This window comes from Tauraco erythrolophus, unplaced genomic scaffold, assembly GCF_009769465.1.
Source record: "Tauraco erythrolophus isolate bTauEry1 unplaced genomic scaffold, bTauEry1.pri scaffold_60_arrow_ctg1, whole genome shotgun sequence".
NCBI lineage: Eukaryota > Metazoa > Chordata > Aves > Musophagiformes > Musophagidae > Tauraco > Tauraco erythrolophus.
Window position 1 is genome coordinate 288,889 of NW_028238628.1, and position 59,241 is coordinate 348,129.

Genomic DNA, 59,241 nt, shown 5'->3' on the forward strand with positions numbered 1-59,241 from the left:
ATAAATAATTTTTTAAAAATTAGCCTCTATTTTAGAGCATTTAGAAATAAAGAAATAAAATGCCATTTAGGGATGGGGAAAACAAAGCCTCATCCAAACAGCAAAGGGCTATAAAGCACCTGAGCGTCCCGGGCTCCTCTTCCTCTTCTTCTCCCCGGGAATATGAAGGCAAAGATGATGAGAAGCGCTAATTACCCTCGGCAGATACCACTTTGTTGACACCAGCCGGACCAAATGGCCCCTTTTCCTTTTGTCAGTGCTTCAGGCGACCTCCTGTTCTAACTTGGAGTTGAACTTGGACTTCCGACCAGACAGGGGCCCTAAATCGAGGCCGATATTTTATTTGTCTGTCTCCGGATCGCTGAGTCAAGAAACACCGATTGCGCCGGGGCTACGGGGGGAAATAATGACAATAATTAACGGTGGGGAATTGCCGAGAGTGGGGACATTCCTCAGTGGCTGGGAAAAAAAAAAAAAAAAGCACAACAAAACCAACACACACTGAAAAAAAAATAGAAAAACCCACCCTTATTTGCCTCGAAATGTGATGTCGGGATTTTGGGACCCCCCTCACAAGCTGTCACGTCCCCGGCGGTATCACCCCTGGGGTGGTGGGTGACATGAGTGGGACCAAGAGGTATTTAGCCCTTTCCTCTTCTCCCTCCCAACTTTAGCACGTTTTTGGGTGGTGTTTTTTTTTTTTTTTTTTAGGAAAAAAAGGATAAAAGCCACGAGGTTGGAGCCAGAGAGATTTGGCTTCGCAAATCCACCTCTGACCCTGCCTTGGGGCGAGGGGGAGGGATTTTTTTACCTATACATTTATTTTTTTACCTATATATTCCCTCCCCACCACCTTTTTTTAGATAGAAGTCAAAGCAAAACACACAAAGAAGATCCTCAAGATTTAGGAACATGGTTCTTTAAGCTGAGGGGGTGCTAGGGGGGTGCTGGGGGCAAACTGGGCTGGCAGCACCTTACAGACAGCAGCTAAAAAAGCCAAGAAAAAGGCTGGAGAAAAAAAAAAAAAAAAGAAGAAGAAGAAAAAAGCCTCAGGGTGGATTCACTCCAAACAGGTTGCAGGAATCTGACAGGTTAGGAAGGAGAAAAGCCGGATCGTCTCGGGTCAGGCTCAATTCCCCGTCTGACACCACCCGAGACGGTTTGATCCAGGCTGGGGAGGGGCGGGGAGGTAGCGAGGGGAGGGGGGGGAGTAACCTGATATCGTGTTTCCGTCCTCGATGCATCTTTTCCCTCTCTCTCTAAAAGCATCTAAATTAAAGATTAGGTGGGGCTTTATTATTTTATTTTACTTATTTTATTTTACTTATTTTATCTTATTTATTTTTATTATCATGTTCTAATTTTATTTTTTAATTCCCTATATAAACATCTCCAATGCAAGAAGGGAGGATGATGAAGAACCACTGATAATCCCAACGACTGGGACAAACATAAATCTGATGCAAACTCCCCCCCTTTTTTTTTTTTTTATCTCTTTTTTGGATGCTTTTTGATCCCCTTTTTGTGTGCAATGCAGAGAAGACTGTATTTAATCTTCTTTTCTTGCTCTATTCCTGGTATTGCTTTTGCAAGAGCACTGCGAAAGTTTGGCCACAGCCTCCAACCTCCCCAGTTGGATTAATTCAAGCAATGAGTTGAACCAGGAATGGTTGGATTTATTTTTCTCTCGGAAAAAAAAAAAATAAAATAGCATGCAAAGTTTGAGAAAAAGAAATCGGCTTTGGCTTTTATTTATCCAAAGCACATTTGCAACGAAGCCTGGGAAAGCTTTCCTTGGATTCCTCGGCAAGAAAATGAGATTTAGTGGAATATTTTCTTCACTAAATTGGGACTCCAGTGGGAAAATCGACTGTTTATGTCAGATTTTCTCATAGCACGGGCTTTAATTTCCCTGAGGCCTCAAAAGAGAAATTTCTCCTCCTTTATTTCCCCCACGACACCCCCCCTCAAAAAAAAAAAAAAAAAAAAAAAGCTGGAAAAGCCATTTTTCTCTCCAAATCTGGGAAGGGGATTTTCTGTGTATCACGGTTTCGAGGCACTGACAGCGGCTGGAGCCGATTTTCCTTCAATAAGATTCCTACCTTGGCCGTTTCTCTTTGTACGTGGGATGTCTGGAGGTAGGAAGAACCATAAATACAGGTTTTTCCTCCAGAAAATGGTGTATAGAGGGGGGATTTCGAAATCTTTCAGACAATAATGGGGAGAAAAGTGGGGAAAAAAAGGGGAGGGAAATTAAAATTTAAAAAAAATAAAAAGAAAATGCCCATTTGCGGTGAAATATTTTCATCTATCCCCGAACTGAAATAAAGGATCTGCCTTTTTTTATTATTATTTATTTATTCTCACCCAGTTCATTTTATTTTTTTTTTCCTCCAGCATATGTGGCTGCTACAAAGGGATTTTATGGTAAAATTCCTCAGCTGATGAATTTTATATTGGGTGAGATTTCCCCGGCCTGGAGGAGCAGCGCTCGACTTCGAGCCACGTTGGATGGGCACCAATGTGCTTTTTCGAGGTGTTCGGCCCCAGTAAAATCAGTATTTTTGGGGCAACAAGTCACCTTCACACGTTTGGGGCAGAAATCCCTCTTTTTAAGAGTTTACCTTGAATATCTAGAAGCCAAATTAGCTTTTTAACAAACTCGATAGATGGGAAACCTCAATAGCTCCGGCTGCGAACTGTTCACCTGCAAAACTGTGTTCATCCCTAAATTCCCGGGGGTTATTTTTTAAAGGGGGGGGAGCGACGATAAAGAAAAATGGCTAATTTAGAGGAGAAAGGGTAGAAAAGTAACTTAGAAAACAACAATTCGAACTTTGGAGATAAGATAACGAGAAAGGCAAAGCAGAACAGATGAATATTTATTTAATTTATTCATTCCCCCCCTCCCCGGACTCTGAGATGAATCTGCTTCTCTCTTCCTTTGCAGCAGGAATAAAAGTAAAGAAATAAATACATCTAATTTCTCGCAGAGTCTGTTTTTAAGGCGGTAGAGAAGGGGAAAGGGAACCAGGCAAACCCGTACTTGTCTTCGGAAAAAGAAAATTCCGCTTCTTTTTTCTCGGAGCCCTTTGGTAGACGGAGAAGGAACCGCTCCCTGCAAAAATATCCATATAAAACCTTTTTCCGGAGCAATTTTCAAAGCCTACAGCGGGTATGAGGATGAGAAAGAGGCATTTATAAATCAAGATTATTTAATATTGCTTTATTTTCCCCTCTTCTTTAAAAAATAATCCTGCAAACGTGGTGCTGAGGGGATGGTGTGTGAGGGATGGAGACTTTTCCAGTCTTTTTATTTAAACGCACAAGAGGAGGAATATTATACTTTAAAAAGGGCTTAGGAAAAAAAAAATTATTAAAAAAAGCCCCAAACCTAAGGAACGGGTCTCACATCTGCTCTTATTTCTAACAGCTCCTTTCCCTCTTCCTTTTTTTTTTTTTTTTTTTTTTATTTTATTTTATTTATGGGTACCACTCTCTTAAGCGGTTCCACATTTTGGTAAGTGTAAACACCCCTGAGCGGGTGGGGGGTTCATTAACCCACCCGCCGCTGCGGGCTGAGCCGCCCTCAAAAGGTGGGAAATGGGAAGAAATGGTCAAAAAAAAAAGCAGCATTTTTTAAAACTGAAATCCTGCATTTCGGAGCTGAGGGTTGTTTCGCACGTGGACCCTCCTCTTCCTTTCCCAACCACGGACCCTTCCCCAGGAAACCGTCGGATTAAATGTCATTTTTCTCCTGTTACCTCTAGGAAAATACCTTTTTATCTGTTTTTTCTTTTTTTTTTTCTCTTGTTTTCTTCTCTTTTTCTCTTGTTTTTTCCCCTTTTTCTCTTTTTTTTTTTTTCTTTTTCTCTTGTTTTCCTCTCTTCTTTCTTGTTTTCTTATTTCTTTTTTTCTATTTTTATCTTGTTTTCTTCTTTTTCTCTTGTTTCCTTCCCTTTTCCTCTTGTTTTTTTTTTTTTTTAATCTTTTTCTCTTTTTTTAATCTCCTTTTCTCTTGTTTTCACCCCCTCCCTCAATTTTCTGCCTGCAACTCGCGCTAAACTCCCCCCTCAATTACTAAATTCCACCTTTCATTAAACCCCCATTTCCCCGGGATACCTTCCCCAAACCTGCCAGCGCTATTTCCTCTTATTTTATTATTATTTTTTAAATTTCTCGTGGTGTTTGCCTTTTTCAGGGCTCCTACCTCCAGTCCCCAGCGCCTCCGCACCGATCCCTGCCTGCTGCGCGCTCCGCTCCGCGCATCCCCCGTTCCGCCTCTATTCCCCTTACCATAAATCTTTACATTTTTAACATTTAATCCCCTTCCCGCGCCGCGCGGATGGGACATATGCTACCAAATGTTAACTACTTCATAAAAATTAAGGCGCAAAAAAAAAAATAAGAGGGTTGTTGGGGGAGGAAAAGGGGGGGATTTATTCGGTTTTCCCCCCGTCCCTTCCCCCCGACGTGGCGGACACGCGGCTTTAATTTACATATCATTTCTCTGTCAGCTTCTTCCATCGGAGCCATGTGGCTCCTGGGATGGGGAGGAATGATTCTCCTGGGTGATTTCTGGGTGGACTCACAGCTTTTTGTGGAATTCAAAGGATGCGGGCATGGCTTTTATTAATTTTACACGTTTCTCTTATTTTATTTTATTTTATTTTATTTTATTTTATTTTATTTTATTTTATTTTATTTTATTTTATTTTATTTTATTTTATTTTATTTTATTTTATTTTATTTTATTTTATTTATTTTATTTTATTTTATTTTATTTTATTTTATTTTATTTTATTTTATTTTATTTTATTTTATTTTATTTTATTTTTTATTTCATTTTGTATTTTATTTCATTTTATATTTTATTTCATTTTATATTTTATTTTTTTATTCCATCCCATCCCATTCTATTCCATCCCATTCCATCTCATTCCATTTTTTTTCACTATTTCATTTCATTTTCATCACTTTTACTTTCCCCCACCCCTACCCATCGCAGCCTTTTTTTAACTTCTTTTGAAACCCGGCCCGAAGCCTTTGGCCGGTTGCCCCGAGGCCGCAGCCCCGCAAAACCCGTCCCCGCGGCTCCGGGGGACCCGCTCGGGCTCCTTCTCCTTGAACTTGGACTTCGACGGCTGCTTCAGAGGCCGAAAATCCCCCTCGACAGCTCGGAGCGGGGCCGCTCCGACGAGAACTCGAGACCCTTCGGGGAGGTTCTCCCCTCCCCCAGGATTTTTGGGGGAGTTCTGAATTTTTTGCCTTTTTTTTTTTCCTTTTTTTTTTTCATTATTCCAGCTTTTTTTTCAATTTTTCCAGCTTTTTTTTCCCTCAAGTCTTTTTTTTTTTTTCTCCAGCTTTTTTCCCTTTTTCCAGCTTTTTCCAGCTTTTCCATCTATATATTTTTTTCTTTTTTTCCCAGATTTTTTTTATTATTTCTTTTTCCATCCTTTTTTTTTTTTTTTTTTGCTATTGGGAAAAATTGACAGCGAAGCGACCCAGGAAGGGGTATCACCCCCAAATCCAGCAGCATCGGGGGGGGGGTGTTAGGATACCGTCTGAAGGTCTCCTCGGAGGACTCCATTCCCCTCAGCAACCTCCGCCCAGGAATATTTTGCGGGGGGGGGAATGCAGCGCAGACGAAGCTTCACCTCCCTCCTCATAGACTGAATTCCTAAAAATACATTTTTTTTTTCCACTTTTTCCTCTATTTCTATATTTTGAAGGTCTCTAAGCTTCTCCCTCCCTTAATATCTCCTTCTCTGGGGGTTCCTCGAGGTCTGTGAGCCCCTCCTCCCCCAGTACCCCCCATCCCATCCCTCCCAGTCAGCAACCTGCCATTTTCCTCTTTCTTCTCCCAATTCCGTGGCAGCCTCGCCCCGTTTATGAACTAATTCACGTTTTACAAACCCTCACAAATAAGCCTGGGCCGCCAGGCCCCACCCGTGGCCCCCCCCACTTTATCCCTACCCCACATCACCGCTGAAATATTTATCACCAAACTATCGAACATCAATAACAATCCCACCCTCAAAAAAAAAAAAAAAAAGCGGGAAAATCAAATTATTCCGGAGTTTGGTAGGAAAATTGGGGGGGGAGGGGAGCGCTTAGGCAGAGTTTTTGCTTTTTATTAATTTTTTTCGAGGGGGGGGAGGAAGCACCTTGCAAAGGGAAAAATAGTCAACAGGTTCCACTCGGAGAAAAAAAAGGGGAGGGAGGATGATTGGGGGAGAGGGGATGATTTTTGGGGGGGGATGCTTTTTGGCCGCCCCCTCGCAGCCTCGTGGGGTGGTTGTCCGTCGTTTCCCCGCGAAATATCGCGGGTGGAGGGTTTTCCTGTGCCCCCCCCCCACGATATATGGCTTAGAGCGTCCTTCCCCCACGTCGAAAAACGGGGAGGGGGGGGAATATCCTTCAAGGGACACAATCTGTGTCCCGTATCCCCCCCCGCGGTGTGCGTGGGGATATGGGGGGGACACACGCGTGGGCAGGGAGTCGCCCCCCCCGCACGCGCAGCCACGCGCGGCTCTTTGTGCCCGCCGCCACCCCCCCACCCCCCCACCCCGTCGGGGCTGCTGGGGGGACGGGGGGGGCGCCGCCGTCTTTAATGGGGAGCGGAGGGGGGGGGGGAGCGGGTTGGGGTGGGGGGGTGAGGTAGACAACCAATGAGCGTGGCGGCGGGGTCACGTGGGCGGGGACACGTCGGGGCGCGGGGGGGGGGGGTGGCGGGGGGGCGTGGCCGCGGCGGATTTCTTAATGGAGCGGCGGCGGCGGGGCGGCGGCGCATGCGCGCGCGGCGCCGATATGTTGGGGGGGTCGCGGGGCGGCGGGGCGCGGCGCGGAGCTTCCCCCGACGGCGGCAGCGGCCGAGGAGGAGGAGGAGGAGGAGGCGGTGGTGGTGGCGGAGGAGGAGGCGGCGGGAGCAGCGCGGCATGACATGACGGCGCCTCTCGGCCTCCCCCCGCGCTGGCCCGACGGCCTCGCCTGCCGCTGCGAGGACCCCCCCCGGGAGAAGAACCGCATGGAGGGGCTGGGGCATTGCCGGGAGATGATGCCCCACGCGGGACTCGCCGTGCCCACCGCCCCGCCGCCGCCACCACCGCCGCCGCAGGGAACCGCGTACGCCGAGCTGGCGGCTGCCGAACCCCCACGCCAGTGCCCGTCGGGGGCGGCTTCCAGCGCGGCGTTGGGCTACGGTTACCCCTTCGGTGGGGGGTACTACGGCTGCAGGTTGTCCCACTCCCACGGAGTCAACTTGCAGCAGAAACCCTGCGCGTACCACCCCGGGGAGAAGTACCCCGAGGCCGGCGGGCCCCTGCCCGGCGAGGAGCTGCCGTCGAGGGCCAAAGAATTCGCCTTTTATCCCGGTTTTCCCAGCTCCTACCAGGCGGTTCCTGGCTATTTGGACGTGTCGGTGGTACCGGGGCTCGGTGGTCACCCGGAACCGAGACACGACGCTTTGCTTCCCATGGAAGGTTACCAACACTGGGCTCTGTCTAATGGCTGGGATGGGCAAGTGTACTGCTCCAAAGAGCAATCCCAATCCGCACACCTCTGGAAATCACCTTTCCCAGGTAGGATCCTCCGGGAACCGGCGTTCTCGCCTGCTCCCCACCCGCCAGCTCCCACCGGAGGTGTGGATGTGCGTGTGTGCGGATGAGTGTGCATATATATATATATATATATATATATACACATTCACAGGTACGTGTATGCCTGTGTATGTAATTAAAGGGAAAGAAATGGCTCTGGAATGCCTCCTGTGCAGGGCAATGTGTATGAACATGTAGGGGAAAGAAGGTGAAGCAATCATTTCTGAATCAAAATACACGCCGTGAGCTTGCTTGGAAAGTAACTTTGCCGTTTAATTCTCCCCTTTCTCCCCTCCTCCCTCTTGTTGCCTCACCTAACGAGCGTCTCTCGGTGCCTTTCTCTTCGTTTCCCCCTCCGCCTGCCGCTTCTCTGAGTGCAAAAAAGCTTAAAAGGGAAAAAAAATAATAATTAAAAAAAAAAAAATCTCTAATGGTTCAGTGGAATGAGAAGTGTCGGGGGCTGGGGCAGTAAATCATATCACAATTACCCACAATTATAGGAGTAGGTGTCAAGTGACAAATGAATCTGTTCGGAGGGGAAGAAGGGAGGCAGAGGGGGTGTGAGGGGGGGGGGACCGGTGGGGCTTCTCTGTCAGGTCAGGCGGGCATCCTGCCCCACTGACAGCCCACGGGCAGCCGGGCAGGCGAAACCCCTCCTTGGAGCATCTTTTAGCCCAGCAAATCCCTCGCCCCCTTCCCCTCCTGCTCCCCCCCCCGGGGCCCGGCGGGCTCGGTGCCCCGATGGCAGCGGGGGGAGGAAGGTGATGGTGGGTGCTGCCTCCCGGTACCTCTCCCCAGCCTCCTTCCAGCTCCTGTTGGGTGGGGAAGGACGCAGGGAAAAAGCCTCAGTAAATGGGGCGGGGGGGGAACCCCACAGCATCTCGGATGGAGAGAAGGGACGGGTCGCGTTAGTCCTTTTGCGGGGGGAGGAATTGGAGGGGGGCATATCGGTTTATTTATTTTCCTTCTTCGGGACAAAAAGGGATGGAGAAATGGACATTCTCGGGGTTTTTTTTGAGAGGGGGTGGAATTTGGCGGTGCGTTGTTGGCTGCATGATGGATGTGGGGGTGCTTTTTTTGGGGGGGGGGTCCTTCCATTCAAGCGGTATTTGGGGGAGCTGCCGCCCTCACTGCTTTCTCTCCTCATCGCCTGCGGCTTTATAGTGAACCCCCCGCGAAGGACATTCCTCTCCCCCCCCCCGACCTTTGCGGCACCCCCCGCACCCCCGATTTCCTCCCCTCCTCAAAGATCCGATCACCCCCAAAGCTTCTCCCAGGGGTTCCCCAATTAACTCCTGGCAGCCATAATTGGGGCTGTGCTGTCTGCCGAGGAGAGCTCGCCTCCATCTTCCCGCTCCAGCCAGCTGGGTCACACCTTTGCGGCGAGGAGGTCACCCCCACATTGAGAAGGGACTGGGGCTGCCCGAAAGCTTGAGGGGAGCTTTGTCCCCCCCCACAATACCGACAGATCAGGGCTGAAGATGCTCCCCGCATCCCTGCTTGAAACCATTCCAAACAACCCCTTTACAACGCACAGAGCATCTACCCCCTCCTCACCTCCCGAAAAATCCACTGGAGGTGGGGTGCTGGGGTTGTTTTTGCTGGTTTTGCCCCCTCCCTCCCACCCCAGGGGCTTCCTGGGCTGCACCAAACCGACGGGAGGGGTTGGGGTGCGGGGGATGCACTTGTCTCTGCACCGGGCTTGGTGTTCGGAGTCCCCGAGAAAATTTGCTGCTGGGGGGAAAAAAGGAAGGGAGGGAGGGAGGAAAGGAAAGAAAAAAATAGGGGAGAAGCTCCAGATATCGCCCCAAATCTCTCCGTTCGGGAGGTCGCTTTGATTCTCCGCGCACACGAGTCTGCGGGTTGACTTGATGCTTCTTATTTATCACCGTGGGCAGCGTCGCCAAGAAAAACCGGCTTTCACCACATGAATTAGGAATATTGTGGTATTATTACTATTACTACAGTGTTGTGCCCCTCGCTGGATGCATTTTCTGCCTTTCTTGTCTCTTTTTCCCCTTTCTTTCTTCCTCTTTCTCTTCCCCGCATTCCTCCACTCTTCATCCTCCTTTTTTCCCCTCTTTCTTTCTCTCATCGACGGGCAGAAATCCTCACCTCACACCCCGAGATGCAGTAACCCCCTGTCTCTTCCCCTCTTCCTTATTTTTTTTCTTTTTTTTTTTTTCCCCTGTTTTTTATTCTCATCTAGACGTGGTTCCCTTACAACCCGAAGTCAGCAGCTATCGGAGGGGACGGAAAAAAAGGGTCCCTTATACCAAAATCCAACTGAAGGAGTTGGAAAAGGAGTACGCGGCCAGCAAATTCATCACCAAAGAGAAGAGGAGAAGGATTTCGGCTACCACCAACCTGTCCGAGCGCCAAGTGACTATCTGGTTCCAAAACCGGAGGGTCAAGGAGAAGAAAGTGGTGAGCAAATCCAAGACAGCGCATCTCCACGCCACCTGACAGAGGATGACTTTTGGAGGAGAAGGGGCAAAGAAAAGGAAGCGAGAAGCGTAAATATTTATCTAGTAGTTTGTATGATAAACGTCATCGGGACTCTGCTGATTCCAAGTCATTATTTAAAAAAAAAAAAAAAAAAAAAAAAGAGATTAATAATAATCGACATTCACAAATGCACACGCGCATCCCCCCTCCCTCAAAAAAGCCAAACAAAAACCACCGATAGCAACTTCGATTCCCTCTGTCCCGCTCTGACTGTGAAAACCCCAGTTTCGCTGAAAACCCCAGTTTTGCTCTGAGAAATCCATCGATAAGGTCACACTGTGTATATTTTTAAAAGGAAATAATAATAATAATAATAATAAGCTAAGAGCGTAGGTAACGTTAAAGGAGAGATGAACTCTGAATGTCGCCCTGTATCGCTGTATAGTCCGACCCCCCCACACCCCCCTCCTCGCCAGTCTTCCATATCTCGGGCCATTTCACCCACCGATGTATAAATGTATGGAGAATCTATGGCAAAGTTGCATCAGCTTCGTGTTTGCTCGGCTCTAAGGACCGAAAATAAGAAATAACGCTGCTATTGGGGGAAGAAAAACCATTGTCCGGTACCGCTTAAATATCCCAACCACTGGTTTTAGGTCCCGCGTGGAAGTGAGATGCTGTACGAGACTGTTTTGGGGATGTTCTCCTGAGGGTTTCTCTTATCTCTGCCATGAAACTGGAATGCCTGTTCTCCGCTGACGAAATGGAAAATGCACAATTATTGTCTTTGGGGTTTGTTTCTTTTCCCTCTCTAAACCGGCTGATTATCGACAGTGTTCTTCGGAGATGTAAAAGCATCATTTTTTCCTCTTTTTTGTTTTATTTTTATTTTAATGTCTTGTATATGTATATAGTATTGTGGTGTCCAGACGATATGTACCGACTGCGGATGACATTTCTGAAAAATAAATCTCTTTTTTTGTTGTTGTTGTTTTGCCTTGAGGAGAGGCTCTTTGTGCACCTCTTTGTAGCCCTGTGCCTCTCCCATTCCTCCCTTCAGCAGCCTCCTCTTCCTCCCCCACCGCAAATACAGCCCAGGCGGGCCCCTCCGCAGAGACAAGGATTAAAAAATAAAGCGGGGAGGAGGGAGAAATCCGGCAAATTTGGGCAGAAACAGCTAAATAAGAGGGTGCATGGAAGATGCGAGGGGTAGATGCGTGTTACCAAGAGGAGTAAGAAGCCGAGAAAATAAATTGAGCCAGCTGAGTGCCTTTTTATTTCTTTTTTTTTTTTTTTTTTTTTTTTTTTAATATTTATTTTCAACCCCCCGCAATTACCTCGGGTGAAAACGCGATGACTTTCCGGAGACGCTTCTAATCTCTTTCAATCTCCCTCCCAAAGGATCCCTTTCGCTAAACCTGTTTGACTCCAGCTCCGGCCCCAGATAAAAATCTCTCAACCTGCCCTCGCCCCGCGGCTCTCCCGGCTCCGCACCCGCGGAACTTACTCGGTCCCGAGCCGGCCGGGCAGCTCGGAAAGAAATACGAGAGAGGAAATTGTTTCCATAGGCGGATTACAATCTACTTTAATATCTGGTAGATTTAATCACCTCGTTAAATGATCAAAAGGGGAGGGGAAAGGGGGGAAAAAAACCCTTTTAAAGCGATGTAACCTAAAACAATGTTATTGCGGCTTAAATTTGCATCGAGCCTTGCAAATATATTTGCATATATTTATGGGAGGGGGCAGATAGAGCGAGCACAAGCGATATCAAGCTATAGGACAAAAAAAAAAAAAAAAAAATCAGCATTTGTGGCCCCAGAAATGCGAGTGTAGATACCGTAGGTGTTCGAGCTGATACGCGTTAAATCCGCATATATCTAATATACATATATATTTATACGAAGGTATAGAGTAGCGCGTGCGTATGACCGTGTGTGGCCGTTTCTTTTTATGAGCTGGGCGCCGATATATATATAAAAATATTTTTTTTATATATATATGCGTGCTACATGTATGTGTGCGGGGCTTGACGGTGCGCGTGTAATTTCTGTGAGTCTGGGTGCGAAGGCGACCGCGGCGTCTCTGTCTATAGGTGTCTCACATACAGTAAGCCGCATATAGCAACGTATCTGTACCGTATATGTAATTTTATACATATATATGCAAGCGCACCCCTCTACGTTAATATATGAAATGATGGGTACAGAAAATGCGTGTTGTATATATAAATTTATATATACGTGTGCTCTGTATGCTCTATAGGATCAGACGAAGTGATGTGTGGATCTCATTGATGGTCTGTACCGGGGTGTACGTATGGGGGTACATATAGCTTTATAAAGGCGGCTGAAAGGTGGATGGATAGGGGAGGTGTATGTGCAGCTTCCCTCCGCGGGTTCGGAGTGTGCCCTATGGAGCCCATACCACCACCAGAAATGCCGGGAAAGCCCTGTATGGATTTGGATGCTTCCCCAAATCTCCGGGAAGGTGGGACGCGGTTTTATCTAATACCGGGAATGGGGGGACCCGGGGGCTGGATCCTCTGTCCCCGCTCCCCATCCCTTCCAGGGAGATGTGGAAAAAGAGGGGTCTCTGATTTCCACCCTCCCGAGTCCTTGATTTCTCAGATTGGAGAAACTTGGGGGTTGATCTGACGGTGTTTTCTGCATTTATTTTGGAGAACTAAGGTGTTTTGGAAGTTTACATTCTTATTATTTTAATATTATTTTTGATTTAAAGACGCCCAGCTGGGAAATACGACAATACGTCGAGAAACTCACCGCAGCTGCAATAGCGGGATTAAATCCTTGGTCAAACCTGCCCTAAGGCTCGAAAACCACGGGAATAAGAGTTTCGGATGTAAAAAAAAAAAAAAAAAGCTCTAAAAAAAACAATCTTGCAGTGTGTTCAGAGAGCAGCTCCAGACAAGCCCAAATCCAACATCGCGACAGCGAATGTGATGTTCGCTGCGGCTTTATTCTTCCTGAATTTCACCAGTTCTTGAGGAGGACAAAAAAAAAAAAAAGGAAAAAAGTTGATAAAATGGAGGTGATTGAGCGAGGGTTGTTGGAGGGAATGGGGGAATATGGAGAAATTCTTTTTTGTGGTGTTGTTTATGGATGCGGGCAATTGAGCCCGTTATTCACGGCGTTTCCAATTCTGGAAGTTTTTGTCAATTGTGGTTGGAAGTTGTTGGAGAGGTAGAGAGGGGTGTTTGTGTGTCTTTTTGTGTGTCGATGACTCTTTCAATTGGTGTGGGAAGAATTAAAAAGGGGTTAAAAAAAAAGAAAAAAAACCCGCGGAAACAGAGAAGAAACAAGAAATTCATTCATTGCACTTCAGGGCACCAAGAGTTCGTGATGCTCTTGGTTGGCAGATATTGGTGAGACCATGAAACCAGACGCTCTTCTGCCATCGCCCATATATATTTTAAAATATTCTTATTTTTAGTGTCTGCCTCGACCCCTCCATCCTCCCTCCGGGGGCTCTACCTCCGAAGGCGCACGGATGCAGGCGGAGGATGCTGAGGTGTCGGCTGGGATCTTTTTTGGGGCGATATAGACCCTGGGGAAGGGGATCCCCCTCCCCGATGTGCTCAGGACCTTGGGGTTCAGCCTCCCTCCTCCGAAGTTGGGCTGAGTCTTCCCCGGCCTCCGGCCTAGGGATAGCGTCGGGTGGAGGTCAGGATTGGACCCTCAGAGGAAGAGAGGGAACCCGGGAACTCCGGACGGACAAACCTTCTCCTTCCCCACATATCCACGGACACCTGGTCCTTCCTTTAATCCCAGCGATTTAGGTGAAAAAAACGCGTTTTCGGGGCTGGTGAGAGAAAAATAATCCCCTCACTTTAATTTTGGAGATAAATCCTTCCTGCCGGTCCTTTCTTTGGGTTGTATTTGCCAGAAGATTGGCAAAATAGAACCTACAACTCAAGTTACTCGGTCATCCTCTTCCAAGGGCTTTGGAGAAGGCGCTTGCCTGGAGGAGAAGAAATCCAACTCAAAAATTGCGCGCACACCCGCAAAACCCCCACTTTCTTCCCCGCTGAAGTTCCGCGGGCGCGGAAGCTGAGCTCTCCCGGATGTGACACTCCCGCCCAGGACCACAAATCCAATGAATTTCTACCTTATTTTTCCCACTTATTTCTTCACCCCCCCGTTAGGAACTGGCATTGGGAATCTCTCGCTTCTCGTTTCTTTGCTTATTTAGCCAGGAACGTCCTGCCCGGAGCTCGCTGGGTATTAGGTCAGCAGGCCGTGACGTCACTCCTGTATTACCCTTGACCGTGACTAGGCGTTGTTTGACCTTGACATCACGAGCTGCGGGGATAATAAGCGCGGGGACCCTCACCCTTGATCTTCTCCTCCCCAAGCAGCCCCCGGCAGCCCCCGCTGCTGTTTACAGATAAACACGGTGTTATTTGCAGTCTAGACAGGAGCGCTAATGGCCAACAATAAAGCCCTGGAAAGGAAGTTTCCCAAGTTTAGCCTTTTCTTTCCTTTGTATGGAGCACTTTGAATAACTTCCCAACCGCAGCCTTTATGGTAAAATCCCGGACGAGGGATTTCCCTCGCCCTTCTTTTCTCTTTCCTGCCATTTTCTTGCGTTCTTTTATCCTTTTCTTCTGTTTTTCTTTTATTTTTACTTTATTTTTTCCTTTTATTTTTTCCTTTTATTTTTCCTTTTCCTTTCCCTTCATTTTCCTTCTATTTTTCCTTCTCCTTTTCCTTTTTTTTTTTTTATTTAGCTCTCTCACATTTTCATCGGTTTTTTTTTTTTCCCCTCATGCCTTTTATTTTTTTAAGAATACCTTCCTAACCTGGAGGGGGAATTCTTCTCTCGCAGCCCTGTGCTCAGTGCAGAGGTGAGTATAACTCTTGCTGGTTAACTTTCTATTTGTTTTAGTCTTACAAAGGACTTTTTTTTGGGGGGGTGGGTGGGGAGGGGAAGTAGAAAAGAAGAGAATCCCAAAGGCTTTGCCAAGAAATTGTTTCTTAAGACACTGACAGCCAACACAGGGTGTTGCCAACTCTTACAGCACCGCTGGTTCCTTACTTAGAAACTCGCTTTGCCTACGTGGTTCGGGACATTTGGGGAAACCCTCGGGTTGATGAGTATTTAAGGATTATATCCAGCAAAATGTCGCGTCTCCTGTCGCTTCCACTTGGAGGGGGGAGGAATCTGCTGCCTGGCAGGGAGCTCAGCTGGTTCAACCCACAGTTGGACCAGCCGTGGGTTTCATCAACTCCCTTCCCTCCCCACCACTTTCTCTTCCCTTTACAAGGAATATTAAATAAGGGAGATGACGCTTTTCGGGCTCCTCCGATCGCGATTTTGCTCCAGGGTCGTGAATCCGAGACCATTAACCGCGTTGTTGTTACAGTTGTTGGAGGTTTTCAACCCTCCGAGGGAGTTACAGTACGAAAAGCCAACTTCTCACCCAAAACAGAGCTGGAGGACAAAGCCAAGTTCCCTGCAGTTGGGGACTAAACCTTTGCCTTACAGAGGACGTAGCCATCGGTTTACATTAATCTGAATAGGAGGAGAAGATCCTCTGCTGGCAAAGCTGGGGAAAAATGGGATGATATTCCAGGGATTTAACTATTCCCTGCGCCGAGGCTGAGACCCGCCCGCCTTAAAACTGAAAGCTGCCCCAGATGATTTGTGTCTTGGATGAGCTGAAGTGTCGTAGACGGTTTTATTCGCATCCATTCACCACTTTTCCATGTTAAAATTGATATTTTTTTGCCCAGCTCCTACGAGCTCCATTTTACTACCCTCTTCTCTGGATATATCTAAGGTGTCTCGTACACTTATATATCTATAAGGTGTCTGTGGAAATGCATTTTCCACCTCAGAAAAAGGAGCCGGGACAGGTTTTGATGATATATAGCTACTCCGAAAGAGCAGTTCCATGGGCTTTCCAAAGCCTGTCTGTATTTTATTCCCCGTGTCGTGTATCTATATATTTATTCGAAATACTTCCCTTTCGACCCTGGCAGCTAACTTCTTCTTCGAGTCACCGCAACTCCTTACAACTCCCTACCAATTTGGGCTGAAATTCGGTTGAGAGGAAAGCCTGAGCCATGACGGGATCTGCTTTTTTTTCCTTTGGCCAACCTACAGAAGTCCCAAAGACACCTTTTAATTTGCTTTTTTCCCCCCTTTTTTTTCGGGCAGAGAGATGCAACATATATGTTTCAGACTATTTTTACCCTATGAGGTTTGAATTTCATGGTCTTTTCTGGGAGAAAAATGAAAGTGGGGCTAAGTCCTTCCTATCTGAAACGTAAATATTTTGCTGGGGCCATTTGAATTGGTTTTGTCTTTATTTTTTATCTCTTGAAGACATGAGGCCGGGGGTTGGAGGGGGGGGCGTGGAGGAGAAGGAGGCTGTTCAAGTGGGAGCCGCCGGCCGAACTCAGCCCCGAGGGCTGCGCAGGGGGTGGGGTGGGGTGATGAAATGGGGGAGGAGGGGAAGGGGAAATTCTATTTCTCACGCTTGGGAGAAAGGAGTTGCGACGGGGTAAAACGGGAAGAGGAGGAAGGGAGGAGAATAGGGAGAAATCCCCCAAATCCAGGGGGAAAAAAAAAATCCCAGAAGAGTCAACCCAAAACTTGGGGGGGTTGTTTTCTAAGCGCAGTGAGTGATGCTCATCCGAGACAGTCATTAGCATAAAATGTCGATCCTATTTACTACACTAGACAGTGACCTTGAACTGGGACGTTGCAATCTCGCTTTTCCAGCCCTCTTTTTCTCTTTCCTTCTTCTTTTTTCCTTTTTCTTTTTCCTGGGGACCGGTTTTATTCCCGGCTCCCATGAACAAGGAGCTTCTCCTGACTTCTTCCCACCATCATTTCCCCAAAAGCTGCCCGTATGACTCGTGGAGGTGGGAAAAAAAATACACCCTCCCCGAGGATTATAAAATATCGGCGTCGAAAAGATCTCTGTACCTGAAAACTGGGATTCCTGCAAAATGGGGAAAGGCTCAGAGATTTTTTATTTTTTATTTTTTCCCTGGGCTGAGTAACCTTTTTTTGGGGGAGGCAAACTGCGGAGGGGAAGAAAAAAAAAAAAAAAAGGAGGGGGGATGGGGTTACTCCGAGCAATATGGGATAGAAATGGGGATTATATTTTTTGGAGAGGCGACTTTCGGGGTGTGTTGTGCAGGAAAGAGGCTGCCGAAGCCGGTGCCAGTGCCCCGAGCAGCAGGACTCGGCTCAGCCTTTCGTTTTTAAGCACCGCTCAGCATTAGAAAAGCCCAAGCGCTCAACCTGAACTGGGAAATGTATTTTTAATGGGGAAGAAATTCCCGGGGAAACGCGGCAGCTTTGCTTAAGGGTCCTTAGGATTTTATTTATTTTATTTCTATTTTTTTTTCTCCCTTTCCTTGGACCTGCTCCCTGCTTGCAGGAGGAGCAGCGCTGAGCTGGGGAGCCCTATTGAAGGCCACCAAGAGCAGGGAGTTACTGTCCACGCTGTGCATCGCTTAATATATTTCTGGGCACGGCTGTAACCTTTCCCAGGTCTTAAAAAAAAAAAATAGAATAACTAAGGGAACTGGAGGTGCTTTTCTCCCTCTCTCTTGCTGGGATGCCCATTATCCCTTTGCTCAGGACTCCAGCACGTAGTTTGTGGTTCACTTGCTCCGCAGCTCAGCCCTGCAGTTGCCTCCCCAAATGTTTCCTTGGAGGTAAATGCGACGTTCTATTATTTTTGTTGTTTGTTTTCACCCTGTTCCCCCCCCAAAAAAAAAGAAAAAGAAAATCAGATTGAATAAAGAGGAAAAACCCCAAATACTCCGAGATTTCTCTGAAAAAAAAAAAAAAAAAAAAAGTACTTTCCCAAGGTCCGGTGGAGAACAAAGCCGCGGAGCCCCCGGGCACGTCTTCTGTGGGGAATTTTGCAAAGAAAAGAACAAGGTAGAGGAAGGGTTTTCTTTAAAAAAAAAAAAAAAAGCAAACAAAGCCAATTCAGATGGCAACCTCCGGGGATCACGTGCTCATTTTTATATAAACTATTCCTCTCCAGGCTTAGCCCGGCGTTGCGAACGCTTCTTCTGCAGCGAGAAGACACTCTTGGAGAAATTGCAACAGCTTTTTTCATTTCTACCTGCAGGGAGAAAAATTCCTTGGCTAGGTTTTCAAACAAAACCAACCAACAACAAAAAAAAAAGGGAAAAAAAAAAAGTTAAACTTTCATTCTAGCAAAATATTTCTAGTAGTCGTATTTCTTCCTTCGCAGGCAAAGCGTGTAGGAAGGTACGCACGTATCTCTGCAAGGTATGTATGGAGCGTATCCATAGATGTGCCAGGGAAAAGGAGAGGTGGGAATTATGGAAAAGAGGTTTTCCACCTTCAGGAGCTGTCCATGGAAGACGAAAAAAGGAAAAAAAAAAAAAAAAAAGCATCTAAATGAGTTATTTTATTGGCACCTGATTTTTCTTTGGGAGGGGGATTAGCTGAAAGCCCCAGATGAGGGGGAAATAAATGATTTAATGCTTGAGAAATAGAGAAAATGTTGGTGAGGGAGGTTGGTTGGTGGCTGGAAAGGCAGCAGTTGGGGAGGTGCGACTGCACCCGCCCGGCTCAGCCTCCGCGGAGCGCCCTCCGCCCCCGCGCAGCGGTTTTACCTCTACAGGAATATTTACGGTACTTTGCGGAGTCAACCTGGCAAAGGGAGCGCTTGGGAGTTGCTCAAGGCAGGGAGGAATGCAAAGCCATGCAAAAATCCAGCGAGCGGGGTGGGCATTTGGATTTCTTAAAAAATATTTTTTTTAAAAAAAAAGGAGTCAGGAGCAAGGAAAAAAAAAAAAAAAAAGAAGAAAAGAGGAAAAAAATCCACTCCAGAAAAAAAATAATCTAACATAAAACACCCTCAAATGCTTTTGCGTGTTCCCGGTTTCCATACAATGCACCTTTTCCAGTATATTTTTTTTTCCTTCCTCCGACGTATTTATTTTGCACTGAAAGAAGCCAATATTGATTTCTTTTTTTCCGTCCCTGATTTTCCTTCGCAGCGGCTCTTTTTTGTACGACCAGGAGAAGACGATGGGTGGGAGGGAAGAAGAGCTCTGTGGTGTTACGAGGGCAGAATATATTGCTAGAAGGTGGCGAGGAACCGGCTCCCTGCGTGTGTGTGTGTGTGTACCTCTATTTCCAGCGTTGGGAACCAAAAAAATGGGGGGAAGAACTATGATTTTTAGTCTTGCCCAAAAAAAAAGAAGCAAAATAAAGGCGATTTAAACACTTATTCTATACGTGCGTGCGCCTTGGTGCCTATGGGATATATACCGGGTAAATGAAGGCTGTATACAGTCGTGTTCTTCTGTCTGCTTTATTCGACACAGATCATTAATAAAAGCAATTGAGGATTGTTAAAAATTCTTCCATCCCTTCTGGAGAGAGTGGCAAGAGCCTGGGAAGGGGCTGCATTTCCCCAGCCCACGACAAAGCCACATAGTCCGAGAGGAGAGGGGGGGGGGGAGAATGATAATAATAATAATAATAAAGAGGAGAAAAGGTCGCAAATAGCCTCCAACTCTCCCGCCCCACCACGCGTAAATATGAGCCTGTTGCGGGCACCGTCATTCGTCTCCTTAAAAAGCCCCGTAAACTTTATATGACACAATATCTAATAGTAATTTATTGGGGAGATATTGTAAATTCGAACTGTTTTAGTTAATAAAGGAGCTAATTAATGAGAACCAGCCTCGCTTTTGCAGATGGTGGAGGGCCCCGAAGTGGTGCCGGGGGAGGGGGGGTGTGGGCGCAGCGGTTTTGGGGCAAAACCCTCTCCTATCGATTATTTTATGCTAAATATGACATTTTAGGGCGCTTCGCGCTTCTCAAGCCAGCGCTGGGAGCCGTTGCCTTTTTTTTTTTTTTAATAAAATGCTTTATGGGATTTTTTTACGATTTTTTATGATTGGGGAGGGGGGTGAAGAAGGCCGGGCAGGGGTAGGGGGGGGAGAGAGAGGGAGAAAAGGCGTAAAAAGGCGGAACTTGCTGTTGTGTTTTGTCTCGGCTGCCGAGGGAGGGGAGGGCCCCCCCCCTCCCTCCCTCCCAGCGCAATTTGGGGCTCACGTGACCCCCCCGGACCAATGGGGCCGAGCCGTCGGTTTAACTATGTTTAATGTCAGATAGCAATAAAGTAGAAGCTTTCGGTCAGGCCCGCGGAAATGGGCGAGCACAACCTCCTTAATCCCGGCTTTGTGGGACCTCTGGTGAACATCCACACGGGAGACACCTTCTACTTCCCAAATTTCCGTGCCTCCGGAGGGCAGCTGCCCGGTTTGCCTTCCCTCTCCTACCCCCGACGGGATAACGTCTGCTCCTTACCCTGGGCATCCTCGGAACCCTGCAACGGGTACCCTCAGCCCTACCTGGGCAGCCCCGTCTCCATTAACCCTTCCTTCGGTCGAGCCTGCGATCTCGCCCGGGTGGAGGAAAGCAAATGTTATTACCGGGAAACCTGCTCCGAATCCACCGGGCTCAAGAGGGAGGAGAGGGGTAGGGACAGTGCCTTGCTCCCCCTCGAATCCAGCCTTCCCAACGGCATGGGGGGGAATTTCGGCAAATATGACTATCCAAGCAGCGAGGCGGTCCCCCACGACCCTCCGTCCTGCCAGTCCTTGGAGTCAGACTCCAGCTCTTCTTTGCTCAATGAAGGGAATAAAGGCACGACCGGAGAAGCGGGGGGTTTGGTGTCCCCCCTGAACCAAGGCAGCACTTTAGGCACCGGTGGTAAGACCCGGGAAAAAAAAAAAACGGGAGGGGAAGAGGGGTGAAATTTCGGGGCTGGAGCTGGTGGTGTTGAGGGGAGTGGAGGTGGTGGGGGGTTACTGGGAAGCTTGCGTTTTTGGGGGGCTCCTTCGGGGTGTAATTCATGGGCTCAGTCATGGGAAGCGGCGTGACTATGTGTGCGGAGACCACTAGGGGTAGCACCGAAATCCCTAATGTTTTATTAGGTGGTGCTTCTTTTAAAAGAAAAGGCTATAAACATGTAAATATCCCATTAAAAAAAAAAAAAAACAAGCAGCCGAATGGGTGAGAGAGAGAGAGAGAGGGGCAGAGAGAGAAACGCAGAGAAGGGTGGTGGTCGCGCAGCCCTGCCCGGAGCGGGGGGCTGGAGGAACGTCCAGGAGCTTTTTGGGGACATCGCAGAGGTGTGTCTGCCCCGAGAGAAGGGGGAAGGAGGGCGGGGATGCTTAAAAAAACCAACAAACCCCACAGCCTTCGAAGTTGGCATTGGGGTGGAGGTTTCTTCCCCTTTGCGGGGCCGGGGGGGCGGTGGAGCCCCTCCCAGGGGGGGACCCCAGGCTTGTCGCCCGCTCTCTGCCCGTCCTTTGCTCCATGCCCCGGTTATAACGCTCCTTACCTTCCCCTTCTTCTGCCTCCCGTGCCCGCCCCACGCATCACCCGTGGTCCCGGGAGCATCCCTACGCACCCACGGCCAAAACCACAAGAGGCGGGGGGACTCCTGGGGACAGCGGGACCACCAGAGAGGTGCAGAAAAGGGTGCTGGCCGTGCCCTTTTTTTCTTTTTTTTTTTAAATAGCAGGGTTTTTTGGGAGGGGTGGGGGGTGGGATTTTTTTGTCCTTGCCAAACGCTCAACTCTCGCTCCCCCCTTTGCCAGGTGCTCCTTGGTACCCGATGCACACACGGTCCCGGAAAAAACGAAAACCCTATTCCAAGCTGCAGCTGGCAGAGCTGGAAGGGGAGTTTATGGTCAATGAATTCATTACTCGCCAAAGAAGGAGGGAGCTCTCAGACCGATTAAACCTGAGCGATCAGCAGGTGAAGATCTGGTTCCAGAACCGGCGTATGAAAAAGAAAAGACTCCTCCTGAGAGAGCAAGCCCTGTCTTTCTTTTAAAGTTTTAAAAGCGGCCATGTCGGGTATTAAAAAAAAAAAAAAAAGAAAGAAAGAAAGAAAGAAAGAAAAAAAAAGCTCAGCAAACCCAACAACATCCAAAAAAAAGACCCAAACCCACATAGACTCTTTAGCGTTCACCCGAGCTCCCGGGACTTTACCTGATCACTTTTAATCCCCTCACCCCTCCCTACCCAGAAATCAATGAATAAAGAAATAATATTAATAAATAACCAGTTTCCCTTAAAATACGAAACCCGACAGCGAGAAAAAATATAATAATAGTATAATAATAATAATAAGACATCTTCACCGCCGGGACCGCGGGGGGACAGACGGCTTCCAGAGATGCTCGGCGGGCTGAAGGGGAGGTTTTGAGTGCGACTTTAGCCGCTTTTCCTTTGCCAGCAGCACAGGTAGGGTTTCCGTGCAGCGCCGGGCACCGTCGGGCCCCCACATCCCCCCCTCCCCTCTAACCCCCCCACCCCGCCCGGCTTCGGTTGACGGCGAGACCGGGGTTGAGGGTGGGTGAGGACGAATCCCGGACCGTCTCCTGGGCTGCCAAGCAGGGGGTTAGGGCTGGTTTGGTCTTTAGTGGAAAGGTGGGAGGGAAAATGGGAAAAATACAGGATTAGGGGGGAAAATACCCCCAAAACAACATAGAGAGGGGATGAGGTATGTTGTCTTAAAGGACCGGCCCCGCATCCTTATGGAAGATGCTTTTTTTCAGGGCACGGTGGGACCCAAGATGTTTTTTTTTTCAGTCTAAATTGAGAGTTTTGAGGCTGATCGGTATCTCTGGACTTAATCAGTATCTCCAGGAAGAGGCGCGAGACAAAGACTGTGTATATATCCGGTGTATATGGTATATATCTATATAATATATGAGGTATGTGTATCACACTATGTCCCTATAGATCTGAGGCTTCGGTGCAGGCGGTGGTGTTGTCCTCAACGCCAGAATATCCCAAGGAGAAGGAAAACGCACACCCCACCCCCCTAGAAAACCCTTCCAGGAAAAAAAAATCTGAATTTCCTTCCACGTAAACTGAGCCTTTCGGAGATTCGGTTTTTTTTTTCCGTCCTCTCTGAAATCACAGCGTTTCTCTGCACTGCTCCAAAATTCTATCCTTCCTCTCAAAAAAAAGAAAAAAAAAAGGATATTTCTTTGCAACAGCTCTGTTGACGGAGTATATTTACTGTTTTGCCGTGTTTATTGATGACGATGGAGGAAAATAGGTAGAAAAATTCCCTTTTTGTGTGTGTTTTTTTGATACCCTGCTGTGGTAACAGCCTGTTGGAGTCTGAGCGAGTTGCATCTCTCCTTCCCTGGGATAACTGGAATGATGCGCTTTGTCGCCTGGCTGCTATTTCCTCAATTGAAAAAGAAAAACAAATATTATGGGTTGGGTTTTCTTAAGGAAATATGTCTTATTCAGTTATATCTCCCTTCCCCAGCTGCCCATCAGGTTAAAAACTGCAGATTTTCAGCAAGAGTGATGGTTTCTTTACCTCCCTAAAAACTCCTACCAGCTGCAAATACCGACAGCCCCATCTTCAAGAAGAGGTTTCGGTGCCTTTTTTGTAGGAGGAGTTGTCTCCCTAAAACCCTGCCTGTATTTTTTTTCCCTTTCAGGGCAGTAGAGAGGGGCCTGGTACGATGCGACGCATTTTCTTTGTGCGTGTGTTCGGATTTCCTGGGAAAAACCACCCATTTTCGAGATTCAGGTCTGGGTTCGAGGCGCTTTTAGGTCGGGGGAGGGAGGCCGGGGAATGAGGGTTTAGGAATGGGGGGAGCAGCGGGTTTAGGGCCCTGGGCAACTTTGCCTGCGTGGGAATTTATAATTCAGGGTAAAAAGGGGGGAAAAAAAAAAAGGTATTTTTAATTAGGACTGAAGGGGAAGAGGGGGGCAGCGGTGCTGCAGCCCCGTGTTTCGCCGCCCCGCGCTTTGCTCCATTCGTTTTATATCGGGGTGGGGGGAGAGATTAATTTTATGGCAAAGCAGCGTTTTCTGGGAAGTCTGGGATGCTCACCACGTGCTCCCGCTTCCCCGCGTTCATGGTCATGACCAGCAGCGCCGAGGAATGCTTTTATTTACGAGCTGCAAAGGATGGAGCCGACTCCTTTAAAAAAAAAAAAAAAAAGAAAAAAGAAAAAAAAATCCAACCCTGGGTTGAAAGGAGCCTTTTCCTTCAGCTTTATTTCTGCAGGAGCATCCAGCAGACCCTCCTCCCTTCATCCCCATCCCTTCCCCGGCTGCTTCTCCTTATTTTGCCCCTTTTTAAATAAAATAAACTAAAATAAAATTCCCAGCCCGGCAAATGTCACAGCTTTATTTCCTTCCACTTGTTTTTTGAAAGAAAAAAAAGAAACAAAACACTTTTCCCGCTCCCCGTCTCCTCCTTGGATGTGGAGTTCTGGACGAGGGTCCCCTTTTTGCCTCCCTTCTCCCACACAAAAGAACCGCCGCGGAGGGTATCGCCTGTCGCGATGCTGTGCAATAAAAGCCTCGGATGTGTTAAAACACTCGTATATATCGAGATATCTCCAGATGCTCCAGCTCAACCGTGTGCAATTAAGAGGAAGGTGATGTGGAGGAATGCAATGTCTTGGGGAGGGTTTTTTTGGGGGGTGGGGGTTGGATTTTGGGGGGTGGTTGAGGCTTTTGAGCACCTTGTCGCCGCGTCACGGGGCTAAGCTGGCTCCGCAGAGACTTGGGGCTGGACCCGGGGCGGGGGGCTTGTAATTCCATGGAAAAAAAGGACCAAATCCACCCCGGTTTCGCTGAATTGAGCTCCCAGCAGCCACCCCCACCCCTCTGCCCCATGTCCCTCCCCTCCCCACAACGAGGCAGCGGTGGGGCTGGAGCTTGAGGAAGGTAGAAATGAGGGTGAGTTACGGTGGGATGTCAGAAATGCTGTGTTGGATTTCAATCCCACCATCCCCAAAAAACAAATCAATCCGTTTCGTTATTCTTCACCCACCGAGGGGTACTTGTATCCCCCGAAAAAGAAAAGAAAAATTTTTAAAAAAAGCAACAAAAAACCCACCCCACCGTCCTCCCCAACACAAAGGCCAAGACACCAGCAGCAACCCCTAGAGAAAATGCCGAAGAAAAGGAAAATATATGCAATATTCTTTCCCAGATTGCTTTAAAAAAGGCGGCTCGGTGGGATTTCTGTTCAGTCGGTGTTTGTTCTCTGTGTACGTGGTATCGTTTTTTCTGCTTGTACCCCATAGTCTATGTTCTTGCCGTTGTGAATATGCATCCTCCGCTCTATAATTCATCTGTAATGTTTCTTACCTCGAGCTATTCTATGTAGGGTCTATGCAAATGTCTGTTATAGCACGTTCCGGCTTTATATAGTCATGTAAAAAGTTGCTTCACAATAATAATAATAATTAAAAAATGTATTATTATGTGATTTCTTGATAATAAATAAAATTGCCCAAACATCTACTCGGTGATTTACTGTTTACTGTTTAAAATTAGTATCAACTTGCAAGGTTAATAAAAGAGTAACAAAGGAATAGAGTGGTGAGCTTCGCCTTCTGCGGCTTGTAGATCATCTTTTGGTTAAAAAAAGTAATTAAATGAAGGCGTAAAACGCATTGTAAAAAGGAGAGAAATATCGCATGCTCGAAATATAATGAGAAAAAAATCCGGGGGAAACAAGAAACATAAGTTAATCTCCAAATTGGTGGTTTAATGAGAGCTACACTCGTGCGCGTAGCATTAATTGGAAGCAAAACTCAACCGAGATGCTATTTTTTTTTTATTTATTTATTTTAAAGGAGCTTAAACATGCTCTGATTTGGATTCTTTTGTCTCTGGTGCAGAGTACAGGGGGACTATACCTCTCTATACAGCTCCCTGCCCCAGGGGCTCCCACAGTACATGCCGAAATGCTGTATGGATGGGTTTCCTTACAGATATAGGAACCAGAGGAACGTCAAAGACATCCTGGGTATGACTTTAAGATGGGAATGAGACGTGAAAGCACAGCCTTTAAATTGGAAATATATTAGGATGGGTTTAGATTCGAGCATGTTGATGCTTATGGTTATGGTTATGGTTATTAGGACCCGCGTTATTGCGTTTCTTCGGTGTAAATTCGCAACAAATTCATTTAACAAGAGAAAAAAATCACCCCGTCAGGCCAATTTAAATAAATTAGATTATGATTTCCTCGATCTCTCTCCAAGCGAGTATTTGTATATAATGGTTTCACTTCTTAGAGGCAAGGGGAAAAAAAAAAAAAAAAAAAAAGCTTTTAGAAGATCGCAAAGGGATTTTTATTAAAGAAATGCCAAAGGAAACCACGGTGGAGTCGATGGGGAATGAACTGATCCTCCAGTCCTGGCCGTATCCAGCCCCTAAACCCAGTAGCCCCCAGCTCAGCCCACTCTCCAGTTTGGGCACACTGGGAGCCACCGACTTGAGCCTCATCCTGATGGAGTTAAGATAAGTTTTTCTCGGAAAAATACACGATTAAGATAAATTCATATATTTTCCCTTCCTTCCTCAGGCAGGATACCCCAACACAGGGTTGGGGTTTGGGGTTTTCCAAAATTATAAGAGGATTCATCCAGTTCTGAGCTTTTTTTTTTTTTTTTTTCCCCAGGAGTTGCTTGGTTTGGAGAGGTGAGGAGGAAGGAGGGAAGCAAATATTTCTATAGGAATGGGTCGCTCTTCTCCTCCTTCCAGCAGCAAAGCCCAAACACCCCTCCAGAGAGATTTAAATTTGAAGATATGAAGAAGCAGTAGTTGGGGAAATCTGAAGGAATTGAGGCTTCCAGAGTGAAAATTCACTTTGTTTTTCCTGTAATAGTTACAGTTTCTCACTTTTTTTTTTTATTTTTTTGACACGGGTACACACACTTTCCCTCTGTTTCTTTTACTCCAGGAGAATATATGTACACATACATTGTGCAAGCAAACTCAAGTTTGACTTTTATACACTTTTATTTCCTTCTTTCTATGTCCCTGTGCCAATCTGGCAGGAAAATAGGCAGGAGGAGGAATTATGTCGAACAGATCTGAGTGCTATAGGGTGACATAAATTGTATATATTGTAAGTCGGTTCACCTTGAACAGGAATAGTTGGATTTCAAAGACATTCAAACACTCAGGAAAATAGATAAAACTTATTTATTACCAGCGAACGGATAGAACAAATTGTTGCTTCGCCATAAAATCGGTATTATTTCTGGGCTGGTTTCTTTTATTCAGCAGCGTATTTCATCACTCCGGCTTTAAAAGGAATTCGTTACCGAGAGGAGAAAACCCTCATCTCTTTAATTGCGGGGAATATTTCTCCTATTAATGGCAAAGACTGAGGTGCTATTTCAAAAATGCTGCGAAAATAGTCGAAAATATTAATGCGGGAGGGTTAATTTTAGGGATTTACTCCCGCTTCGGTGCTTGCAGCGTATAATTAATATGGGAAACGCAATGTGCAAAGGAGGAATACAAAAAGGGCGATTTTTAAATTTGATTTTATTATTTTTTTCCGAGCCAGGAGATACGTTCTTGACACCTTAGTGCTGAAGAAATGTCTGATTTCTTTGAACTCCCTCCGCAAAACCCTCCCCCCCCGCCCCCGACTTAGGGCTGAGCTCATTTCAAAGCCATTAAGCGAAGTTTAATCGGGCTCTCGGCCAACGGCCCGGCAAATCCGAGCAGAAAGTCAAACTCCTCTTCTCCCACTCCTCCTTTTCTCGCAACCCCCTTATTTTCTGAGCCAAATCGGGTAGTTTTTTGGGTTTTTTTTTTTTTTTTTTTTTTTTTTTTTTTTACACCCACATCCCGGCGGCCCCAGAGGTGCTTTAACAGAAGGAAAAATCGGAAGAATTAAAAAGTGCAGGAGAAAATAAATCCGGCCACGCTGCTGACACCCAGGTTGGTGCTTTTGCCTGGAGGGGAGGGACCTGGAAACTTTTTTTTTTTTCTCCTGTACGCCCCCCAAAATAAAGAGTGAAGGCACAGCCCGTATAGCATGGAGCGCAATAGGCTCTGGGTGCATATAGGTGCCCGCGGGCGTGCGTGGGCTTTGTGCGGGCTCAGCCCTCCGGACCTGCACAAAGAGAGAGGTGAAAGGAAGGAGGGTAGAGGGCTGCTGGAGGGTGGGGGGCACCTTGACTTGCTGGGCATCACCGTGGGTGTGCGGCGGCGGGTGCTGATGGGGTTACCTGGGAATAATACGCGGGGAGGGGGAAATAATCATTCGGGATTCAGTCCAGTGTCCTAGAGATGCCCGTGTCCACGCGTGGAAATATATCCCACCTCAAAACCAACCCCCCCACCCGCCTCCAGCTCCCAAATAACAGGCAAAAGCAAAGCACCCCCCGGCAGCTGCAAGGCTGCAGCTTAAAGTATCAGCGCAATTAACAATCCGTGGAATAATTCCCATTAAAGTGAGCGGAATGAGTGGATTTCCTTCTCCCGGGCTGTGTGTGGCTCAAGCTCCGTCCTTTGCCTAATTCCGTGGTATATTAACTGTTTGTTTTCCTCCCCCGTGCTATTATAGGGACTGTTTTCAGGCACACGGGCCCCCCCACCCACATCCCTTTATCATTAATATCCCAGCGCGCTATTGCCGAATAATGCCTTGGTTTGGTTCCGAGTGGGGGGTTCATAAATATAAAATAAACACAGAGTGGGAATAATTAGCAGCATTTATCAGCATATGGGCCACCCACCCCACTTTGAAACCTTCCAGACCCCGCGAGAGGAAAATGAAGTACGTTGCAAGTAATTAGTTTTAAGCAAATCATTTCGAATGGAAACTTATAGGTAAAACCTAATGAAGTGCAGAGGGGAGGGAGGAAAAAAAAAAAAAGCCTCTTTTTTATTGCTTGGTAGGTAGCAAGTAGACACAGCAATATTTTACTGTTGAGAGAATAAATTAATTAATATATCTGTAGCGAGCAACTACAATGGCTCCATGGATGACTGCATTTAAAGGAGATATATGTATCCAGTCTCATTGGTGTTGTTAACAAGAGTGATAATAAAGATGAAAAGGATAAGAAAGATAAAAAGATCAGTGGGTTTGTACTCCTTACCGCGGCTAAATTGCGCGGATTTTCTAATGGCTGCGTCTTGTTGACTCTCCACAAACTCCTTTTTTTTATTTTTTTTTTTTAGAGTCAGACTTCATTAAGTGACTTTATTTTCACGTTGCTCAAATAGGAAATAAAGATACGCGCCCCTCGCCCCCCAATAAATCTCATATTAACTATCCTTCTCTGCAGCTTAAGGGGACGGGGGGGGGGCCTTCCATTCTCCCTATTTCAGGTTTTAAAAATGGTCATTTTTTGAAATAAACTATTTTGCCCGGTTTTGCCAGTGCAGAATTTATTCCCGCCCCCCCCCCCCCATGCTTTTCTGATACCAGAAAAAATGCAGAAATCTTATCTCTCCCCCAGCCAGAATAAATAACATTTAGCCCGTGGTTTGGTCTAGCTGGAATATGAGAGCCTGCGCCTCAAATCCGCGTTAAAAATCTACCTGTAATGTTTTAAGAGAGTTTGTGCTTTAATTTTAGGCTTGGGTTAGCCGAACACTGCCACAGAGAACACGTAAACCATCAGGATATCTCGTTATAAAAACGTTTGCCAAAATTAATTTATTTCAAAGGGAAAGCCTATTAATATCCCTTTTTTTTTTCCTTCTTTTTTTTTTTTTTTTCAGCCAGTACACTCTTGTGCCTCCCAAACCTACACGTCGGGTGGAGAAGTGTCGATAATTACAGAGAGTGTGGAAATTCATTTTATTTTTATGATTAACCAGTAAACTATTATGAGGTGAGACGAGACGCTGCTAAAGGAGAAAGCATTTTAAAAATTAGGTATGGAAAAGTACAGTGTGAGGCCCAAGGTGGTAATGAGGAATGTCGGGCAGGATCAGGTCCAGTAAAATGAAGAAAAAAAAAAGAAAAGGGAAAAAAATAAAAGGCCATACGTACCTCAACTTAAAATATCTTAAGGTAGAATATAAAAAAATAGTGGTATTTTAAGAGATGGTGTGGGCCACTGGTTTTTTTCTTCGCTGAAAAATAAATCCCGTGGGGTTTTGCGGGGATGTGAGGGAGTAAATTCGGGGTTGGGGGGGTGAAGGGGGGGGATGTGAACAGCCCTTGGGGTGGAAATATCCGTGCACAGCTCCGGTGTGTAACCTCGGAGCAAGGTCCGAGGACAGCACAGCTCACCCTGCTCACCCCCGCCCAGCCAGGACCGACCAACTCATCGCACCCGCGGCCACCTCGCTGCAGGGGGGGGCGGGGGGAGCTCATCTAAAGCAATATTGATATTATTTTATTTTATTTTTTAGCCAGTCATACTCATTTTTGGGGGGGCTGCCTGGACCACAGGGCTTTTCCTCCGGATTTTCCTCCGCTGTGGCTCTTTACACCTCATCCCCCCCCCCACAAAAAAAAGAAAAAAAATCCCTCGTTTCCAACTTCCAGCCAGAGCCCAAACACTGACTTTATGGGTATTTAAACCAACCATCTTCATCTGTAATTGGGGATGAAGAGTATTTATTGCTCCGGTGGATAACTAGAGATATAATTATCTCTTTATAGAGAGACTGTGAAATAAAGCATCTGTCTCCCCCCCACTAGACACACACAAAGGCGGGTGAACACCGACAAAGTTACACATCTGCACCAGCACTTTTTTTTTTTTTCCCACCCAAAACGCAGTCACCGAAGTCCTCGAACTTTTTAAAAAATCCCCCTAACCAATGAAATGGCTCTGCCGTAGTTTTTATATATATATATTTTTTTTTTGTCTTATTTTTATTTTCCTGCGTGGGTCTAAAGAAAATCCTTATTTGCAAAGAGGAGCCGCGTTGGCTGCCGCGGTTCCGCGTTGTCCCTTTTTTATAGGGGAAAAGGGATTTTGGGGTGGATTTAAGGGGGTGGCGGTGGAAAAAAAAAAAAAAAAGGTGGTCTGGAAAAACAAAATGCGCTGCCGGATTTTTTCGGTGCCTCTGGGTCTTGGGGAAAGGGGTGCGGTGGGGTGAAAGGGGGATTTCTCGGGGAGAATGGAGGCAGACGAAAGGGTCCGCTCGACTATAATCGAGATTTTCTTGTAGGCAGCGGATAAAACTTGACTTTAACGCTCCTGCCTCCCGCCAAAATTGCAAATAAATTTGAGAAATATGGAATTTTTTTTTGTGGGGGTGTCCTGGGTAGCAGCTGCCCCGCGCTCACCCTCACCCCGCCGCACCCCTTATCTGATTTTCCTTTCTCCCCGTTTTTCCGCGGCTGCGGAGCGCTGCCCGCGCTGCCCGCGGGAGGAGCCGTCTGGGCCGCCCGTCTGGGTGGGCGGGGGCCGCCCTCGCAAAGTGAAGGTCAAGTTAAGCCTCCAGCCTCCCTTCCGCGGCCCGTCCGCGCCGCTCCACCGCAGCCCCGCGGGCAATGCCATTGCCGGCGACTCGCCCGTTCAACGCCGCGACCCTTATTTTTATTAAAAAAGTCTCTCTTTTTTTTTTTTTTTTTTTCCCCAGCCGGTGAAGGGTAGAGAGATGCGCCAAGTGCTGAAATAGCGAAGGGGGAGCGGTTCGGTGGAGCTTTTTACTCCAAATCCTTTTTTTTTTGTTTTGTTTTCATTCTTTCTCTCCCAAGCTGGACTTCAGACTTCAAACGAGGTTTTTCCCCCGACTCTTTTTTATTTTTCCCTTTTTTTTTTCCCCCCTTCTCCTCTTTTCCCAGCAAGATGCAAACCCGTCTGCCGTGGAGGAAATTAAACATCATAAAGAAAAGCCCAATTAAGGTTTAATGTCTGAACGTTACCATTTCCTCCAGAAAACAATGAAGTTCGCTCGGTAAGGAGAGAGGCAGAAAGAAAGGAGAAAAAAAAAAAAAAAGGAAGGGGTGGAGGGAGGGAAAGGGGCAGAATTTTTTGTCTCAAAGAGGGGGAAATTTGGCATAAAGGGGTAATCACTGCATAAAAAAAAGAGGAGGGGGTGGGATTAGGTGGGTGTAGGAGATATTTGGGGTCGAGCCAAGCTCGTCTGCTGTCCGAGCTCGGAGATGGGGATAAATGGAATAAAATAATGTGGATTTTTTGGGGCAAAGCTGGTTTCTGCTCATATTTGGCTCCTGGAAAAAGGCCTGAGAAGGATGTAGTCCGGGGAGGGGGAAGGGATTAATAATAAATAAGCAATAACATAGGGGGTGAAAGGGGGGGGGGGGGGGGGGGGGTCGGCTGCAAGCGAGGATGGATAAAATCCCTGAGCCCCTTTACCTCGTGCCTTGCGATAAATGTTGTCCTTCCCCTGTCTCCCTTTCTCCTCACCGCACCCAGAGCTGATTTCTCCCTGACCTTTCCACTCCAGGGGAAAAAAATAATTAAAAAAGCAAAATAAAGGGAAGGAGGGGGAGGGGGCTAAAATAATAAAGAGAGAAGAAATCGACCGAGCGCACCCGAAACTGCAAAAATCACCCAAACCCACCGCGCTTGGGCTGTGGGAAAGAGACAGAAAGCGTGGGGAAAGCTTGGTCGGGAGTGGACTTTCGCCAGGTTTGAGTCTGTGTCTTTGCACCCCACTTCCCCCCACACCCCCGGATCCCCTTACCCCTCTCCCATCCCCCCTGCGAGCGCCGGGGGCTGCCTCTGCCCGGCCGAGCCCGGAGCGGCGGCGGCACCCGTGAAAATGGGGATATTCCCCGATTTTAGGGGTTTCTGTTCTTTCTTTCTTTTCTAACAGGCAGATCTTTGGTGGGGGTCATGGCGTGTCCCCTCCCGGTGGCGGAGAGGGCTCCGTAGATGTGACAATGACCGTCTGAAAAGCCCCGTAACCCTGCGAGGGGACCGAGCATCTCCCGGTGCCGCAGCCCGGCTCTCCCGGGGCCACCCAGCTCACCGCAGCCCCCCAAAAACACCGAGGGGAGAAAAAAAACCCTCCCTTTTTCTTAATTTTCCACTTCCGCGAGAAAATTAAATATTCCCCCCAATTTTCGGCCTCCTTCTTACTCAAAGGGTAAAGGAACTACAGGGTTGAATACTCAGCGCTGGGAAGGATGAAAGTGTAACAGAGAAGCCAATTTTGGCATAACTTGCCTTTATTTAATATCAAGAGATAATTCTACATTTATTTAGGCAAATCTATGCTCTGCGGGATAGAAATCCATAGAAATATTCAATTAGAATGCATACATGGGTGTGATATAGCAATGAATAATGATCTGTGTGTATTTGTGGTGTAAGAGCAAATAATTGAGTATTTCTGCATGCAGTTGCCCCATGCATGTAGAATCATCATTTTCTATAAATATGGAGAGAGAGAGAGAGAATGATAGAAAGAAAGAAGGAAAGAAATAAGGAAATACGAAAGAAAGAAAGAAAGAAAGAAAGAAAGAAAGAAAGAAAGAAAGAAAAGAAAGAAAGAAAGAAAGAAAGAAAGAAAGAAAGAAAGAAAGAAAGAAAGAAAGAAAGAAAGAAAGAAAGAAAGAAAGAAAGAAAGAAAGAAAGAAAGAAAGAAAGAAAGAAAGAAAGAAAGAAGAAAGAAAGAAGAAAGAAGAAAGAAAGAAAGAAAGAAAGAAAGAAAGAAAGAAAGAAAGGAAGGAAGGAAGGAAATACTCAAGAGGGACCAGAAGGAGGGATTAGATAAGAGTCCGATTATTGGACCGATTTTTAATTCATAATTTATCTGCGCTCAACACACGAGGTATTTCCAAGCAAGTACCTTATTAAAGGAGAACTCCGGCTACATTAATTTATATCTATATTCATTCACTGATATGGCATCAAAAAAGCGCTCCGCCCTCATTCCCGAGGAAGAAAAAGATGCCAATACTAATTTTTTTCTGATTCTGCAGGGGAATAAAGGAGCCGCGCATGGCACAGAGCTCTTTGGAAGAGATTTTTGTGCCTCGATCCCTCTACTTCTCCAACCGAAAATGAGATGGATGCGCTTCTGTGTGCGGGGACGTATTTTACAGGAGAAGGGCCCTGAGTGTATAGGGAAAGGCAGGTACATACATTAACTCCATAGGTAGATGGGGAGGGGGGAGCAGAGACATTTTCCACCTTCCACTCCTCCGCCGGCAGCGTTTATTTTCTAAAAACTGGATATGCGTTTGGAAAACGTCACCCCGTGAAGCAGCTGAAGATTTTCTTTCCTTTTATTCTGATTAATGCGGGGATGGAAGAGAGAGAGCGCAGCGCCGTCGCGCCCTCAATTGCGAATTATTGGAGTTTATTGCCCATAAACTGTTGAGATTCGCCGTTGATCAATGGTTATCGGAGGGAAATATATCTAGGTGCTAGCTGGGGGACAGGGAAATATTAAAAAATAAACTAAAACGCAAAAAAAAAAAAAAAAAGAGAGAGAAGGAGAATGAGGGAGCCAAAGCATTAAGGCGCAATACTTGGAAATGATTTCCTGAGTATTTAAGGATTAAACACCGCGCATGCAAACGTGTGTGCGGTTTTAATAAGGGCTGTGGAGGATTAGCCGCCACCTTCTATCCCGAACTTTGCATTTCGGGGCTATTTTGCTAATAAATGGGTTACCCAACAGAAAACACATTTTCCCCGCCCACAATTTCCGACTTTTTACACAGTTTCTTGCACATTTTAGTGGCGCTGCTAAAGTATCAAGAGGGAATGCCTGGCGAATAAAGTCAATTTTATTTAAAAAAAAAAAAAAAAAGGTTTTGGATGTGTTTTATATGTCTTCCTTTGTGTTTAAATAAGTATTTTTAGAGGTTTGGAGGGGCGGGAAAGAGAGGGAGGCTGTGGAATAGAAATAGGTGTTGCTTAACGAGCTCCTCTGGGTTTCCTGTCTCCTTTAGCTGAATTTCCAGCGGCTCTAGGAGCGAGTTTAACACGCTGTGAAGTTTTACTTGAATTCCCCAAACCTCGCCGTTCCACATGCTCCAGTAGCTCCCTGCAACCGAGCTGTGCCCAGGAAAAAAAAAGTAAATAAATAAATGGAAACACACAGAGGCATTGATATTCCCCCGGCCTGGGAGAAGGCGGGGAAGGACAGAGGAGAAAATAAAAAGAAGTTGGTTATATCGGGTATTATTAAGCCCAATTCTTCTGAACGTCTCTTCGCCATCGCTTCTATTTGAATCCGACACCCGCCGCACATTTTGATCCCAGACAGTCCCGGCCTCGCCTGCGGTTGGGAATCGTGGTTCAATCTGCTTTTATCTTGATTAAGTCCACATGATTTTGAACTTGCAGCTCAGGTCTAGAGAGATCTAAGTAATTTTTTTTTTTTTTCTTTCCCCTCTTTGAATTGTTCACAGCTTATATAGTTTCTTTTTTTTTTTTTTTTTCCCCGCAGCCTGGCGTCCATCCAATTAAATTTATCTTTGCCATTTGGGGACAATAATATTTTCCAAGCGCTCCCACTTGTAGCTATTGTCTCTCCCTTTCAGATTTCCTGTACACATACGCCGTGTCTTGTAATCTGTTTACTGGCCTGAGTTTCCTCTCTTTCTCTCCTTTTTTTTTTTTTTTTTTAAGTCCATCTGAGGAAATGATTGTAGTATCGTTGTGGAAGGGAGGGAAAAATCACTTGGAGAACATCTGATAGGCCAAGTCATTAGACAGCAGAAGTTCGGAGCCTATTTAGCAAAAGCAAAGCACATCTCTGCAGCTGCTGGGAGATGCGCCTGCTAAAGAAGGGCCCTTTTTTTGCCACCCACCCCCCCACCAATGCTTTTGCAGCCCCGAGTGAGCACAGGTTAGCAGCGCAGGTTGGAAAAAACTTGGTTATTTTTTCCCCAAAAGCAAGAGCCAAAGCGAACTCTGATCAACTATCTGGAATAGGGAAAGATTCAGGGTCTAAAATAATGCATCAGATATCTTGAGAGCACAGTAAGTAGCAATGAGTAACGTGGTGAGCCAGGTTGGTATAAAAAAATATTATCTTTTTCTTCTTCTTCCTTTTTATTCCTCTTTTTTTTTCCCCCTTCCCCCCCTCCTTCCTTTTTTTTCCCCCTTCCAGTCAGTAATTTCCCTACTGTACGGGCTCGGACAAAGGCTTCTTTATGGCAATACTTACAAAAAAGTTTTTGACCGAAGTTGGGAGGTTTGCTAACGAATTGACATTGCGTTCAGATAACTCCAGCTTTGGGGGGAAGGGGAAAAAAAAAATAATATCTTCTCTCCCCATTGGGAGAAAAAAAAAAAAAAAAGAGGGATGATTTATTGAGAAGAGTTCAAGTACAGGATTAACCTAAATCAAATATAACTTCAGATGTTTACACAAATCAGCTAAAGCCAACTTTCACAGCTCCGAGTTTTTGATTTTGGTACAACCGCTACAATGTTTTTTTTTTTTTGGTCACGAAACGCCTCTAACATCCCCTTAAAATTCGTGTTAGTAACGCAAAACACATCTTACAAGTCTTGAGCCTATTTGTCTGCTGAAAACGCTGTTAAATGTGTTAAGTGTTTGCATTATATCAGGCAAATGAGTGCGGACTCCGGCGCGGGGTGGGGGGTTGGCTTGGGGGGGGTGGTAGGTTTGATTTTTTTTTTTTTTTCCCCTTTCACTTTCCTTTTTCTGCTGGGCCAGTTTGGGTGGAGAGAAGTGTCCGGTTGATATAGCAGAATAAAGCTTGAGTATATTATCTATATAATTGCAGAAGAGGCACAAGGAGGGACGAGCTCGGTGCTGCCGCCTCCTTTTCCTTCCCTCTGGCTGAGAAAGAATTAACTGAATAAAAGGGGGCAAAAAAAATCCTTCTAGACGGGGAGTTTTCACCTCATACATACAGTCATAATCAAAACCAGCACAATAAGACCTTCTCAAGTTCTCCTAAATATGTTTTTTCCGCTTTAAAGAGCACAAATACAGTTTTATTTAATTTCCCCCTCCACGCTCTAACCTGTCCCATTCTCTAGGAAATCAATCAGGTTTTTAAAAAATAAAATTAAGAGATTGAAATATTCTGGATGTTTAAGACTATGTCTTAAAGTTATTGCCTTTTTTTTTTTTTTTTTTTTTTTTAAGGGCAACCAAAGGAATGCGAGCCGCCAGCCCTCATTCCGTTTTATGGTGGTCACTTTGGTGGTCAATTCAAGTGCTGTGACTCCACAGCTGCCTCTTCTCTGCTTCCTTGCAGGAAACAGGCAAATCCGAGCCTTTAAAACTGGGTTAAAAAAACCAAAACGACACCAGGGCTGGGTTTAGATGTATTTACCTACGAAGAGCAATAAATTATTCACACACCTTGAGAGGAGACGGCGTAGTTTTATGCCACACGGATTTTTGGTGTTTGCTGTTGTGTTAGAGGTTGGGTTGGATTTTTTTAAATATGTGCTTTGTTTTGGGTTTAAAAAACTGCTCGGATATTGTTTTTTTTTCAAACAACACGCTCTCATTCCTCCCTGGATGCAAAGCTTCATTCCTACAGCCTTTCTATGGAATATAGATTGGAATAATATGAACCAGAAAAATGTGTATTTCAGACTCTTTCTCCTTTAATCAAAAGGAGAAGATCCTCCACGCAGGTTGCAAACAGGAGGGAGTCGCGGGGGGGGGGAGAAAAAAAAAATAATTACACCCATAAACCAATAGCTTAACATTATTAGTTTGTAGTTAGTATTAATATTGGTCCATAAAAAGCCAAGCTAAAAGATCGCTGACACTTTAATTAAAAGTTTTTGCCCAAAACGGCGGCCAAGTCATAACATAGGGCAGATTACAAACCTGAAGAAAATCCATCTCTGCAGCCAGAGTTCTTGCCCTCTATAGATGTACATATTCATCAGCCAGACGGTGCGTTAGAGAGGAAAACACAGCTCATTTTGGAACTACAGACATGTTTTTATGTGTGTGTATCTCTATCTCCGCACACACGCACTCAGAGAGACTCACCCGCCCCCAATCCCTTATAAAAGGGTTTATGAGAAACGGCTCTTTAAAACAGAAAACACAAAGCTCGAGGAGAAGAGGAGGGGGAGAGGAATCCAGAAATTAATGAAAAGAAATGATGAGGAGCGCGTCGTTGCGCTGGGGAGGATGAAGAAGGCTCAAAGTGAGGAAGAGCATGTGAAGCCGCCATGTTTCCCTTCAAGATTTCCTAATAAATACATAAAAATCCCGGGCGCACCGCCTGATAAACACTATATTTCAGAGAGCCCTGATGAAATACCCACTGTACTTTTTTACGCTCAGGCATCTTGAAATCCTTTGCTCTCTGCTCGACTGCGAAGTATAGACTTACGAAGCTGTTTTCTTCCTTAAATCAACTATTTTTTCCCCCTCTTTTTTTTCATTTTCTTTTTTTTTTTCTTTTTCTTTGTTTTTTGTTTTCTCCTTGCGTTTGCTGCAAAATTGCAGGATATGTATTTTTAGCAGAGGCTGCAGCCTCCGCCCGGTTTGCTCGAGGTGTGTTTTCTCTCATTTCTCGACATCTCGCCTAAGAATTTAAGAAAAAACAAACCAAACCCACCCTGGTTAACAATGTAAACAGCAGGTGGGTGCCAGCAAACTAAACTCAAATTAAATAGAGAAGAACGAAGTGAAAAAGGAGCTACCAGGGATGCTCAGTACCGAGGGGAAATCCCCGAACTGGGCTGGGACCCTGTGATACTCCTTTTGAGTGAATGGTTATTTTCGGGTGAGTTTATGCGTTATTTTTCGGGGATCGAAGCAAAACCACGGGTTTTTTTTCTACTTCTAAAGCTCCGTGTTCGAAGGGTGAGATTTGCCTTTTTTTTTTCCCCCCTTCTGCTTGTGTTGAATTTACTGTGACTCGATTTGACAACATCCTCTCTAGAAAAGCGTCTCTCTCTCTCCTGGTGCCTTCGTTTCGTTCCGAGTATCCAACCCCCCCCCAAATAGATCCCAGGATGGAGTTTAGTTGGGATTTATGGGTGGACAACTCAATATTTTTATTTATTTTCCGTTTACTCGGAGTTTTAAAAGAAGAATTCAAATGGGAAAAACAATGCCTAAGTGGCATCCAGTAAAGAAAGGATTTTAAAAAAGGGGGGGATGCCCTAAATATTTTTATATCTAGATGAAAGCAGCCACCTCTGCTCGGCAGAGAAATATTTTCCACATCAAGCAGATGATTTCAAATCCAGGTGAAAACCCGATTAACGCCCAATTGTTGCAGGCGATTTTGTCCCTTCAAGACTATTTAAAGGCAGTGGGATAAGCCCTCAGAGCCTTTCACCGCGGAAGTTACGCGTCCTTCAGGTGCACCTTTCAGAAGGTTTGCAGAAGAGATTTTCTTCCCCGCTCCCGCTATTTTTTTTTCCCCCTGCCTAATAATCCATTGCAAAACTCGCACAATATCTGGCAGCACTCCGGTATCCTGGTTTGTCGTATGAAAAATGCAGAAAGGCAAGAGGAAGAGGAGGCTTCCCGGGGCACGGGATGGAAGATAAATGACTTTAATAAGATATCTTTTTTAATTCAGCTGGAAGAATAAATGATGAGAGCCTTGCTGAAAGTCCACGCATTGATTGACAATAAACAGTCGCATTAAATATTCAATACGCCACTCTTACGTAATAAATATTTAACCAAACATTAAAGGAGGTTTTCGAATATTTATTAGCCATTGACTTAATTCATTTGCTCTATTCCTTGATATATCGCTAATTCGATATCAAAAGTCATCAAGCCAGGCCTGCTTTAACTTTAAAGTTGGAAACTTTACGCGATCCCCCGCACACTGTCATTGCTGAAATAGAATATTCTCCATCAAACACGCCAACTCGGTTGATGTATAGTTGATGCGCACACAGAGATCAACGTAATTAGCGTATGTTAGAAGCTCGTTAATTAGCACCAACCCCCTCGCTCCCAGATAGAGAGAGAGAGAGAGATTTATTTATAATTCCGCAGCCCGGCTGGGGGAAGAGGTGGACATTCCCGCCTGCAGCGAGGTTTTGAGAAATGTTGGAAAACTTACTTCTTCTGCATCTCCAGCGATTTTATTGAGCTACCTAAAGCCTATCCCGGAACACTTCTGAGGATAGAAACAGCCGTGAGAATAAATTGTAGTAATCAGCGTAATTAAAATATTACAATAAAAAAAGTGGAAAGCCATCGTTCCAGCTCCTTAAGACCCTCCCTCTCCCCCCCCCAACCTCCACCCCCTACCCCAAATCGCCCCCACCCCATCTCCAAACCCTGCTGAAAAGCACGAGCGGAAATCCGAATGGGAAGGAGAGGAGGGGGGGAAGGAAAAAAAAAAAAAAAAAAAAAAAAGAAAAGGGAAAAAAAAAAGCAAGGGGAAGGGAGGGGAAAAAAAAAAAAAAAAAAGCAGCAAGTTCACAAGCCGCCCCTTGTACTTGTTCTGCCGCGAGTGCTTACAAGGGGTGTGCCTTCGGGAAAAATGAATACAATCTGCAATTGATTTTCATAATGTTTCTGCGGTGTTTGCAAACCAATCGTTTGAACCTCTGAGATCTTACCTAAGTGAACCACTCCTACGCATCTAAGTGCTCCAAACTGATATATGACAATATCTACTTGGATCACGTGTCCTCCGGAGCGACTAAGACGGATAGCGCGTCATCTCGCCTTCCCAAATTTTTCCCCTCCGCACATCGGATCCAAAACATCTAGCTATAGGAGCAAGAAAAGGAGAAAGATGTTTAACTCGGTGAACCTGGGCAACTTCTGCTCCCAGTCGCGTAAGGAGGAGCGCTGAGTTTGGAGAAAGGGCAGGTTGCGCTTCCAATCTCTACCTCCCCAGCTGTACCTATTACGTCCCCGAATTTTCCACCGTGTCATCTTTCTTGCCACAGGCCCCCTCTCGCCAAATCTCCTACCCTTACTCCCACCAACCTCTCGCAAGTGCCACCCGTGCGAGAGGTCTCCTATGGTCTAGACCCCTCGAGTAAATGGCACCACCGGAGCAATTACGCCTCGTGTTACTCCGCAGAAGATCTGATGCATAGAGAGTGCATCCCGCCTTCCACCATGACCGAAATGCTAATGAAAACGAGAGCGTGTACAGCCACCACCACCCCAGCTCCAACCACCCGGCATCGACGGGATTCTACACCAGCATGAACAAAAACACTGTCCTGCCCCAAGGCTTCGACCGCTTCTTCGAAAATGCCTATTGCGGGGCGGAAAACCCGAGCGAGAGCTGCCTGCAGAAGGGTGAGGGCAAAGTGGAGGCAGAGTCCCAACCCACGCACTGTCATCCCGCGGAGAGGAAGGTATAGACCCGGAAGATGAGGAGGAAAACACAAACCCGGGGTCTTCAGCCTCGTCCTCTTCTGTCACCAAGGAAGGAAGCAAAGCAGCAATTCGAGTAGGTAGAGCAGTAAATGGAAAGGTTAAGGGAGTAGCCCGTGTGTTTTGTCGGTCAAATTTATGTGGAGTTTTATAAGCATTCAAAGGATTTTATTATAACCTACAAAGCTCTTTCTTCCAACGAGAAGAATTTTACGATGGGAAAAGCTCTTTTGAAAAAAATGGAGATGTTGGGCGCAGACACAGTATCTCAGAGTCTGTGAAATTTTAAAAGCACAGCGTCGTGACAAATATTAACTTTGATCATGAACTTACATGAGCATTTAAAGGATTGGTCCCGGGTTGCTGAGGGTAAAAGGCAATTGGCAGAACACTACTTCAGCTGCCGGGCTTTCTTTTAGGCAATAAGATGCATGCGAAATGTTTGGGGGCTTTTTTTTTTTTTTTTAATTAAACTGTATGTGGGTCTTTTCTCTTGGTGGGGGGGTGCGGTGCTGAGGGGGAAATCTGCCGAATTTGCAGGCGCAGCTGAGCATTTCTCTTCGACTTTTCTGTTGAAAGTGGCATTTATTCGCCTCGAAGCTAGTGAGCGTCCAGCTTTTGTCAGGAAGGGCTTTTACTTACGTGGTTTTTTTTTCTTGAGTCTTCTGGGTTGTGTTTTGTTGTTTGTTTGGGTTCTTTTTCGTTTGTTTTGTTTGGGTTTTTTTTCGCATGCTCTCACGTTTTCCAGGAGCTTTTTAAAAGGCTGAATCCGGGCAACTTTGCAAGTTAGAGTTCAGCAAGGGGCTCTTTTGGGAAGAGGGGGAGGGTTATTTTGTTTTCCTATTTGCTTTCGTGATGCAAGTCCCCCCCTTTTTTTTTTTTTTTTTTTTTTTCAGCTCAGCTGCTAAAGTTCTCTTTGACTTTGATTCCTTTTTGCGTGTGTGGCAAGGACTGGAGTTAATCAAAAACTTATGCGAACATAATATCTAGTTCCTCTAATTCCAACCTTGCTCATGCTGTTTCTATACAGATAACAGATTTGCAGGCTGAGCGTGGGGTTGGGTTGTTTCCCCCCCACCCACCCCCTTCAGCCTCTTTAAACCGCGCTCCAGCAGCCTCCTGCCTCCAGTCACAGGCTGTTCTTTATTAAAAAAAAAAAAAAAAAAAATTAATTTTTAAAAATCACCTATCTGCACCCAAAATGTCTGCGTTAAGCCCCGTAAAGTGGGGGAAAAGAGTTACACCCCGGTCCTTAAGACCCTGTGTAACTCACCTCTGCTACCCCTAACAATAGGCGAAATGCTGGAAGATCTCTCCCCCCGACTTAATAACCGGAGTTATTAAGCTGCTCCTCTCTATCTGGTCAGCTGTGAAGATGAGTCTGTGTCTGCATTTCCTTAGGATATTTACTCTGCCTTCTGGTTCTTTTAAGGTGCTCCAGAACGAGGAAGAAGAGATGCCCCTATTCGAAATTCCAGATCAGAGAGCTAGAGAGAGAATTTTTCTTCAATGTCTATATAAACAAAGAAAAAAGGCTCCAGTTGTCGAGGATGTTAAATCTCACTGACCGACAGGTTAAAATTTGGGTTTCAGAACAGAAGAATGAAAGAGAAAAAATTAAGCAGAGACCGCCTGCAGTATTTCTCTGGAAATCCCTTGTTGTGAACAGCTTTTGAAATCCTCTCTGCTGGTGAAGGGTACGTGTGTGGAGGAGGAACAGTTGCGAGCATGGGTTTGCCCTTTGAGCCGACAAAGCAACCTCAAAGTTTAAGCCTTTTCGTTACTGATATTTCTATGTCTGGGACAGTGCTGAGTAACAAAAGGAGCGAGATTTTCCTTTCAGTTCCCGCTTCAAGGACTTGAATTCCATGAACATTTTATTTAATTTTTTTTTTCTTCCCGAACAGGTTGGGGTTTCCCTTTTTTTATTATTATTATTATTTTTATTTTTATTGTTATTATTTTAGGCCCCCTGTCCGGTTGAATAAATCGCAGTGCTGTGTGTTACTACCACGGTGATTTCAGTATGCAGCTGTGTTATCACAAGAGCGGCCAAAGTCTCCCTGTAGGATCAAATCACTTCATCTGGGGTGAGTGTGTGCGTGTGTGAGAGTGTGTGTGAGTGCGTGTGAACACACACAGACATGTGTGTCCTTCCCTCCGTGTGTGTGTGCACATTCATACCCACCCCGCTCATCTGTGTTCTAAGGCAGATCGTTATTTCCACCTCCTCCGTGCACCCTTCCTACCTAAAAGTATATATATGCGCATATATATATATATCTGGTAGGGTGTACGTATAGATCCATATATATTCTCTGCAGTCTCATTTCTACATATGGAGTCGGGAGGGGGGGGGAAATCCAGGCGAAAATACATTTGCAATAACTGTCTCTGAAATGGTTTGTAAATAAATTTCGTAGTCCTTTTTTTTTTTTTTTTTTTTTCCCCCTTGGAAATGAGAGACGAAGAACAAGCGAAAAAAAAAATCCTGAAAAAAAAAATAATTAAAGAAATATAAATCTTTGTGTATGTAAAGTGAGTCCCCGGGATACTCTGTGAAATTCTGTGGCAAATAAAGACATTGCAAGCTGTTCTACATTATGATTTTATTTGACCATTTTATTAGAATTTCCCCTCTTAAAAGCCTCTTTGCGGTCATTGTGGTGTGGGTTTCTTCTCCAGGAGTTTAAATACCTGAATGCATATCAGAAATATCATCATCCATATTCATGGGACTCGCTGCAATCTGCTGTAATAGGACTGGTATTAATAGGAAACCTCCACCTCGGAGTAGAGGCTTTGGTGTGGGGTTCATTGTATTCGTCAGCGACCTGAAATTTATAGGATTTTTCTTGGCCCAGTCATCCTCACTCCGAATTTGGCTCCAGGTGCCTTCCGCTGTTTTCCGGTTGTAGTTAATCTTTTTGCATTTTCACGGGAACAATATCGGTCTTCTTTAAAAGGAGAGGGGAGGAAAAAAAAAAAAAAAAGAGGGGAAAAGAAAAAAAGAAACTCTAATTACACCGAGGAAGGAGCTGCATTTCCAGAGTCAAGGATACCTTATACCTACAAAGCACAAATGCAAAGTCAAGTCCTTAAACTCCTGCTTAAGGAAAACAAGTTCAACTCTCAGGCACGGGGCATAAAAGTGATTTTTTTTGTTTCCTCCCCCCCCCCTCCACCCTCTTTTGCACAATGACTTTTTTTTCTCGCAGTGTCCGAAAGCAACACGACGTTTTCGAGGACAAAGAAACGCCGAAGATGCCGTTGGTGACGTGGTGCATGTATTTTTTTTGTGTAAATACAACAATTCGGAAGGGGTTGGGGTTTTGTTTAGGGTTTGTTGGTGGGTTTTTTTTTGGGGGGGAGGGTGGGATGTGTATGTTTGAGGTTTCCAATCTGGACGCTCCTCTGCTTTCTGATGTGGAGCGATGGGGTTGTGCATACGGAAGAGGGCGGGGAGGGGGGGGACACACAAAGAAGGGGGAAGAACCCCCCCCCAGCAGCCAAGAAATTGCACATTATATTCTCATCCGTCGAGCGTGTTCTTGTAAAATTCTCCTACTCGCTTTTAAATACAACCCTGTTGAATGGAAACCCCTTTGATGGTGTCTTCTGATTTTATTTGACAACGGTAAGGAAAAAAAAAAAAAAATAAAAAAGATAAACTCATCCAAACACCCCCCACCACTCCCTCCCGCACAATTAAATGCAAACCAACTTTCAGCTTTCGTGATAGACCCGTCCTGCTTACACCACGATAGATCTTGAAAGGATGTTCAGAGGTATGTTTCTCATTAAAAGAGTGGGAAAGGGAAGAAAAAGGGGCTCGGTGGATGGCAAAAAACTTCTTTATTTTCTTATATTATTTTTTCAAAGCCTGCGAGCTGAAAGGACTCTTGTCCCCAACCTAAAATCTCGCCTAAGCGTTACATTGAATAAACTAGGAGTAAAGGAGGGGATTTCTTAATTTTTTTTTTTTGTTATTTCTTTGGCGGGTTGCGAAGTAAATAGACAAGAGAAAGATAGGAGCCATCTCCTGGCAGATGTAGCTGCACGCCGGGACCAGCCCGAGGAGGGGGCTTATCCTCCGCCGGGGGAAAAAAAGAGCTTAAAAAAAAAAAAAGGCGGGGGGGGGGGGGAGGGAAAGGGAGAAAAAAAAAAAAAAAGGGAAAAATAAGGGGGGGGGGGAAGGGAAAAAATCAAAAAGAGGGAAAAAGGGAGGGGGGAAGGGAAAAAAGGGGGAAAGAAGAAAAAAAAATAAAAAAGCACCTTTCTTTAATGAGTGTTTGCCAAACCTTCCCAAGGTTAGGAAAACTAAAGAGAGGTGCAATAAGGTGAATATCGGGAGGTCAGAAGCGGCAGTTAATGCCCCGTAACAGCAGCGGCTGCCCGGACAAAAGCGGCTCGTCTAGACATCGTAATAAAGGCTGCAGCACTAAACAGCTTAATTTTTCTTAATTACCCCGTCTGGCTAAAGGAAAAGACTTCCGCAGTAAATAGTAAACAAATAAGGGAGTCTTGCCCAGGGATTTTTTTTTTTTTTTCCTCTTCTCTCCCCCCCCCCCCCTCCTTTTCTCCCCCCCTCCACTTTTCCGAGGCTCCAGTTCAACTGCAGCACAATGAAACTGTAGGCCTAGTTCAAAGTTTTCGCGAGCTAAAATGGAATGTTAGTTGTAAAATCCAAGTTTATAGACCATGTGGGAGTTTACAGCAGCATTAAGCATCAGTGCCATGTAGGAAAAGGGCTGTTAATGTTCGGGGGGGGGGGGGGGGGAGGAGAAGGGGCTGGCGGAGGACGGGGAGGGGGGGTGGTGGTGTCACTGAAGATGCTTTGGGTACCACAATGGGGGATCGTACAAGCAGAACAGGCTCGAGACATATGTATCTCGCCAACTCCACCTATATGGAGGGTGACATATGCGGTGGGGCGAGGGAGGGTCCGGCGGTAGGTTGTTTTTTTTATTTTAGGGGGGGCCCGGCTCCCGTTTAAGGACAGAAAGGCCAAAAATTGTCACGGTGAGGGTTTTTTTCCGAAGCGGGGTGGGATGCAGGGGTGGGAGTGAGACCCACAGGAAGAAAAATGTGAATATATGATGTCTTTGAACTTCAATAAAGTCAAGTCCATCACCTTTAACCCTTTTGTAATAAAGGGGAATCAGAGAGGGTCGCGGCTCCCCGACCGCCCCGCCTCCAGGGACCCGGGGTATGGGGGCTGGGGGGGGTCCCACATTTTTTCCCCTGGGAAAAAAAAACAAAAAAACCCAAAACACAAAACACCCAAAACACCCCCCAAACTCTCATTTTGATCCCCGCGTGGCGTTTATGATGCTTAATATTTAACTCAGCCGCGCAGCACTGAAGGCATCTCGAAGAAGGTTTAACACACACGGCGCGCGCTCTTTATTATTGTTATAAACCTTTTGATATCTTAACGCATGAAAAGTTTTTATAACTTTGTTTGGCGTAAAAGTTTTACAAGTTTTTCCTCTTTTTTTTTTTTTTTTTTTTTTAATTCCCAGCACGCATTTAAGGCTTTTCCATCAACTTATTCCTACCTCGGATGTCCATCACATAAAACCTCCCTCATAGGCTGCGGAGCTCACTCTGTGCTCTACGTTAATGACACCCGACTAATTACGAAGGCCCTTTCCATGTGACGTACAAACACACCAACCCAACCTGTTTCCTATTGCTCCCTGGATTTCATACACAACATATTGGAAGCAGCTCTGGGTGACTTTGTTGTGAAATATTGCAGAGAGGGAAGGAGGCGAGGGGGTCGGCTTCTAATTGGCTTCTTGCGGGATAATAATGTTCACTTATGTTGGCTTCTATACAAAGAAAATTAATTCATTTTTAGGGGGGGGAAAAAGAAAGAAAGGAAAAAGGAAAAGAAAGGATAAAGGAAAGGAAATGAAAAAGGAAAGGAAAAAGAAAAAGAAAGGAAAAAGGAAAAAGAAAGAAAACAGGAAAAGAAAGAAAACAGGAAAAAATGAAAGAAAGGAAAAAAAGAAAGAAGATAAGGAAGAAGCGTGGTTGGGGGGATCTGTAAGAGCTGCAGATGCTGGATGAAAGTGTCCAGAGATTGTCGCTGTGTCGGACGGGGCCGCACACCCCCACGCACACGCACCCACCCCACGGCCCCGCGCGGCCTCTCCCGGCGGTGCCAAAGTGGGAGCGCGTAAATTTGACTGTGTCACCCGGCGGAACCTCCTCGGTGGCACCTAAATAACCAACTTCAGCTGAACGACTCAGCGAGAGCGGCACCCAGTAGCCGCGGGGGGAAACTCGTCCTTTTGACCACTTCCATCTCTTTTTTTTTCTTTTTTTAACCATTTCCATTTCTTTCTTTTTTTTTTTAACCATTTCCACTTTTCTTCTTTTTTTTTTGTTGTTTCGTTGTTTACCATTTCCACTTTTTTTTTTTTTCTCTTTTGACCATTTTCACTTTTCGTCCCGGGTTTGACTATGCTTTTCTATCTTGGCCAGAGCTGCGATTTGGCAAAAAGCGAAGAAGCGAGCCAGTGGTTTTTGGCAAGTGGACTCGAATCGACCATCAATTGAGCTAATCCTCGCCTGTGGATCCGAGGGTGAAATCATTTATTTGTGTACGAGGAACTTTTATAGGAGCAATAGCTGTTCCCGACGGAGAGGCAGGGCTGGGTACAGGCAAGCAGGCAGCAACCCCCCAAGTCCTGGAGCCCTCGCCCAGGGACCCTGGTGGCCCATAACCTTGGCGAAAGGCGATTAAATTGGTTTTCCTGAAGCACCGAGGGGGGACCGGTGGCGAATTTGCTGCTGAAATATTGTAAAGCCACCGGCAAAAGGAGGAGGGAGGGGAAGGGAGGGAGGGAGGGGGGATGTGGAGAGGGATAGAACTTTTGGGGAAGGAATTGAGGATTTGAGGAAAAACGTTTGTATACTTGCAGGTTAGTTTTGAAAGCCTCCTTTCTCCTAGAAAAAAAATAGAAATAACCCCTAAAAAAGAAGTAGGCCTCCGAAATAAATAGCCCCCTAAAAAGAAATAGACCCCCTCAAAAAATGAATAGACTTTCAAAAATAAATAGACCCCCCCATGATAAATAACCCCCCCAAAAAAAGAAATAGGCCCTCCAAATAAATAGACCTCCAAAACAGATCCCCAAAAATAGAGACCCCAAAAAATAGCCAAAACTAAATAGTCAAAACTAAATAGCCTCCCATAAATAAATACCCTCTCTCGAAAGAAAAAAACCCTGAAAAGAAATAGCCCCCCAAAAGGAGGAGTGAGGAGGGGGGGAGCTCAGGGCCGCGCTGCCCCTCGGCTCCCGGGAATATATTAAAAATCTGAGTTATATTCTTTTGCCCCAAAATGGCGGCTCATTAAGGCCTTCCCTAAAGTCGGGGGGACAGAGGGATGCGCAGCACATGTGGGATGGAAGCACGTTCCTCTGCTTTTGATAACTTCTAAATTACAACATGAAACCACGAGAATGTGGTTTGCAACCTCATAAGGCTTCTTCTTTTTCTTTTTTTTTTCTTTTTTTTTTTTTTTTTGAATCTGCAGTTGGAGGAATTAGGCGGGAGCCTATTCCTGGTGGAGCCCATAAAAAACTTGATTCATTTTTTTTTGGGGAAAAAAAAAAGAAGGGGGGAAGACTTAATGTAAACATTACAATTGTTTATGTGCTACAAGTAGCAGAGTCAATTGGTTCGTTTTAATTGTTAAAAAAGCGGCCTAATTCCTGGCTTTGAATTAAGTGATACACGCTGGAGCAAAGCTGAGCTCCTCTGCTTTAAAGATGGGTTTGATGGAAACCGTATGTGAGGCTGAAAATGACGGATAAAATCAGTCGAAACTCTTTAGGGTTCGCGAAGAGCCCGTGAAAAGAGAGCAGGAGGTTGGTTGGTGGGCTGAGGACTGCAGGTATGGGGGAAAAAAAACTTAAAAATTAAAAAAAAAAAAAAAAAAAAAAGGAAATTACAGTGATTTTCAAATAAAATTCTCTCCCCGCACATGTGTTTCTTAGGATTCTCCACCTCTGCGGCGGTGTCTGTGTTAGGAAGGTGAAAACTCTCCAATTTAAGCAAATATAGCAAAATAAAAAAGGTCAGGCTTTAGCTCCACTATCTCCAAGTGATTTCCACGCTAGAGGTGTGAAATTTATATTTATTCTTTTTTTTTTTTTTTTTTTTTTATCCCCTCAATTGCTTCTTTTTCCAGGAGAAACGTGAGTGTTAACCGCCCGACCTCGCGGCCGCTCTCCGTATTCTGTTCAAATTGTAATTGAAACAATAATGTTTATTTTGAGGCGCTCGGCGGACCCGCGCTGCCGCTTCAAAGCCGCTTGTTAAATTATCAGCGTTTTAACAAACTTTGCAAGAGCCCATTTTCCTATCGTCATATGTGAAAAATAGGAATTCTTTGAGGTTTGCCCTTAACTCGCAGGGCAGAGCCACATTTTAGCACGTCCTTCATTGTCTTCAATTTTTACCTTTCATCGTGACTCTTGGCCTCTTTCAACTTCACTTTATTTAATCTTTTTTATTATTATGATAAAAAAAAAAACTTTATAAAAGGGGCTCTCCAAAATCCACATTGCCATCAACCACTCGCTTAATTTTGCAGCTTAAAAACCGCAGCGCAGCCACCAGCATTTCCCAGACCAAAAAATAATTAAAAAAAAAAATTACAACACAAACCCGCCTTTAACTTTCCAAACGTGCAGTAATCCACATTTCCAAAGCTTTTTCCACCTCTGCTAGGTTTTTTTTTTTTTTTTTTCCCCTTTTGGAAGGGGGACAGTATTTAAGTTTGTTAACGCGGTTGGAAAATTAAAGGAAACATTTCAGCACCGAATAAACTCCGTCCAAAATCCCCGTGTCACGTCGTTGCGCTCTGTCACCCTTCCTGCTCTTGCTCATATATGAATTACATTTCCCAAATTTCTCTTCCGTGATCAAAGGGAAAGGGAAAAAGGGTCCAAACTCCATCCAGTACATGGGTGCTCGTCGCCTGCTCTGTTGGGGGTAGAAAAACTTGAACACAGTTTTCAATACCACCTCAAGGAACATAATATCATTCCATAATTCTTTGACTTAAGTTACTCGGAAAGAAGGAAGTAGGGTAAGAGGGATTGTAAAGTTTGATAGATTTCTTGTGGTGATAGTTTACAGTTTCTAAGCCAACATATAAAGGCGCGGGTTTTATTTTTGCATCGCTGTTATTGTACTCCAGTGTACTTTGTCATAAATCAGAATTATTTCCGCTACAACACGGGGCATAATACCGGGCAGAAATACAAATTTAAGGTAATCATTAAAGTGTTGCTACCAAATACTTCCTCGAAGCGAGAATGAATGTTTGTCATAAAAACGTAAGAAAACTTGGTAAAAAAATACAATGGGCAGAAGAAGCACTTTCTACACATAACTCACGGTTAAATAATTAGATTGAAAAGGGGACAGGTAAAATATTCCCGGGAAGTCTGAGAGATGCTTTGTCTTGGAAATTGTAGACATTATATACTCCTCGGGGTGATGGGCAGAAAAGGGGGTTTTCTGGCATCTTTCGCCCCCCCTCCCCATTCTCTCTCTCCTCCTCAGCTTCCCTGACATCCCTAGCGCTGATTTGGGGACGTTTCAGGGCAATTGCTCTGTCTGTGGCGCTGGGGACAATGGGAGGACACGGGGACAACCCCCAACCCCCCCTTAACCCCCCCCCGGGAGAACAGGCCCCGTGAAAGAAAGGGCAAAACCCCATTTTATTATTATTTTTTTTACTTTTTTTTTTTTGGTGTGTCTCGGAGTTCATTGGGGAAAATACCCTAAACTGGCCCAAAAAGGCCGGGTTGAACCCACGGGTGGGGTGGGGAGGAAGAAGCTTTCTAGGAAAGGCATGGGGATGGCAGCCCGACGGCGGGGGGGGGGTGTGAACATCGGACGTGTATACGGTTCCCCTAAAAGTGTGTAAAATTCAAAGTAGGTTATTAAAGTCCTTACCACGGGTAGACTCTCTCCTTTTAAGTTTTAATAGCGTTTGTTCGTATTTATTTTCTGTAATTAGAGTAAAGCATTTTCCCCAACGGGGGTTCCACTTAGGCTGATGAATTTTATTTCTCTTCCCATTAATGACCCATGTTTATCATACTTCTAATTATTTTTAACTTTAAACAATATTCGGTCTCCTGGAGACGCCTCTGTGCTGTTTCCTAACGTCACCTTTCTTTTCCCATGGCCAAAAAAACTCATCACGGCCAAGTTTCAAGACATATTCCGGTCGTATTTCAAAGAAAAATCTGATTTTATATTTATTCAGCCCCTTTTGCTCCCGAAGATGCTGAGGAGCAACTCGCGGAACAGGCTTGAAACCCTTCAAACAGCTACATCGGTACCTTGTGCTGGCAAAAACTAGTAAACAAAACGCCTGTGAACGGTGTAAATCTTTATTTTATACTCACAACGTTTACACATTCATAAAAGATGAGGTTTCCAGCACCGTTGTGTTGTGTGTTTGTTTTTTTTTTTTTTTTCTTTCCTCTCTCCAGCAACCTGGACGGGGAGATTTGCTCGAGATGCTCTTGCGAAGCGGCTGGTTCTGCGGAGAAGCAAATTCAAATTATTTAATGGCACGTTTGATGTGCTCCTTCATATCTCCTTCGACAAAAGCACACACCAGCATACAGGGCAGGGGAAAAAAAAATCAGGAAAACATATTTAATCTTTAGGCAGACAATACAGGAAACTATGAGGTCAAATTTTGGTGTCCCAAAAAAATGCACATGTGTAACTGTTTGACTGAGCAGCATAAATTATTGGCTCTCTACATCAGCTGCAAAAATAAAGTAGAAGAGGGGAGAAAAAAAAAATCAAACCGGGGGTAAAAAAAAAAAAAAGCAATATAATACAAAATTGCATTGGTCTTTAATTTCATCACCTATAAATGAGAAAATATTGGCTCCCGTACTAAAGTTTTATTCTTTGCTTATAAATATTACGTGGAATTTTCGTTGGATATCATAAAACTGAACGATTTCTATCAAACTGTTTTAAAAAGACCTATGCAGATAACACAAATAGAGGCAATAAAGTCGCAAATCGCTTTCCAGGGGAACCAAATGGCGTCTGAAGCCTACGAAAGCTTTCAGTGGGGTGGGGAAGGGGCACACGAAATAGGATTATGCACTTTTAGGCTTTTTCGGCCTAAGATATCGAAACTTGTCCCACTTGATGCGGAGAAAAGCCCCGCAAAGGCACTTGAAAGTTAAGTCGAAGGGAATTTTACAGCCCTCCTTTTGAAAATCTTTGGGAAAACAGGTTTGCAGACGTGAGAATATTTAAGCAGGACTTTGCCCTAAACCGTTACAAATCACCCCAAACGGTCAAGTTCCACTTTCCCTGCTCCAATGTAATTTTTTTTTTTCCCTCCACGATTTTGCTCCCTTTCCTTTTTTCCCCACTTCTTTTTCTTTTTTTTCCTTCTTTTCCTTTTTTTGCCTTCTTTTCCTTTTATTCCTCTTCTTTCCCCCCCCTCCCTTTTTTCTTTTTTAAATGAAAGGTGGCGTTTTCTTTTTGTTTCCCTTGAAAGTGACTCTGAACCCGTCTCTTTCTAACCGTAATGATCTTGAAATTCCGGGCTATCTCCCTTTTTATTTATTTATTCGCCATTGCCCTAATCCGCCGCTTCACCTAAAATCAGAGTTCACCCACCAGCACGGCAACACGCCGGGGTAAATGATGAGAAAAAAAAAACTATAGGGCTTAATTACTACACGATTTAGAAAGCAATAAAGAAAATAAAGTTGGGGACGAGGGCACGATAACCACGAAGGTTTAAATTCCGTCGTGTTCAGGACATCAAATCTTGCTCGGAGGTTTAAAATTTAAAAGAAAACAACAACTTGAGCTGCGATCGCAGCGAATTGAGCCACGAAAGAGGAGAGAGGAAATATTGGAGAGAAAAGTAACTTTCCTCGTGAAACCACCCCAGGAAAAAAAAAAAAAAAATCCGACCAAATCGGGAAAGTATCCGTTTGCAAAGCTTTCTGCGTGATATTTAGTGAGTCCCAGGTTGGATATTTTTTTTCTTTTCCCCCAGCAGATATTTCCCGGAGAGAAAGAGGGAGCAAACAGACGGACAGGAGGGGAAAAAACCCACCACACCACCGCACTCTCGCAGTTCACCTTCTGGAAGTCGCTCCCTTTTCACAAATTCGACCCCTTTTTTCCTCTCCACGAGGATTTTTTTTTTTTCCCCCCCACACACATACCATTTTAACCCAGAAACTTAAGACAGTTGGGGAATGAAAGTGGATAATTAAAAAAAGCTGTTTTCGCAGAGTCAGGGAAGGCGAAGCTGCTTTACTGCCGTGGATAAAAAAAAAAAAAAAAAGAAAAGAAAGCAAAACTAGGTTTTTCAACGTCTTTTTCTCTATTAAAAAAGCTGCTTGGGAAATATCAACCTGCTCTAAGGAGCTTCAGGGTTCCGGGGAAATGTCTGGCTGAAGGGTCTCTGAATTATTCCCCAATTTTCCTCCCTCCCCTTTCTCTTCCCACATCTCTCTCACAGCAGCGAAAGCAAAGCGGCGCCGAGCGCATCACCCCAGCGTACCCCCAAGTCCCATCCAGACCCTCTCCCCCCAAAAATACCCCCCCAAAATTAAATAAGAATAAAAATAACGCCAAGAAGAAGCGGCGCAGCAGCCGGCTCAGCCCGGAGGAGCTCACCCGTCCCCAGCCTGGCTGGAGAGGGGGAGGAAGGCGCAGCCGAGCGGAGGAAGAAGAAGGCGGAGGAGGGGGGGGATCACTGGTTGGGAGGCAACAATTAAAAACCTCTAATCGGTTTTGGGGGGCAAAAAGAGAATTCTGAGAAGGCAGGGGAAAAAAAGCCGGGGGGGGTGGGAGTGTTCAGATTTTTCATTTAAATTTTACCTCCCTCCTCCCTAAATTAAAAAATAATAATAATTTTTAATTTTTTGTTTTTAATTGGTATTTTCCCCCCCTCTCCCCTTTCCTTTGCCCCCTTTCCACGCGTGGCTCCGTTGGTAAACAAACGGGCGGGAGGGGAGCGGGGTGGAGGGGCTCTGCCTTTGTTCAACGTGAAGGTCCCGGCCCGGTACTGGCAGATGTCGCTGTTGCTCCACGGTGACGCTCCCGGTCCCGACAACTTGACCCCCGTGACGTCGTCCCCGTCTGAATCATCAAGGCCATTTTCAATCCTCATTGGCCTGGGCATCACGTGGGGGGGTGGAGGGGGGGAGAGCGATGCGTGGATAATTATGGTGCTTGATATTTTTTCCCCCTAAAAAAAGATGTCAGCCCCTGGCTGGAGTATTCCTCCTTAAAAACCCTCTCTGAAAATGTCATGTCCCAACAATGTGACTTCTAACTCGTTTTTGATGGACTCGTTGGCCGGTACCTGTAGAGGGGAGAATTATTCCTCCAGCCAAGGGATGTACATGCAGCCTGGGAGCGATTTCAGCTGCGGAGTCATGAGGAACTGTGGAATTATCCCTTCTCTTTCCAAAAGGGACGAGGTGAATAGCGCAACCTTGTCTCTCAGCACCTATCCATCTTACCTTTCGCAGCTAGACACTTGGTGTGACCCCAAAAATACGTACAGGATCGAGCAACCTGTTGCAAGACAGCTCCCATCCTGCTCCTTCCCAACCAATGTCAAGGAAGAGAATGTTTGCTGTATGTATAACGCTGATAAAAGGGCAAAAAATGCCACAGAGACAGCCCTCTACCCCAACCAAATGCCTGAGTCTTGCCTAAATGACCATGAAGTCCCCGTTCCTAGCTACTACCGAACAAGCCAAGGTTACCCCTCCATGGAGAAGACGTCAAACTGCAGCGATCCAAATGAGTTTGAGGCAAGTTTTGAATCCAGGGCGAGCCTGAACCCAAGGAATGAGCATCTGGAACCAGCACCTCCACCTCCTCCACCTCCTCCGCCGCCCCCGGGGGCTAAAGTGAGTTTCCCCGAAAACACAAAAACAGATAATACTCAGAACACATCCACCAACGAAATTAAAACAGAAAAAAGCGCCCCAGCACCCAAAATAAGTCCTTCGGAAGCAGAGAAAGAGCTGAATAAAAACACTGACACCAGCACTGACAATTCTGACAATGAAGCGAAAGGTAAGGGAATCATTCATTACCAGTAGTTAATTTCAGCAATTAGTAACCATCCATAGCTAATAAGAGCGAGAGTAATGCGAATATGCAGTAACGCGCTCTCTACTCTGCCAACTTCTCCTCCAGAAATTGGCACAATAATGTCCTGTGTTGTTGCTGTCTTTTGGGAGAAAAATATGTTATTCCTAGAAATGTTGTGGGGTTTTTTTTTAATATACGTATGTATTAGAGGTGAGAAAAAGGAGCAGGGAGCTATTTGCGAACTCGTCCTCTCGCAGTTTATATGGAGAAAATTTGCTGTGCATGTACTTGTGCAAAAAAAAAAAAAAATTATATATATATATTTGGTCCTCACAACCGACGCTGCGGAATGTGATAAGATGAGGTGGCTTTGCTCTGAAATCGCAGAGACTTGGGGTTGGTTTGTTTGCTTGGGGGGTGTTTTAGGGGCGTTTTGTGTTTGTTGTTTTTTTTTTAAGGTAGATGAGCCCTGGTTTGTTTGGGGATTGGGGTTTTTTTCCCCCTTTCATATCGCTTTCTGTGCAATTGCTTTATTTCCGTGTGCTCAGCGAATTTGTCTTCTTTGGCTTCACTCGGTGTTGAAGTGGGGTGAAAAAATGAAACTGCGTAGTGTCTAATTTGCAGTTCCAAACATCTCAGGCTGGAGTTGTGCACTGTGGCTCATTTCATGGCTTGGAAGCTCGTTGGGAGACTCAGAGAGGAAAAAGCTGCTTTTTTTTTTTTTTTTTTTTCCTGGCGAATTGAGGTCTTGTTTGCGAAGGCAAAGAGAGAGGAAAAAAAAAAAATCTAAACCAAAACTGTTTCTGTGTGTTGAGCAGATGTTTTAAGTTTGGGATTGTCTGAAAAGAAGCTTTCATTGAACACATTTTATTTTCGCTATAGGGATTGCATATGGTTTGGAATCCGTGTGTATGTGAATATTCGGGATTGTTCCTGTCCTGGTTTGGAGCTGGGTGGATTCAGAGGCTTCTTGCAGGTCAATAAAGTGGGGATCATGCGAAGGGCTGGATTGAATTTCCTCTGAAAAGTTGGTAGAAAATACTGCTCAGGTCTAAGCAACGGGTCGCAGGGTTTGCTGGTGGGATGGGGATTAAAATATCCGCCGTGTGTCAAGATCTGGGCTATAATTAGGGCTCCAGCAGCAGCAGGATGGCCGGAGTATGTGGCGTTGTATGTGCATGCGGGGCTGCACGCGTGTGGGTCGTGTGTGGACCCCCACGCACACACGCCTCGGGTCTGGGGCACCAGCAAAACCTATCCTCTGGCGTTGCCTCCTCCGAAATTGGCCTTTCTAAAAGCAGAACCCAGAAACACATGTTTTTATTAGTATTTATCTTTTTTTTATTATTATGATTTTTCTTATATTTCATTTTTCCTTTCTCCTTTTTTCTTCTCTTCTTTCTTTTCTTCATTTTCCTTTTTTCCTTTATCCTTTTTTCTTTTTTCCTCTTTTCCCTTTCTTTTTCTTTTTTTTTCTTTCTCTTTTTTTTTTTTTTTTTTACCATTCCTCATCCAAAGGGAAACGATCTTATCTGACAGTTGAGTTACAATTACACACACATACAAAAAAAAAAAAAAAAGGCAAAGTCAAGGTTATCAAAACCGCTGCAAACTTATCTGCACAAAGCGCCTTCGACGTCCACGCCAAGAGAGGTTTTGGTGGGAGTTAACCCGCAAGAAAGATGATATTGGGTTGGATTTGTGATTGAGGTGGAAATAAAGAAGGAAATAAATACAGATAAAGGTTTTCTTTCGCTTCAGATGTGAAATTTAAAATGGGTGCGTGGAGAAAGACGTGATTTCCTTTTTTTTTTTTTTCGTTTTAAAAGGCATTTCGTGTTGTTCGCGGTGTTTTCAAATGGTCAGATCCAATTTGGGGCGGATTTTGTTCGCTCCTGTTTCTGTCGCTTCCTTTTCAAATCTTTCATAGCTTCAGTTTTCGTTTATGTTGAACCCGAATTTTACATTCGTGCGGAAGGTAAGAGACATTTCTCGTGTCATTTAAGCATTCGGAGAGGGGAGTGATAGAATTTCCAAGGGGATTTCCAGGGCTTGGGAGCATTAAAGGTTTTCTGCAAACGCCCAAGTGGGTCCATGACACACCAGCAAATTTTGAAGGTGCCTTTGGCTAAATCGAGTTTTTTTTCTTTGAATTCCCCCAATGCGACGCTGAGGATGTTGCTACAATCGCAGGATCCGCTTTGCTTGCTTTTTTTTTTTTTTTTTTTTTTTTTCCCCATACAGTTTAGGTCGAAATATTGGCCGGCTGCTGGTGCCAGGATTTTCTCATGACCAAATTCAAAGCCCGAGTATTTGCTGTGTTTATTTATGTACGTGTGAAATACGTTTGCCTTCGCCAAGTGTATGTGTGCGTAGCTACACGAGTGTGTAGAGTAAGGAGAGTGTATATGGGGTTACAATTACCTCCGAATTTACCTATAGGTGCCCACACAGCTCATAAAGGCAAATCTATTTCATACAAACCCCCCCAGCTCACGGAAAATAACACTTGGCGGAAAAGCTGCTCGGGGGATCTTCAGGACGAGCGAAAATATCTTTATTTACCTCAAAATAACCCGCCTTTAGACAAATATTTCAGCCTCTGCGGTTCTTTTTGAAGCTCAGATAGATAATTTTTTTGAGGGGTGGCGAAGGGTGACACGGGGAAGCCCCGAGAGCTCCCAAAGTCACGTTGCTGGTCCCAGGTTATTTTTAATTAGTGGTATTTTAAGCCCCTCCATCCACCTTAGTGAAGCCAGAATAAATTCATACCGTGATATCCTCCAGCCCCCGGGGTGGGGGAGCGCGGAGCGGCGCGGTTTCTCCGCGGCTGAGAGGTGGAGGTGCGCGCCTGCTACCACCGACTTACTCCCAGGCATCGAATGACTCGAACCACCCCCCTTATACCTCCTCCAAACCGGCTCTTTCCTCCCTAAAACCCGCAGCAGCGCAAGTCATTTATTTCATTTTTGCCCAGAGGCGAGCTGCCTTTTCATTTAAAAAATAATTATTACAAAAAAAAAATATATATATATATATTTTTTTTTTTTTTTTTTTTCGCTGCTTGGCCAAAATACGCAATCGGGTAAGTTCTCCTCTCCATTCCCCGGATACTTATGTACCGCTGTTATTTTTAACAGAGGATATAAAGGCAGAAAACACTACAGGAAATTGGCTGACAGCAAAGAGCGGAAGAAAGAAAAGGTGTCCTTACACCAACACCAGACGCTGGAGCTGGAGAAGGAATTCTTGTTCAATATGTACTTGACCCGTGAGCGCCGCCTGGAGATTAGTAAGAGCATTAACCTGACAGACAGACAAGTCAAAATCTGGTTTCAAAACCGCAGGATGAAACTCAAGAAAATGAACAGAGAGAACCGAATCCGCGAACTGACTTCGAATTTTAATTTCACTTGAGTGCGCTCCAGCCCCGGTGTAGGCGAGGGAGGGGGTGGGGGGGAGAGGAAAAGAGAGAGATGGGGGGGGGGAAAGACAAACAAAAATAATAATTAAAAAAATCCCACAAGCCCCACCACCTTGTGCAGTTGGGGGGGTTATCTTATTTTAAATTTTATTTTAATTATTTTTTTTCTCCCCCTCTTGGGTATAAACGCAACGCATAAGCAAAACAAAAATAAAGGACCTCGAAGGATTTGGGTATTTACAGTTCGTAGAGAGAAGACGCGGCGGTATGAGCATGAGGATATATATTGCATCCGTGTTTCTATGTAAAATAAAGATGGAGATGGTTGCTAAAAACCACCTTATAAAATGTTTTAAGTTATTTACGTGCAGCACAAACCAGAAAGGACCTTTCTCTATGCATTTTATGTTTAGGATAATAGATGCGTCCAAAAGTTTGCTTTTCATATTCTAGTGTAGTCTGCCTATTGTATAATAAAAATGACTAAAAGATGGATTTCATATAAGTGTCTGTAAATTAAAGTTGCAGTGGGAACATGCTCACATCCTGTAGTTATGCAGTTTC

The 59,241-nt window shown here is 45.3% G+C and overlaps 4 protein-coding genes across 4 annotated transcripts; all 4 read left to right on the forward strand.

The window, feature by feature from the left end:
* Positions 1 to 6,943: 6,943 nt before the first annotated feature.
* Positions 6,944 to 10,064, forward strand: HOXC13 (homeobox C13). The gene is made up of 2 exons (XM_086630917.1): positions 6,944 to 7,580; positions 9,808 to 10,064. The coding sequence occupies exons 1-2, from the start codon at positions 6,944 to 6,946 to the stop codon at positions 10,062 to 10,064; spliced, it is 894 nt and encodes a 297-aa protein (XP_086487043.1).
* A 10,166-nt stretch (positions 10,065 to 20,230) lies between these two features.
* HOXC12 (homeobox C12) lies at positions 20,231 to 21,927 on the forward strand. Its single transcript, XM_009987970.2, has 2 exons — positions 20,231 to 20,795; positions 21,689 to 21,927. Exons 1-2 carry the CDS (start codon positions 20,231 to 20,233, stop codon positions 21,925 to 21,927), a joined length of 804 nt encoding a protein of 267 aa, XP_009986272.2.
* Positions 21,928 to 40,512: 18,585 nt separating this feature from the next.
* On the forward strand, positions 40,513 to 42,773 carry HOXC11 (homeobox C11). The gene is given in 8 exon segments (XM_086630910.1): positions 40,513 to 40,559; positions 40,561 to 40,702; positions 40,704 to 40,860; positions 40,863 to 41,060; positions 41,063 to 41,184; positions 42,403 to 42,470; positions 42,541 to 42,694; positions 42,696 to 42,773. Coding segments are annotated over 8 exon segments (966 nt in total).
* Positions 42,774 to 54,451: 11,678 nt separating this feature from the next.
* On the forward strand, positions 54,452 to 58,670 carry HOXC10 (homeobox C10). Its single transcript, XM_086630926.1, is given in 3 exon segments — positions 54,452 to 55,235; positions 58,394 to 58,468; positions 58,471 to 58,670. Coding segments are annotated over 3 exon segments (1,059 nt in total).
* Positions 58,671 to 59,241: the final 571 nt, after the last annotated feature.

Excerpts from the sequence above, each read along its gene's own strand:
- HOXC13 (XM_086630917.1), top strand. The coding sequence starts at position 6,944 with ATGACGGCGCCTCTCGGCCTCCCCCCGCGCTGGCCCGACGGCCTCGCC. Across the intron at positions 7,581-9,807 it reads CTGGAAATCACCTTTCCCAG|ACGTGGTTCCCTTACAACCC; the intron begins GTAGGATCCTCC and ends ATTCTCATCTAG.
- HOXC12 (XM_009987970.2), top strand. The coding sequence starts at position 20,231 with ATGGGCGAGCACAACCTCCTTAATCCCGGCTTTGTGGGACCTCTGGTG. Across the intron at positions 20,796-21,688 it reads CAGCACTTTAGGCACCGGTG|GTGCTCCTTGGTACCCGATG; the intron begins GTAAGACCCGGG and ends CCCCTTTGCCAG.